The sequence below is a fragment of the Argiope bruennichi genome, chromosome 6 (genome assembly GCF_947563725.1).
Source record: "Argiope bruennichi chromosome 6, qqArgBrue1.1, whole genome shotgun sequence".
NCBI classification, from domain to species: domain Eukaryota; kingdom Metazoa; phylum Arthropoda; class Arachnida; order Araneae; family Araneidae; genus Argiope; species Argiope bruennichi.
In genome coordinates, this window is record NC_079156.1 from 70,455,701 (window position 1) to 70,527,789 (window position 72,089).

Here is a 72,089-nt window from a genome sequence, read left to right on the forward strand (position 1 = left end):
AACGTTAAAATACTTTTAAGTTTATTTTGCAACAATTCATTGAAAGAAATTCATTTTTTTTTCATTGCTGCAGCAAATATTTTACCCTAAAATTTTCCTTTATTGTTGATAACGGTTGTTGATGATGTTATGCCTTGTTTCCCCATTTTAACCCTTTCTAGGGCCGTGGGAAGTATGCTTCCCACCAAATTCATCAATCTTTATAAGGGAATATTTAGGTTAGCAAATGTTCTCACAAATTTTTGAATGAGACAGAAGCTTATATGCTTCAGCTCCTTATCTCACAGAAAATGGCGTACATTTATTTTTACTTAATTATTAATTAACAAAAATAATTAATAAATCAAATTAAATTAATCTAATAAGCTAAATGAATCCCTTTTCTTAAGGCAAACTCAATCCTAAAAGTATTTTAATATACCATGAGCAGAAAAAATTGGCCCTTTAAAGGGCTTTAAGGCATGCTTTTAATACGATTTAGAAATTTTGCAGAACTTACAAATAAAATACAATTTCAAAAGAAATTATAGTTTATTATTCAAATTATACAAATTTTCGATTAAATGGCAGAAAATTAGCGACATTCTTATCCGTTATTTAGCACAATGAATAGAACGTCATAATGCTTTTTAAATAGCACAAGTTTCATATCTATCAAAGTTTGAAATTTAAATATGCTTTTCTGAATTAGCCATTGAAATCAAACCACATAAAATATTTAATTGAAATATTTGTTTATTATGAGCATGATGTTTAGCGAACCAGATAATCACGAATGGTGGTTATTTAAGCAATAAAAGTTATTTTTAAAGAAAGAAAGAAAAAAAAAAAGAACTAAGCTTTTGTAAATCTAAATGCAGAAAACATTTTTTTTTTTTTTTTTTTGGCGAAAAATTTGGGAGGTTAAAGCAAAAATCGAACATGTTGCTGAAAACAATATGTTCAAGAAATCAAATTAATATGAATATCATATGTAAAAATTTTATAAATATTCATTAAAATTAAAATGTATTATGAAAGTGATTGAAATTCTAACGTACGTAGAGTACTTATATCAATGCTTATGCTTTTACAATTTTTGATTTAACCCTTAGCTTAATCTTATCTTTGGCTGAAGAAATATATTCTATGTTTTAACTAATTTATGAAATCAAAATTTCAAGATCTTTCCTTTAATTTTATTTTTCACTGTTTAGATGTAAATGAACTTGATATCAGATCGAGTTGTAATAAATTGGATCAAAATTTGAAACGACTTTTTATTATGGAGTTTTAATAAGAAGTCCAGCTCTTCCATTCCCATGGAAGCAAAAAGAAAAAGCCTACTTTTCTCAATCGATCTAATTTGTGAATGAAAAAAAAAATAATAAATAAAAATTTAACCATAGAATATTCATGTCCAATTACATTATTTTTCATGTTTTCATATAATTTTAAGAAAAATTTAAAAGTTTATAAAGAAATAAAAATAGGATATTTTTTCAAAATCTTAAAAATCAGTATTTTACATGATTCCGAATATAAAAATTGGACAACATTAACAAAAATAACACCGACTTGCAGAAAAATATCCAGTTTTTGAAATTATACATACTTTTAAAAAAAACTTATTTGAAAAAAAAATCTTTAAAAAACATTTTAATTATTTTAAATAATTGTAAAGAAAAAATCGAATTAGAATGCATGTAAATTTTTTTCTATGAATAATTAATCCAAAAAATTAATGTATAAGTCACAGAGGAGCTTATAATAAAAATTTAGATTAATACGATATATAGTTTTCGAGACAAGATTCAATTGTTGTTTTTAAAAATAATGCTAAAAATTTTTTAAAAAATTAAAAAATAAGAAAAAACAGTAAAAAAAGAATTTGAACGAAGTAATTCAAATGAAAAACTTCAAAGGGACAGGCACTGCACTTAGTTAGCTTAAACTATGCCATTTCTTTTGAAATGTTGTTTTTTTTTTTTTTTTTTTTTTTTTGTATCTAAGTGCATCAAAAAATGCTGTGGTTGTATATCTTTTGACATTCTAGTAGAGGAAGTTTCTGTTTGCATTTAATCGGTGTTGTTTTATTTTTTTTTCTCGATAACTCTGGAAGTTTTGGTGGTATCATTAAAATATTCAGAAAAGACGGGACTCTAACATGTATTTATTTTATTTTTTTCGAAAAAATAAAAAAATTTGAAGTTGGAGAGTCCCAAGAATCCTAAAATATTACGATTATGCTTTTTTTTTAAAAAAAAAATCGTTTTCTCTAAGAATACTGCAATTTTAGAAACACAATTGCGACGACAAATTCTGAACAAGAACTAAAAAAAGAACCAGAACTCGTGTGGTTAAAAGATTAATTTAACAGATGATAAGAATTCACATGCAAAAAAAAAATCTATTTTGATCTTGTTTGTGTTATCGCCAGGGAGAATTTCTCACAAATGTTTGTGAGAATTATTTCTAAGACACCAGATGTTCCATATTTCATATCTAGAGATTTTTGGATGCAATAATTTATGAATGGTTAGTATAAAAAGGTGCTGAGGCATGCTAAACATTGTTCAGGTTGAACAGATAAGTAGTACAAAATGAACGCTGCGTTTTTATCATTTTTCTTAGTGTTCTTGGTAAGAAATTTTATTTCATTTTTTTTCCATGAAAATGTATCTGTTTTTATCTAGATAAAATTTTAAAAAAATACTGAATTGATTTTAAATATATTATGTTACCAGAAATATACTAACATAAACAGACAAATATCAAAACAGCTGCCCCTTTCTTTACTTTTCGTATACATAGTATACAGAAAGTATAGCAATCGTCAAAAAATTCGAACTCGAGATTTTTACGAATCTTTACGTTTTCGCCTTCTCTGAGTTCAAAAAACATATTTTTAGTAAATGTCCGCATGAGAAAGGTAACTCAAAAGCACTTTGAGCTAGACGGATGAAATTTGGTATACTTTCTATACATAACATTTGCAGATTTCTGTCAAATTTTGAATAAAATCTATTAAGCGGAAACCTATCTATCTGGCTGTTCGAATCTAAGTTAACTCAATAATTACAAAACGAAGAGAGCTAGATAGATAAAATTTGGTACATATATTTAACATTTATAGCTGTCAAATTTTGAGTCAAATTTTGACTGCCTATCGGTCTGTATTTTGAGAAACATGTAAACGCGATAATTCAGAAAAGCGACGACTTAAATATAATCAAATTTGGTATGGTATTTTGTGACTACAAGTGCAGTTTTGTGTCAAATTTCAATCTATTGAGAAAAACATATCTAAAACACAAATTCGATTTTTGGATGCTGTTAACTCATGCCAGGGATTAATCGCCAAATATGTCTCCAAGTATGACACGATACATTCATTAAAAATGCTAAATTCATACTAAAAGTTAATATTTCGTAACTCTGGCACACCAATAAGGCATTCTCCTGCATAGCAAGTTCATTAAAGAGTATGCGGGAAAGTTTTATAGAGACTACTCCTGCTGGTTTTATTAAAACTTTATTCCTCACAATCTCTCTTTGTCTTCAGAAGCTTTATGCCAGGAAGCACGCTAATTAAAATTACAATGAAATTAAATAATAGGATCTAAAAATAAAAATGCTTCAAACATCATTTAAATTTTGCAAACTAGCCTTAATCATCCAATTTTGATGAATCATTAAATTTAGTTAATTTTTTTCGTAATTTGCAAACATTAATTACTACAAACAATCATGAAATAAATAAGAAAAATGACAGAAAAGAAAGAAAGGAACAGAACACAAAATTGCATTATTTGATTTAAATTTTGATGCACAAAACATCTCAACTAATGAAATCAATGATTTAGGCCTTATATTTAACTGTAAAAAAGTTAATCGTTAATTGTTTACTGTTTGTTAAAAATATGAGTATTAATTTAGTTTATTTGTGAATTTTATCAAGAATGAATTTTATTTAAATAATAATAATTGCATTTAACTTATAATAAAATATATATTTAAGCTACATAAATAGTTAAATAATAAATTACAACAAATGCTTTTACTCTGTAACTTGGTAAAATTTATACTTTATAAAGATAATTTTTTTTTTTAATTTTTAAACTAATATTAGAAGAATAAGAATCTAAATCATTCATTTATATAAAGCATACATTGCATGCCAAATAGGATTCTGAAAAAAATATATATTTATATTGTTTATTATTTCTGAAAAAAAATATATATAGTGTATAATTTAGTTATATTACTTAAATAACATAAATTAATAACTAGAAATTCTAAATTTTTAAAATAAAAATTTCTTTTTCTTTTTAAATTCATACTGAAACTATCAATAGCTTTAGAAGTTATGAAAATCTTCTATATAAATTATGTACACTTAATAAAAATCACATGAAAAATTTGATCATATAATAAAAAAAGTCATTATGCTTAAAGTTATACTGAACAGAACGCCATCTTATAATCCTAATAATCATTCTGGTCACTGAAAGGTTTGATGGGCATGTTACGAGAATTTTATTAAATACTAAAATATTTACAGTAGAAAAAACAAAAATAATTATGTAAAGAATTTACAAACATATAAGAAATGATAATAAAATAAGGAAACAATTTATAAGGATTTTCAACTTTGAAAAATTAAAGAAAAATTATTTGGAATGATATGCAGAAAGATAAAATGTATAAGAAAACACATGAATTCTGTATTCACTTGTTATCATGACATCAGAAAATTTAACATTCATAAGCTATAAAACCACTTATTATTTTTCATAACTTAATTTTACAATGGAATTGTACTTTGATCTGGAAAAAGCACATACGTATCTAATCCTCTAAGTTGTTTGATTGGACATCGAAAGCAGACGATAATGTATGTTTCAGTTTAAGGGAGAAATGAAAGATTCTGCATGTAAATAATAGGTAATTAGGAGAAAAAATTAATTTGGAAAATTAAAGGTATAAAAAGTTTTTTGCAATGAATCGTCTGTCATTATGATAGATTAATTAGGATTGAAGTAAATTTAAAATAAAGTTAAATCTGAAAAAAGAAATTTAATTTTTATTTGATTTGATCGAGGTTTTCGGAATTCCACTGATATATGTGTTCTATAGAATTAAATATCTGTAAAAAAGTTCAGATTTATATTTATATTATTTGTAAGTAAAAAAAAGTAAATAGTATAAATTTAGTAGTATTGTTCTAAATATATTTAGAACAAATGTATTTTTATTGCCAAACGGAAAGTAGCGGTACTGTGAACGTGTTAAAATTAAAGGCTTTTTGTGTGCTTGTTAAATAAAATTTTCTTATGTTAATTTATTTACAGATAGCCCTGTGTGTGAGAGGAGAAGGAGAGGAGACATGTGGCCTGGCTAAAATGAAGTGCAAAGAAAATCAGTATTGCTTCAGGCCTAGTAATCTGAAGCTTGACATTGATATCGGTGTTTGTCTGCATTATTTAAGAAAGGGTAAGTAAATGGCGCTTTCCTGATTGAAGAGTTAATTAAACTGAATGCAAGCTTTTGGTTTAATTTCCAATTTTATAATATGAAAGAGTTTCATATTCTAGAACTTCTTGAGTTTCAAAAGTCATTTTTGGAACTATGCCAAACTGTTCCAGAAAAAGATAGTTAAGAAGACGCAACGAATGAAATTTGGCATGTGATTTTCATTCCAAAAGTAGACATCTATATTCATTTTCGGACGACATCCGTTAATGGGAAGTCTTTCTGTCTATGTCCATATAAATCTGATAATTCAAAACTGTAGCAATCTAGATTGATGAAATTAGACTATGAGTTTATTATGTAGAATTTATTAGATTCGAAATGATAAATACATATTTCGAAATCCGATACACGTATCAGAATTGTCAAATTCAAAATTTGTCAATCTGTTGATTGTCTCATGATTACTGTAATCAAAATAAATGTTTCAAAAATTAGGTAAATTAGATAGAAGAAGTTATAGTAAACTATATTTACATCTAAATTATAGATCTGTGTCTAATTTCAAACCATATATATCAACCGATAGATTATCTGCTGGTTTATCCTGGATTGTTTGAAAATGTGATTCCAATTAATTCTGTTGATAATAAAGATGAATGTGCATGTATTTTCTATCAAATTTGGCACATACTTACCTTGGAGGATGGAAATATGCACTTCGAAACTTTTTAAAATTTTAAATAGAATTTTAATTAATTAAATTTAAGTTGAATTTTGACATTTTATACACGGAAAAAAAATTGTACAAAATGGAATTTTATACCATTTCAAAATTTTAAAGATGCCATATTAATTTAATAATCATACAAATTTTTCTTAAATTTTGGAAGTTTTTAAAGTTTTTTTTTCCTAATTTTTAACAATATATTACATTGTTTCCCTGGAATTCAAATCATTTTCATTGTTTCATCAAGTATTTAACCATATGATTTACTTTCACTTTTGAAAGCTCAAGGAGGAAAATTATGTTTAATATCCACCTAGTTTACAAGATAAATGAAAAAGTGAAGTCAAAATGTTTCAATATTTAGAAGATATATGAAGCAAATATTTGCATTTTTAATAGTGTTATGTCGTCATCGGACTGGTCTTATTTTGAAAGGTCCATATACAATGAACATTATTATGGCGGCGGTAAGCCTAATTCTGGCGGTATGCCAGCAAGTAATAAATTCATCGATAGTGAACAATTCGAGAATAATGGACTTAATCCATCTTGATTATAAAAATAAATTTATTATTATTAACACTCAGAATAAAGGATGAACAATTACAAGGAAAATAAAAGTACGTCTACTCTGTATGAGTAGGACTGGTAAAGTGAAGTAATTTTAACAGGATATAGGAGGCGCCACTATACATTGAAACAGGAAATGGCAGGTGGTACGAACATCCAGGTCCCCGTTGAAATACTAATTTCAACAGATGAAAGAATACAAATTTGAGAACAAAAATACAATAATACATGTTAAATAAAATAAAATATAAGCAAAAAAAATTAACAAGTAAATTCAAATACACTAATATATATGTGATACAAGAATGATAATTAATAATTAGTATATTTTTTTATACAGTAGGTAAAATACAAACATCTTTGATATTTCTTTTAATTATTTTTCTATCAGGAAATTTAATATTCACATCTCTAATTTTATTATTTTTCCCAGGAAAAACGGCTGTAATTCTACTTATGATCCATGAAAGGGATTCATTTTTAACTGAAACAAGAGTGCCTATTTCGAAATTATTTTTGTTAAATTTCCATTTGCTCCTTTCTTGTAAATTATTTAGGTAATCTCTCTTCCACATTTCCCAAATCTGTTGAGATAAACGAGTGACTCTTTGCCATTTTGATAGAATATTCTCCTTAAAATCAATAAATTGAGGTTCTACTGTAGCGGTCTTCTAATTAGAAAGTGGCCAGGAGAAAGAGTCTCAAAATGGTCAAATTCAGAAGAAAGTGGAGTTAGAGGGCGTGAATTTAACACAGCTTCTATTTCAGAAAGGAAGGTGATGAATTCTTCAAGGGTTAAATTTAAATTTCCAGCTACACGTTTTAGTTGGAATTTAAATGATTTCACTTCCGATTCCCACAATCTTGAGAGTAGCAGAGTTTTAGTTGCAGAAGTTTTAAATTCCTTCTTAATGTCATCAGTACAGTTGTGAGAATGTTCAGCATGTACAAGCTTTGAAGGATCGGGGCCGTTCCACCAGAGTTCACCCTTGACCAAGTCTGGGGCATTCAAACTTCTGGAAAGGAGGGCAGTTGGATTATTTTCAGACGATATATGTTGCCACGATAAGTTTTTAGTTAATTCTTGTATTTTTGCCACTCTATTAGCAACAAATGTCTTGAGAAGGTGAGGAGAAGTCCTTATCCAACATAAGGCAATTGGGGATTCAAAATACAAAGTTATTTCCGGAAGATCAGTCTTGAGTGCAGCCACAACTTTGTTTACTAGCTTGGACAGCAGAAGGCAGGCCGAAAGTTCCAACCGGGGAATGGATAGAGTCTTGAGCAGTACTACTCTGAATTTACTACAAAGAAGGTGACAATTTTTGTTACCATTCTTCGCTTGAACAGAAACATATACAACAGCTGCAAATCCCTTTTCCCAGGCATCGGCGAATCCAAGAATTAAAATTCTTACAGGATGGTCTAATACGACAAATCTTGGGATTTTAAGTTTTTCTAAATCCGGTAAGGATTGGACAAATGAAGTCCATTCGTTGGAAACTGCTATAGGTAGTTTCTCATGTCATTCTAATTTAAGTAGCCATAATTTTTGCATGAGGAATTTGGCTTTGCTTATTACAGGTCCTAAAAGACCAAGAGGGTCAAATAGGCGTGCGATCCGAGAGAGGCCATCTCTCTTCGAAAAGATCGAATTAGTAGGAAGAGAAACTTTTAAACAAAACTGAAAGATAACTGATTGAAATTTAAATCAGGACACTCACTGTTTGCTTGTGAGAAAATCTATTTGTGCAAGCTCATTCTTGCACTTTTAAAGAGAAGAATAAGTTCAGTTTAAAAAAGTTCAAGTTCATTGGGACTGGAGCATCCTGTTAAGATATCATCCACGTAAAATCCTGCAGAACAATATTAGATGCAATGGGAAAGTTGTCTTTCTCATCAATTGCAAGTTGCTTTAGAACTCGCATAGGCAGATAACATGCGGGTGTTGTTCCATAAGTGACCGTTTTCAATTTATAAATTTTAACTGGTTCATTTGGACCCTTTTTTTTCAAAGGATTTTCTGATAATGTCTCTGTTCAGGATTTATTTCAACTTGTCTAAACATGTGGCATATGTCACAGCTAAAGAAATAAAGATGTTTACGCGCACGGAGCATTATAGAAAATAAATCCTCCTTTACACAGAACTCCATTAAGAGAGATATTTAGATAAGTTTTTTGTGAGCCATTGAAAACTACATTTAAAGAACGAGCACGATTGCCAGATCTAAGTACAGCGTGGTGCGGAAGAAAGAATCCATCATAAGATTTCATATCACGAAATTTCAAAAATTTTTCCTTATGACATAAAGAAAGATATTCTTCAATAAATTTTGTGTAAAGAACTTGTAATTTTTTAACACAGTCTAGACATCTCCAGAGTTGATCAAGGCGTTCAGACGCGATGGTTCTAGAATCTCCTAAATTTACATTTTTTTCAATATTTTCGTTTAATGGTATAGAAACAGAATATCTACCACAAGGTTTCCTAATGTGTTTTCTTTCAAAATGATCTTCACATTATGAAAGTTCATCTTTAAATTTAGTTTGCATTTCGGAAATATTTTCTATTTCCCCAAAAAAGCGTAGGGTATTATTTAAGTTACTTAAACCCTTTGAAAGGAAACAATGATTAGGATAGCTAGATTTGTCATTATACGATCCTGCGGCAACAAATCCAAATTTAGATTCTACAAATTTGAAGTCAGAGTTAGGCAATTTTATTTGGTTTTGACCAAAAATATCAAAAGAGTTCACTTCCTAACAAGTAAGAAATCTCTGAAGGTTGATTAAAATCTTTATCCGCAAGAATACAACCTGAAGGAATTGCAAGTTCCGAAATATTTATCTTTTTTGAAGAATGCACTTTTATTATATCGGGAGTGAGGAAAATGTCAACAACATTCAAGTGAAATGCATCATCAAAGTTCGAAATAGCTGCCTTTGCAAAATGATTAACTCGTGAAAGAGAATTATTTAGACCTTGTACGGTGAAGTTGGTTTTATTTTATTTAATCCTAACTTATCTGCTGCCTTCAACGTTAAATAATTATTTTCTGAAGCAGAATAAAAAACGCAACGAAGGTTTATTTAAGACCATGAAAAAAATAATAGCATTATTAAACAATCCTTTGCTAATAGAATCACTTTTGGAAACCAAGGTTACTGATGACTCAGATGCTTCGCTCGCTGCAGGATAATTTAGTTTTTGATTAGTAATATTTGTCTTCGCAAGGCAAGATATTATGCATTGCGTTAATATTTTTGTTTTTGCAGTTTATACTGAAAAAAGAACTGGGGCAATTATTAGCTCAATTTATTAGAACAGCGATTACATACATGGTTTAATTTAACAATTTTCTTCCTTTGAGGAATTGATTTTTAAATTTATCATATTTATATAAAGGATGATAAAAATTACATTCATTCATGACGCATTTTTTTATTTTGCTTCTTTTTGGATATAAAAGATTTAACTCTAGCCGAATTATTATTTCCACTGAAAACGGAAGTTATTTTACCTTTTGCTGCGTTATTTCTTGTCGTGAAATCTGATGTAATAACAGATTCTAGCTGCATGCATCTTAATTCCTAAAATGAAACGAGTTTTTCTAAACTAGGACCTTTAGTCGTTATCACACTTAATTGGAATAAGCTTTGAGATTCCTTGTCCATTTTATTATTTAACACATGCAATATTATAGCATCAGATAAAGGATTAGATTCAAATTTTAGATTTTTTAAAGATTGCATATGATTTCTAACAGCATCGATTAATGACCTAATTTGAGTAGGATTTTCGTTATGTAATTTATTAATCGAAGGTATTTCGGATATGTGTATATCAACTAACTCTCGTTTATTTTGATATCTATTTTCTAAGGCATTCAACAGAGAATTAAAAGTATCTTGATCACCTTGAATGAACGCTGCTTTGTTTTTTAAAGAACTTTTCAGCAGATACATATAGAGATGCATAATCCACGATTTTTCGAATAACAAATAATATTGCTATTGTTATTTTTAAATATGCGTTCCAAATATCTGTTATTTCAATCATATTATTAATCAAAAATTATTACTTAATATTAAATATAAAATTTATTAATTGTAATTAATACTTAATTTACTAATTTAAGTAACGTGTGATTGAATTAATTTATCTGTTTCAGCTTACTTCTTAAATTTTATTTTTTTCTCAAAACTATTTATTTAATTTATTTATTAGAGTGAACCATTTTCTGGAAAAGGTGAGTTAAAAATATATGTCATTTCTTTAAAATGTTTAATATAGTCCTATATTCTACTAATAGATGGCGCCAGCAGTAAACAGAATACATGTAATCAAAGTCAATCATGTCACGAACAATTAAAAATGATCTGTATGGAATAGTGCATCATCAAATACGAATATCGGTCACTCCCGTAAAGTGGAGCGGTGACTTCGCACTTTCCAGTGAAGCCTCGCACTTTCCGGTGAAATCACCGCTCCGATAAATTTCAGTGATATGCAATTCAATGATACAATACGATAATTCCAATAACCGGTCCGTTCACTTCTCAATCCAATCACAGATTTCTTTCGAGAGCTTCCATTGGACAGATCGTATCGATTGTTACTTTCCAGTAAAGTCACCGCTCCGGCAAATTTCAGTGATATCGTATCGATTGTTACTTTCTATCGTGATCCAAAACCTGTAATCGAAATATCACCAGTAAGATCGTATCAAGGATTTGAATCACATCCCTCTTTAAAAAGTATTGATCACTTGTATTTGTGACTTTTTGATATTGGTTACGTAATATCCGCTCTTAAAATATTCGTCATCCCTAGTTACATATGAGTTTTTGAGTTTCATCCAATGATGGGTTGTTTCCAATAACATTCATAAACTGAGATTTGAAGAGCTCACATTCTTGAAATTTTCCACTAAATGTAGGCAAAGGTAATATTTGCTTTTGGAATAATGCAAACAGTTCCGTTTTCGTTTTCATATTTGGAAAGAAATACGAGAAGGCTTATCTTCATTTCTTGAGCATCTTCTTCCAATTCAAGAGCAACTTCTAAAGCATCTTTTAAATCAACATCATCAGGAAGAGCACATGATTCACACTTTATTTGATCGAGTCACCGCAGAATATCATTGACTGATGTTAGCTTAGTGATAAGCTATATAGTATCCTTTTCGGAGACATCGGAAGGCTCGAATTCCTTGATGAAAGTTCCAATTTTAATGATTTTAAATGCTCTTCTTTGACTATTTAAAGCCGTGAACGACATTTTATAACGCTATCCCTCTGGCAACGTGAACGGACCAATTTTATCTCATGGTGGCGGTAAGCCTAACTCTGGCGATATGCCAGCAAGTAATAAATTCATCGGTAGTGAACAATTCGAGAATAATGGACTTCATCCATCTTGAATATAAAAATAAATTTATTACTATTAACACTTAGAATAAAGGATCAGCAATTACAAGGAAATTAAAAGTACGTCTACTCTGTATGAGTAGGACTGGTAAAGTGAATCATTTTTTAACAAGATATAGGAGCGACACCATACATTGAAACAGGAAGTAGCAGGTGGTAGGAACAAACATAAGACAGCCGGCGTCCTGACATAGGGGTAGCGCGTCTTCCCCGTGATCTGGGCGTCTCTGTTCGGGCATGGTTGTTCTTCTGTGTTCTGTCTGTGAAGTGTGTGAATGTGCCTCCCTGTAAAACGGGGTTGTGCAAGCGAATGTACGCATGAAGTAGCTAAGTCGTATTCTTGGCCCTAGTTGGCGCTACTGAATAAACAAGAGACGCTCACTCGGCTTAAATCGTTGACAGATAACTAACAATCAGCGGATTTATAAAGTGCCATAAATAACAGCAACAACATAATAAGACAACTAAAATAAAACGATCTGTATATCAAGCAATCGATGGAGCCATGTACATGAAGTTATATTTAAATGACTTATATGAAAACAAATATCAATATTCCCGGTGCACCCACTTGTCTCCTGAGTTGACTATTCTATCACTTTATATGGGAGGTGTTCGTTAAGATAAGTTTGACTGAACTTTTTTCTCACATCACAACGTGAATCATGACACTTACCAAAGTTTCTTATCTGTTACAATTCTACTTTGAAAAAAATATGAAAATTTCAACAAATAAGTTCTAAGCAAGAGCAAGAGAAATAGACCTGATCCTCAGCGTGATGTCACGGTGTCTCCTCGTCATTTGTTATGCGAAATATTGCTCGTTTTTTTAACGTTTTTGTTTGCTCGTTATGCGATGTATTCGTTAAGCGGGCTTCAACTGTATTTAATGAAACATAAAAAACGGTTTGGATTTCTGGGTATCATGCAATCTATTGCTGGAAATGAGGCAAAATAATAATTTTTAAAAATGTCCAAAAACTCAGGAAATTTTTTCACAACTATTAAGTTGATGGTATCATTGAAATGATAATTATATTTCAATTTTAAGATAGTACACAATTCCTTTATATGCAATAATATTTTGGGAGGTTACCGTGGGAAAACGCCGGAATTCAGCAAAATTTTTGATTCATTAAAATTTTAAAAAATCGTTTCGATGAGCTCCGGTGTACATTCTCACTCCCCAAGATATATGCGTGCACAAATTGGTCGGTGATGGTCAAGCAGTCAGATATGTAAAGCGCCAACACACGCACACACACAGATACACACACACAAATCTTTATTATTAGTAAAAATAGAGATACCGATGAATAAAATTCATTTGATCTGGTTTCTAAGTTTGAAATTTTTTTTTACCTCACCTCAATGTTTTAATAGTGACCTGTATTTATTTGTGATCATTATACTTGCTAAATTCGATTAAAATTAAAACAACAGAATAAATTCTTTAGCTTTAAGCTCCTGCTTCATTGCAAAACTCAATATGTAGGATATTTTTTTCTCTAACAACTGGCTGATTTTTTTTCCCATCAGGGTAGTACACGTCGGAAAAAAACCATAACATCATACCTGAAAATACAGTAAAATTTCATTTAACGATCACATCGTAGCATAATTTAGTACCATCCTAAAATTATACTTAAAAAAATTCTTTTCATTGATGTCACATAATAATAGTTGTGAAACATTTTTCTGATTTTTGGCCCTTTTTTAAAAATATTATTTTGCCTAATTTGCAACAATAAATTTCATTGTACTCTGAAATTCAAATTGTTTTCATTGTTTCATCAAATACGGTCAAAGTTCACTAACACGTTCGTAAAGTTCATAACGTTCGCAGAACGAGCGTCTAGGAGGCCACAATGCCCCATGCTATATTGGCGTGGCTTTTATCAATATGTGTTGAGTCCTTACATCTATATGGAAAAGTTTTGACCGGATAGCGTTATAAAATGAGAATGCGAGGAGTTTGAGCAAGTACTTGTGACTCTGGCCAAAGCTATGGAGCTAGAATAACCACATCGATGAAATGTGGAAGAATATAACCACAAAAGAACCATTGAGTTTAGTTCAGTTATATTAACGCACCGTTTTTAAAATAACACTAGGACAATTAAGGGAAGGACCTCCTAATTTAGTTTAGTTTGAAGTCAGTCTTGAGTGCAGCCACAACTTTGTTTACTAGCTTGGACAGCAGGAGGCAGGCTGAAAGTTCCAACAGGGGAATAGATAAAGTCTTGAGCGGTGTTACTATGGATTTACTACAAAGAAAGTAACAGTTTTTATTACCATTCTTTGCGTGAACAAAAACATATACAACAGCTGCAAATCCCTTTTCCGAGGCATCGGCGAATCCAAGAAGTGCAATTCTTACAGGATGCTCTAATAGGACAAATCTTGGGATTGTAAGTTTTTCTAAATCCGGTAAGGATTTGACAAATGAAGTCCATTCGTTGGAAACTGCTATAGGTAATTTCTCACGCCATTCTAATTTAAGTAGCCTTAATTTTTGCAAGAGGAATTTGACTTTACTTATTGCAGGTCCTAAAAGACTAAGAGGGTCAAATAGGCGTGCGATCCGAGAGAGGACATCTATCTTCGAAAAGATCGAATTAGTAGGAAGAGAAACTTTTAAACAAAACTGAAAGATAACTGATTGAAATTTAAATCAGAACTCTCACTGTTTGCTTGTGAGAAAATCTATCTGAAGCAACACTAGGGCTATTTTGGGACGGACCTCGTCATTTTGAACCGCGGTCAGATGACGAGGACAACACCTGAGCTGGCACCCCCCTCTCCACACCACAACAGCGGGAGGACGTTTGGTCAGGACAGATTTAACGTTCAACAGACCCCCTTACACGACGGTTCTTCGGTGGAATCGGGTCTCGAGCCGAGACCTTACCACCAGGCCACTGCGGCCCCTCCTAATTTAGAACCGCTGTCAGATGATGAGGACGGTGCTTAATACTTACCCCTTTTCCATACTTCCACACCACGACGGCGGAAGAACATATGGCCCCAACGGATTTAACGTGCAACCATGACGGTTTTTCGTGGAATCGTATCTTGAACCTGGTACTCTTGGATTTTTAAGACGACACTTTATCACCAGGCCACAGCGGCCTGAAGAAACAGTGAAAGAGATTTCGTGAGGAAAGAAAGAAATAATAGACGCAACACAGCAACAATCTTCCAGTCAGTGAGATGCTGAAAGCATGGAGAATTGTTGAGAAGTTATGCATATTGTTGTTGAGAAGCATCATCCTATAAAGCTGTAGCTACGTGCGCTACAAATTAATTTAACGATAATGCCATACTTCAGTTTCAAAAATTTTGAAATACAGACGAAAATAAATGTCTTCAAGCAATTTCCTTGTAAAAAAAGCATGCAGCATAAAAAATACATTACATTATAAACTTGTTTGAGTATTTAATATTTTTTTTTCAGAATGGAACGCATTGTCTTATTTTACTCGGATTTCTGTGGGAAAAAATTGCTTCTCTTACGAGTAAAATTCGGGAACGGATTATGTTCGTTAAGCAAGGTTCCACTGTCCATTCCTACTGCACATGCCTCCTTTCTCTAAATAAATAAACTGGTCAACTCTCGTATTTGGAATCGGCTCTTTTCCTTCTCTGTTATCATACAGTTATTTTTAACTTTCAGAAGTTTTGATGTTCCTTTTCTTTTCAGTTTTCTTCTGTAAGCATTTGCTTCTGTAAATCTTCACTCTTTTACCATCTTACATAATTTCTAAAAATTCTGCAGAAAAAGTTTAAAAAAAAAATTGTTTATATACTTTTAGAATTTCTTTTCCACGCATAATTTTTGAAACGCTGTTTGAGAATGCAGAGTTCTCGTTTACTCCTGTGCGAGCTCGAATTTTAAAGGGGAGAAAATGCACATTGTTAATGCTGAACTCTACAAAATATATTTAAATGCATGAATTTCGAATTTTAAATGAATATATTTTTGAATTCAAAACGAAATTAATTTTGGGGGTAAGATGCAAATAACATGCTACAAACCTCTGGTTTGTATATATAGTTTAATGGCAAAAGAAGCTTTTGGGGACATTTTGGAGTTTTTATACCCAATGTGCTTTCTATTTTTTCGTTATCCTTGTTTAATAGTAAATCATATTTCTTTGCTCTTCCGGTTTTCATTTTAGAGCTCTTAAATATAACATTGAGCTAGCTCATGGTGGGATTTGATTGAAACCAACGTAAACTTTTGAATTGAAACAGAAACTGGAAATATGTGATTTATGATGGCATTTGCAGAATTAAGAATGTACCAAAATATTTAAGAATAATCCAAAGTTGCGTAGATTATTCTTAAATAGTACCTCATGCCAGTACTTTATCGTTTGCATTCTGGCAAAGGAGTTGGAAAAAAATTCATCCCACAAATGCTCCATCAGATTTAAGCTAGGTGATTATGAAGACGATTGAAAATTTCATGGTCGTTTATACTGCAACAGAAAATCAAAACTCACAAGTATGCGCCAAAAAAACTTTCCCTGTTCGATTTGTAAAAAAATTCAGTTTTCCAGTCTCAGATGAATTTATAAATTTCTTCTATCATGTTCAATAATTTAAACAAATATTTTATGTTTATTAATCGTTTGGATATTTTTCTAACAGTTCTAATCAAAACAATCAAATAGATTTGATTCTTGGCTCAAACGGAAATGAAAACTGGTTTGTGCATTCTTTATTTTTAAATCGTCTGCATTCTTTTTTTATCGCCGTATTCTGTGCTTTGTTAATCTAGCGAACTATAATATTTTTTATGACACATAAATTATTTATTTTAGCTCATTAGATCGATTACTTATGATTTAAATAAGTATTTGAATCTAATTATGTATTGGAATATTGTGCTCTTTTCACAACAAAACTATACATTTAGAAAAAGAATTTTTTTTAAAAAGTTTAATCCCTCTTTTTAACTATATACAGTTTATGATAAATAATTCAAACAGCTGATCTTACAAAAATTTTCTTGACACGGAATTTTTTCAGATCATGATAGGAATTTATGTTATAAATAGTGTGATCTATTTTTCGACAATATTATTATCAGCGTACGGAAAAATTATTGTCCTCTAACGAAGCTGCTCTTCGTTGAAGACTTGATCCAATTTTTTATGAGAAAAGTCAAGCATATTAGTATTTTCTGAATTAATTCGAACCAACATTTACGGTGCGCAAAGTTATGCCATTGTCTACGTCACTGCTTATACCTTATCTTACCTTAATCATATCTTATCTTACTTATCTTTCATACCTCATTACCTCATAAATAATGTTCCACCATTTATTTGAAAATTTGGTTTATAATGATGGATTTTAAATGGATTTAAAGTGCAGACTGATTCAAAAATACGTTAACATTTGAAAATTCAATGATTTATGGAATAATGTTGAAATTATTGCTTGATTAAATTTGACACATGCATGAAATGACAGAAGGTTTTAATAAAACAAAAAAATGCAGAAAATGGCCAATAGATAGCGCTTTATATAATATGAAAACTACAGCAATAATTATCAGAACAATTAATTTTAGTCAAGACAATGTTCTTTATAACAAATCCTCATCATGTCTGCCGTCATTCACCAACAATATCCGTAACCGAGAGATAATGTTGTAAACAGCCCAATAAATCATATCTGTAAGTATGGTGTGAAATTGCCAGATCTTGTCTTTTAGCATTCCTAATGATATCGGAAGTCTGCGGTAGACTTGCGACTTCAAGTAACCCCCAAACAAATAATCACAAGGATTATGGTCTGGGAATTTGCAGAACAAGTATGATAGAAGTGGCGGCTCAGTACGCGATCCTCAACAAACGAGGTACGCAGAGACAGTTCACACGTGTAGCAATATGGGGTACTGCACCATCCCGCATAGAAGTCGTGCCTTCCAGCAGGTGTTTATCAGCCAGGCTAGGGACGATTCGATTCCGTAACATATCAGCATACCTCGCAGAAATCGCTTTCACAGTTTGGAAAAGCAGAATCAGGAAAAAGGGCCCGGTCATGACAGATGTAATAAATCATGCCACACCGTGACTCTCTTTTTATGAAATGGTATTTCTACGACATTTCTAGGAATTTCGATAGTACAAATTCTGCAGTTGTGGGAGTTGAGAGACTCTCGGAGTGCAAAATGTGCTGTGTCTTGTCCACAACACGTTAGACAACCACTTGTCATCTTACCCCATTTTTTGAACTTTGTTTTGGTTTCAATATAACCCCGAAGTCATTTCAAGTATGTGCGTGAATTTTTTTCCTCTCTACTTACATTATTCAGTGAATTATTGAGTTTTCAAATGTTTATGGACTTTTGAATCACCCTGTAAGTATATGTGAAACTTTTAAGATTTTTCTAACATGTTATTTGTTATATTTACGTCATGATTGGATACAATTTAATAAAACTTATTTTTAGGAGCTGTGTGCACTGAAGATCTTCTGTGCAGTCCTGAATTGGAATGTAAAGTAAGTTGTGGCTCTAAATTTTTAATGAGGGAGCGAAAACTAAAATCGAAACTAAATTTACTAAAATCGAAGTACAACGTACAATTCGTGTTGGCCGTACGAAATAAATTAGATAATTAACTGCGTATCTTTTAAAATAATACTGAATATGATACTAATTTACTAAAAACAAGTAAAATATTTGGAGAAAATTTACATTCCAAATAATTTTATTTGTTACCAATCGCTTTAGGGTACCAGTTTTATATGATTAATGGTTGCTAAAAAATTCTATAAAATATTTTGTGTAACTTGGTCTATCTGGTTTCTCCAACATAATATTTTTAAACTTCAAATTTAATAAATATATGATTCATATAAATTTTCCGCCTGTATTATTTGTAAATATAATTATATCAAGGGAAATGAGCAACTTTTTTCTGATTTTGAGGTTAAATCGTAATCATAAATGTAAAAATATTTCAAATATTTTATTAAAAACATGTCTTAAGCTGATTAAAACCCTAATAACAAGGGAAAAATAAGTCGAATCTTCATACCTTGATTCTAAATATTTGAACAAGTTTAATTAAGATAACTTGAGCATTAACAACAAGAAAAACAATGGAAATTCTTTGAAAAATATATTTTTTTCCTCAATTAACCAAAAATATACATCTTTAACCCATTTAAAACATTTATCTGGTTGAAAGTATAAGCCAATCCATAACTATTTAGAAATTACTCCTTAAGTTTAAATAAGAAAAAACTATATGCTGCTATCACATACAAAAAATTCCAGAACTTATTACGAAAGAATACGAGCATATAGAAATTTTTATTCGAGGCTTTCTCCGAAGTAGTTTCCTGTACAAATATTTCTTTTGATATTTTTTAAGCAAATATATAAATGCGAATTCCATGTCTCTCTTTTACAATATTACCCAAACAGTGCTTTTGTCGCTGTTCACCGCACTTCTTCGGAACTTGCGAATCGTTGCTCCATAAATCAATTCTACATTTGAAGAAAAAGGCACATGGTACTAGATTAGGGATAGAAGCTAGCTGCAAAGTTACTGGAATGAGATATTTTATATATAATTTTACTTCATTACAGATTTGTGAAACTGTTGCTTTATCATCATAATGAACTTAGTTTTGGTCCTCTAAAATTTAATTATTTGCATATCAATGAAGAAAACATGCATGTAAAATCTTTTATGACTTTTTTTATTTATGGTGCAAACATTTTAAAGGAAGTATTTTGTTGTTGTTATCTACAATGCCTTTGTGAAAAAAGAAGATATCTTTTTCCAAAGAGGAAACATTTTGAATGTTGTAATTATGAACTAGGCTCTTGATATCGCTTCTGACTACGCAGCTACATGATACTCTTAACAAGAAATGGATCGAATTGTTTAAATTTGAAAAATATTTAAGAAATCTGGAACTTTTTGAGCATATTAGAAAATAGGTTAAAAAAAAAAAAGAAAAAAAAACCGCATACGATTATACTAAACTACAAATGCAAGAGGTTTCATTAGATTCCAACTATATTATGATTAAATTATATGATATAAAGTACCTCCTACGTATGTTATTAATTATATGATTAATATTAATATATTTTAATTATGTTATAGGAAGTGAACTCAATCATAAAATTCAAAACATGCCAAGAGCCCTCTGATCAGACGACAGAAGATGAAATCTCAACTCCAGATACAACAATAATTCCGGATTTTACAGATAATCCACCAGAAGAATCTACATTTAATCCAGAACCTTCAGATGAACCAGAAGAGCCTGAAACTGAAGAATCAGAAGAGCGTTAAACATCATAGAAGATTACGACATTGCTGCTTTCTTTTATATTCTAAGTTGTAACACTGAAAGTAAAGAAAAAAAAATCGTTTTGTTTCCCTTTGAAAAATAAATTATGTTAATATTTTGCAAGTATTAAAACTACAGAAAAATAAAGATGCCTTTTAGGTATATAAGATAGTGCGTTTTATTTTATTGCATTTTAGTAGTTTTTCATGACAAACTAGTTCGGTGGGAGTACTGGTTGTGTTTAAATTAAATTAAATCTTTTATGTATTATTTGAAAGCCCTCTGGGGGGCCTTCATCTGGTATGGTGGTTGGTTCTCGTTATCCCTGTGGGTACACAAAAAAATGGGGATCTGGCTCCTCCCATCGATGACGGGGCGTATTTCCTTAGAGAAGGGTTGTATCGTGGCCGGTGATGGAAAGATGGCTGTCGAGGCGGTCCGTCAATCAGGTTTATCCGTGTGTCAGCGATGTCACTTATGTATTATTTGATGGTGATGATTCTCCCAACAAATGAGGAGTAAATCAAATGAAGTGAAGTCCCTGACATCATAGTGAGAATAAAAATTTAAGTGCCAAGGTAATTTTTTTCTTTTTACTTTCTCGTATACATAGTATAAAGAAAGTATAGAAATCATCAAAAACTTCTAGCTGGTGATTTTGACGCATCTCCACATTTGAGACCGTCCTATGTTCGAAAGACACATATTTGGGAGAGGTTCGTCCGTCTGTCTGTCTATGACAAATATAACTCACAAACGCATTGATCTAAATGGATGAACGTTAGTATACAGCCTTTACGCCATATTTGTAAATTTCTATCACATTTTGAACAAAAACCGGTTAGAAGAGGTCTGTCTGTCCGGTGTTCGAATACAAGATAGCATGATAATTACAAAACAAAGAGAGCTAGATAAATAAAATTGAATACACAAAATTAACATCTACAGTCTAGATACTTATCAAATTTTGTGCCACATCCAACAAGGGATTGACCATCTATTGGTCTGTACTTTTAGAAAAATGTAAACATAATAACTCAAAGCCCCCCCCCAAAGGTTAATATGTCAAATTTGGTATGTGGTTTTGTGATTAAAGTGTAATCTTGTGTCAAATTTTTGTTTCAGTAGGTTAGAAAAAAGTGTCTGAAGTACAAATTTAATTTTGTAATACTATTAATTGCATGCCAGGAATTAATCGCCAAATAACTCGCCAAGGATAGGTTCAGTAAAAATGCTAAATTCACGCAAAAGGTTAATATTTCGTAACTATTGTAAGCCAATGCTATGTAAGGCGTTCACTGGGATAATACATTTATTAGAGTGTATGCGAGAAAGTTTTGGGGAGACCATCCCCGCTGTTTGATTGCACGTGGCTTTTTTGCGTCAATGTACTTTTATTTTTGATTTTTCACCTAAAATTCTCAGTTAATTACCAGAAACCTTTTTTTTAAGTTCTTAACAATGGAGGAAAATCTTGCTATTCAATATTCGATAAAACAGTGAAAATGGACTGAATTTTTACAAAAAAGAAATTTTGTTGTTGAAAATCATGGAAAAAAAATCTCTACAAATAATAAAAATGAATGTGTATGTGTGCTGGCGCTCTACAGCTAGACCATTTGACCTACAAGGATCATACTTGGCACATATATATCTTGAGGAGTAAAAATGTATACCTAGGTGAGAATTTCTTGTAATTTGGATTATAATTTCAATTAGAATAATGCTGAATTTTGATGTTTCTCCGCGACAACTTCGGAAAATATTACAGTACACTCATCAACAAAAATAATAGATCACCTTTGTAACTTTATTATTTATTACTACATCTTCACAACATTGATGTCGATGGATATTACTCAAAAAGACAGATTTAATTAGGTAAAAATTCATTAGCTGAATTAATTGTCAAAGTTAATTATTATCTCGGAATTTTCCCATTACGGAAATACAATTTTTTAAAAATAATTTGATTCCTTTGTATATATAAATATATATATCAAATTTCGTTCCAAAGTTTCACAGTAGCTCTGAAGATATTTCTTAAAACTCTGCCTGATAAGAGCCAACCCATTAAAGATCAACCAATTGTATTTGGACTTTTTAAGGATCAGATCTGGGCTAATCCGCACGCATATATCTCCTGAGAAATTTTTTTTTTTTTGTGTGTGTAAATTATTATCAGTTTATCTTACCTTTTGTGGTCTAAGGTGATTTGATCCCTCGACTCATAAGATGACAGAAAATTGGTGATTTTTCTTTTTTCTTTGTAAATAAACAACAGAAACCTTTTTCTTGTAGTCTAAAGCAAAACTGATCCTTAGAAACCTGAAAAGGTAAGCAGTTGAATATTGATTTATGAATAAAAATATTTTGTCATGCTTAACCTTGGATTACTAAATTTAAATCAGTGTTACTGTATAACTAATCATGCGACTCGCTGACTGCGAACTATAAACAAGTATAATTTATACTTCCTTAATTTTTTTGCAATTAAATTAGCTTAATTTAAGAGAATTACTAAAATATTTCGATTACAAAATAGAACTAATTTTACAAGTCAAGAAGATATTGTAAGTAAGTGTAATAGTAACACCTTAAATTTTCAAAAGTAGATGTGGCCACTAGTCTGTTAGATGATTGTTTAGTTACCTAGGGACAAACGACACCTATAAATTAACACTTTGCACCAAATTAAATATTTAAACCAAATAATATTTATGAAATATTTAACAGACAGTAATATATCTTTAGAACACACTTCGTAAATTTGGTTTACCCAACATTTTATACATATCTTTTAAAACTAACAACACTTCTCAATAAGAATGCCAAATACTTATTTTCGAATATTTCCAAGTCAACAGTTATTCAAAACATATTAATTCGAATTTAATTTGCCAGTGGAGGAAGAATTATAAGAGGAATTTTTTTTAAATATAGCAATATATATTAGTAACCCTAAAATTTAAAATGGATCTTGTATTTTATGCCAAAATATTAAAATGCTATGTAATTAAAACTAACATGTAATCAAACTTAACATGCAATTAAATAACTTTCTATTGTCTAACATAAAATAACCCAAAATTAAAAATTTTTGAAAAATATTTCAATTTTTCAAATGTCAAATATTTAAATCAATAGATTTTCTAAATTTCAAAAATCAGTGTGTGAAATAAAGGGAATAAATGCGCGACACAATTTTAATGGTGCTGGAATAATTTTTTCACTTTATCTCAATAATTTAGAAGCATTTTTTTTTGTGGGGCATATGTCTGTTTTAAAAATATTCCTTACAATTCAAACACAAAAATTTTGAAGAAAAGCACATTTCATTTGCAGAATAACTTTTGCTGGTATTGGAAAGCACACATTTGTTTTGACATCGATTATTTTTAATGAATTATCTGGAGAACAGCAGAAGTGCTATAAGACGTGCTCATAGTAGATTTAATTATACAGATAAGATTTTATCTTAAGATCATAATATCATTGAAAACAGTTTGAAGTTTTATTAAGTTGTAGAAAAATGATCGAAGCACACTGAAAAAGATTGGCAGACGGGGCCAATCAAGAGAGTCGACTTTCCGAGGAGTGTTTTCATCATATAGATGATAAACCTGGTGGTTTTTTATAAAACATGATTTGAAAAAGCAGACATAGATTCTTTAGCGACTTCTATTCTTCATAATTTCTAAGAAATAGTTCAATTTTGATCTTTTATCAGGATTTCTTAGTCTAAACCATGCGAGCGTGGTGTTACGTACCGAATAGGAAGACAGAAAGGATTTTTTTTTTTTTTTTTTGGCGCAAAAGCCATTTTTGGCTATGCTGCGCCAAGCAAATGGTAAGAAGACAGGGCAGACAGTAAAAGCACACATATTAAAATATAAATCGAAAGGTATCCAAAAACAAATGCAGAAAATAAATGTGCAAGTATGTTAATAGTTCTATATGAAACACTAATGCGATAAAAACGCTGTAAAAATCAAGCATTAGCAGAAGTTAAAAAGTACTAGACACAAATATAAAAACCAATAGTTTTTAAAAATTTAAAAATGTTTGGGTGGAATTTCTCTCCCACCAGGTCTTGTAAATTTAATGACGAGGACTTAAAAAAGTGTAGACGGAAGGAGTTAAAAGATGGGCATTCAATTAAAATGTGATTTATTGTAAAATCTACATCACACGTGAGGCACTTTGGCGCCGCCTCGCCAAAAATGAGGTGCCTGTGCGTGTAACGAGTATGTCCTATACGGAGCCGAGTCAATTTGACATCAACCTCAGAAGACAGAAAGGAAGAAAGAAAGTTGAGAAAGTATTCTAAATTTATGTAGTTTCAAAAACGAATTTGTCGACACAGAGTTTTAGTTCCGTGGGTAAAAATAATAGCCCGTGCAAGTCAGGCGTTAAAGTTAACTGAAGCTGGCATTCGGGTGATTAAGAAATTATTTTTAAAGCATAGATTAATTGGAAATTATTACATCCGTATAAATAAAATGCCTCCAAAAAGATTGAAATGTATTCTAATTTTTTAGAATATGAAGGCAAGTAGAATTATAAATTGTAAAAAATTTCCAATAAAGTAGAAATTATTTACTTTAATGAAAGATCCTTTAAATTATATATATTAATGCGAAACCCTAAACAAAAATAAATAATAAGAAGGAATATGGTTACGTTATGTTGATAGATTTACCATCCGTGCCATATTCTAAACACTACTGATCAATTAATATTCTTTATAACTCAAACATCTTACTTTACATGCCATATTTACAACACTAGTGTTCATTGTTGTTTGTTTCATTGTATTTGTAGAATATTAGTGGAGAGTACGATTCTAAACAACAATTTCAATGCAACAAGAACAAGTATAATCTATGCAACTAAATTTACTCTCCATTTTCATATTAAAATTGGTAATGCCTAGCTAAAACCAACAAAGTTTATCTAATACATGTACAATTTCAAAACATTAGGTTTTGTACGGGACATTCATACCACTAAATCTGGTCACTGCGGTGAAAGCAGTAAATTTTCTTGGATTCACCAGACCACAGAAGCATAACATTCAGTTTTAGAGAAACAGAAACCTTAATTTCAGAAGAGGCTCTACAATATATTATACAGTGTTCAAAATATCGAATAACATTTGGTGATACCATAAAACATAGATACTTTGTGTTTATTTGTCTTTTGAGAATATTTTTGTTTGTCTTGTGCTATCTTGCCCAAATAAGGGATAATAAGTTTGATGCCGAAGTATTCAATAGGATTAGATAGTTTGGGTTTTGTGCCTCGATCACTATGATCCGATACAAGCAGAGTTAAGAAATTTTCTATCCTTACGCATTTTTCATTTTAAGTAGAATGAGACATTTTTATAGAAATAGTTTAACATACGTATGCAACAAAGATAAGGATGATACTAAATATACTTTGTATTAATTCTTAACTTCTCTGTAGAAAGAAATGAGCTAATATTACACCACAAAACATAGTAGTGTAAGTACTAAAATTGAAAAGATAAATTATGATGATTTTCTTAAGTTTATGAAATCTTCAATGTCTATTTAAGAATAAGATTTTGATAAAGTTAGTAGAAAGGAAAAATTTGACATTGTTTATGAACCCTCTGTGGGTTACTATTCTTGCTTCCATATTAGTGATAGACAAGACACATGCAAATGTAAATATAAAATGGGACCGAACTAACCGCTGGTGATTAGATATTCTATTGATTTGCATTTCGAAAAGAGGGAATCAATTGTCTCCTAATACTATATCTGTATTTCCAGTATTTAAGCAATGGGGAAAAACAAGTTACCACAGAACATGCACCAATTTAATGGAAACAAAGCTAAAAAATGAGACATTTTGCTTTTGTAATCTATTTATTAGCAATATTGAGGGGGAATTTTACAATATACTTAATTCAGAAAAACATTTTTTTTTTCATTTAAAAATTGCGTTCAATCATTGTGCTGCTTTTTCATCCTGGCATTCTGTACCTACTGCCAGGAATACATCGGAAAAATGTCGCATAGACTGCTCAGACACAGGTTTTACGAAGGTTCTGAAAAATACAATCTTTTCTAAACACAAATAATATTATATTTAAACAAAAAAATATTCTAACCATTTTGATGGGGCTAGAACATACGATAAATATTTAAACACTTAAATACACAAGATGTTTTAAAATTCACGCTAATTATAATATGAAGTTATAAAACACAACTAGATAAAAACAGATCTCCATACAATATATGATTGATAAATAACTTTTCAACTCTTATCTTTTAAGGATTAAATAAAGTCAGAGCACTTAAAATATAAAGTTATTGGTTATGATGAGGCAAAAATTCTCCCACTTTGAATAATCTTTCACTTTTTAATATTAAGAGAATTATAGGAAAATAAAAAAATAATAAATTATAAGAAAATACTGTCTACTATTTTCACTTCCCTGTGTTTGAGGGCTAATTAGAAACTGGACCGAGATTTTGATCTTACCTATAACTTGACGGTTCGAATCGAATATGGATTGCTTCATTTATAGTGTTTGCAAGATCACATAAATCCTAATGATGGAAAGTGTCTTCTACACCTTCGCAAATTATATTTTAAGCATATATTGTGAGTGTATTTGTGATTGTCTAGTTGTATCCTAACACTTAATCTAACTAGCACGAGCTTTAATGTTGTCTGTATATTGTTACAAACCTGTAATGTTGCTTTCCAGCATGGTTATTTCAAACACTGGAAAGACGATCAGCTCTGTTTTGTGCCGCGTCAGTAATCTCAGAGCTTGGCAACAAACTTGGCGACTATTTGGCGACTTTGTGAAAAAAATAGATATTACTGGAAACTTCGAGAATTTTAGCAATCCACCCAATAGGAACAGAGATAGGCCTGATTGGTTCAGAACCTTCTCTGTCTCCCTACCAAGAACCATAAAAGACCGGCACTCTCAAGCTGCAGTCAATCGTAGTCAGTCGGAGATGTGTATCGAGTCGTCGAGACGATAGCGAAGCAACGGCGGAATAGTCCAGTTAAGAACAGCGTTGTGTGCAGCTGAAGCAATTGTTGAACTGAGCTGTGTGCCAAGTCCTGCAGCAACGAGTCGTGTGTGGAGTAGCCAATTGTGTATTTAGTGATTCGGCAGTTGGATACAGCTAAAGCGAGAAGACAGTGGAGAATTGTAGATGTTTGGAGATTCCGTAGAATAAAGCTACGTGAATTCCCTCCTTCTGCTGAATTCTGTCTAGCCACTTTGTGAGCTGTGGTTGTAATTCCTACCGATTACTACTTGTGGACTACTGTTTATAGTAGTGCGCTGCTGTGTTGCCCGTGTTCTTCGCGGCTGTATATATTTGTCATCTCAGTGTACTCGCGTCTTTCGTGTTTAATAAAAGTTATCGTCGTTCGTTATTGAGGCCTTCCGATTTTTTTCACCCATACACCCACTACATGCAAACCCAGTGACTTCACAGAATTACAAGGGAAAGTTCCGTAACAATATTTACTAATGGGCTCATATATTGTAATCGCTTGCAAATTAATAATTCAAAAATTCTTGGATCAATTTAACTTTATCATCAGATTTCTGAAACCAACAGGCTTCTATTTACAAAGCGGATGATAAATATATTTTGATGGAAGTGAAAAATTACTAATGTTATCAGATGATGCAATTTCATTTGTAAAGCCCCATTTGAATACTTATTTAGTTGTCATCAAAGCTCATTAAAATCTCATTATCAAAATTTCCTACATAATAAAATTTAGGTTAATGTTAAATTATCATTAAATTAACTATATAAAAAAGCTGCAGGTTTTTTAAAAAAAATCTACACGATTTTGAAAAAAATCATTATTGAATATATGATAAATTGTAATGAAATATATTATAAACTATAAATTATAATGAAAACTGTATCATAACTTTGGTGCCTTGGTAACCAACCCTAGTTGGAAGTTATCGCAAAAGAAAATTTCTAGTTTGGCGATTGTACCTTATGCTTAATTCTATCTTAAATTCTTTTTGCCTTTTTTTAAAAAGAAGCTATCATAAATTTTGCATTTAAATTTTATGAAATTTGATACGAAATGATTCGATATATTTACTTATTTAATAAATACACAGCGCAATTTTCAATTAAAAAATGATGAAGTACTTACCACAAAGCGACATTGTAGTCCGGGAGCACATCTGCCAAAAGTGCATGAACCACCTAACGAAAGAAAATATACATGTAAAACAATTATAAAATTTTTATGCGTAATATCTGATTCTCCATGTAAATTGCGCACACATTAAACAGACTATTTTTACCTTAGCTTTCAACAATGGAAGAAAAGCGTGCGGTTATATATTTAATGAATCAATAAAAGCTTTTACAGAAAATTTACAGAAACATTTTTGTGAAAATTCTGGAAAAAAATAGAACAGAAATTAAATTGACATATTGAAAAAATAAATATATATATATATATTTTTAAATTCTAGAATGATATAAAAAGGATTTTTCTGCAATAATATATTCAAGAATTATTGCAGATATATGAAAAAAAAGTGAATAATATTTTTATTAATAAAAAATTTAATATGATTTTTTTTTTAAATTGTACTCAAGTGCAAATTCCTATGCTTCAAAGCACATATGCTAAATTTCATATTTCTAGATCAAATGTTTTGGTCTGCAGAACTAAGACTTATAGAATCACAAACCTTTCTTTATTAATAGCAAAAAGAAGAATATTAGTATTATGCAACGCTATTTTTCTTTCATACTCTGATAATTTTTTAAAATCCTTTTTTAAGTTATCATCATAATAAATAGTATGCATAAAAGTGCATTTCATTGTGTTTTCCTTATACATAACGAAAACTCGCATGTAATAAAAGATATATCTAGAAACCCATGTAACATCCTTTTAAAATGTAAGTAATTTAAATATTAAAGCTAATAATATACTAATAATATTTTCTTTCGTCTTAAATTACCATTCCAGTATTCTAAAATTGTTTGCGAATACAACGACTCTATTCTTTATGATTTCATAAAAGAGTGGGGGTAAAACTTTATGAAGTCTGTTTTTTAAAGCGCAATTTATATTACAATTAAAAATATAAAATATTGTGTTGAATTATTCATGTAATTTTGTCTTTAATTATTAATTATATAGTATATTATTCCATGGAATTTACAATTTACCATGGAATAAGGAATTTACCATATTCACTTCTAGTCGGCACCATGGGTGTAGTATCAAAATTCTATTAAACTGATAGATTAAATTCAAAATAAGTTCCAAGAGTATCGGAATAGTATTTTCGGAATAATAAATACACAAACAAAACTGCAGAAACTCTAGGACATCAGGAAGCGAATGAAGGATCAGTTGGAAACTTCCAATTTTAACAAAATGAAACAAGTCAAATTAAAGAAAACGATTAAAACCGAGAATATATTTAAGAAAAGTACTTTTTTTTCTCTTTGGTCTATTAAAGGCGATATTTGAAACCTTCTAAAATTTTTCTAGGAGATAAAAATCCAGAATATCTTTCATAGTCATTTCAGATTTTGAGTTATCATGTTCGATAGTACAACCTTTCTCAACGCTTTTTTACTTACGTACCGACTTATCATTACTTCTTCACATATTCGTACCCTATTATATATTTATATTAACTTCTACATATAAGTACAATAATAAAATTATAATATAAATATATTTTTATCTTTACCAGTTATGCAAAAATGATATTTATAGTTAAATTATATACACTTAAAAGTTTCATGAATTTATGTTATGGGAGTTTTGAGGCAATTTGCAGAACCTAGTAACTTAAAATGTGGATCGAAAAATGACAAATATAGTCTCAAGTTTGAACTTTAATAGTTAAAAAATAAGTAACTGTAGTACGAGAAAGCGCTTCCAACTTTTATTGTGCCTTGAATGTTAGCAGAATAGCTATTGCCTTGTTGAACAGTTCAGAATATTCTACTTTTAAATAAGTTCTGAATGAGATGAAGAATTTTTTTTACATTTTTTTCCCTTTGTGAAAAATCTCTTTTTTAATTCAATCAGCAAGTTTAGAATTCATGAACACAATGATGGTGTCGTGTCCGCGTTACCACGGAGAGAGGGTGCAGTAGCTTCTGAGGGTAAAGACCTCTGAGCACCCGAGGGCAGAAGTCTTCTTTCTTTCCTTTTTTAGATAATTTGTGAATTAAACGAACTAAAAGATATGATTTAATTATTAATGGACAAAATTATTTGTAAAAACCTTTTTAATAATACGAGGGCGATCCACCCTTCCTATGTTTGATGAACCTTAAAAAAGGGCAAGACTGGAGATGATTAAATTACGAAATGAATTTATGACCAAAAAAATATATACAACCATAGTTACTTTTCATCAGTGTGAAATTTTAGGCACTAGTGTGATATCGATTATATCATATTTTCCAAGGAGGAGAACAACGCTGCAAGACTATCGCAAGAGAAAATCTTGTTTAAAGAGTTTATTAAAGTATTCGAAAAGGATGTTGGAATTGGCTAACTAGCATGCCAAAATTGAGACTTTGAAGAATAAATGCTTAAATATACAGACATGATATTCTTTTCTTAAAAGAAGCTAAATAAAACCGGGGCCGCGGTGGCAAGGTCTCAGCTTCGGAGCTTGAGAGTTTCACGTTCGTGACCCGATTCCACAGAATAACCATCGTGTAAGTTGGTGATGATGTCGTGTCCGCGTTGCCACGGAAAGGGGGTGCAGTAGCTTCTGAGGGTAAAGACCCCTGAGCACCCGAGGGCAGAAGTCTGACTTATAGCTCATATGAAGATGAAACTCACACATTTGCTTGCACAACCCCTTTTTGCAGGGAGGCACATCCATGCACCTCACAGGTAGAACACAGACGAAGAACAACCATGCCCGAACCGGGATTCGCACCCGGGACGCGGGGAAGACCTATGCCTGGACGCCGGTCCATGAACACAATGTTTTAATGATAAAAATAGAGGGGAGATTCGAGAAATGCACTTACTAACGCAAAAAGAGATGTATTGATAATTGGTGGAACGAGAAACTTTTCATAATATAATTTAATGGTAATATTTTCGAGAGGACTATACTTCATTATAATTTATAAATATTCAGAATTTACATTTCTAATTGAATTTAAATATTTTAATTTTTCATAATGAAATAGAATTTTGATTGGAAATGCTAGTTGATAGAAGAACTTTTCTCTTTTCCCGTACGTTCTGTCTATATATCAATGTCCACCACTGCATCTTTCATCCGCTTACTCCATGGCGCATAATATACCAAAAGTTGAGAATTACTGCACTAACAGATGAAAAAAAAACCCACACAAACATAATTGTGAGTGTGCTTTTTAAAACTCATACGAGTTTAAGCATCGTCCTTAAATTTGATAACGATTTATTAATTTGTTTTTACGCAAGAAAAGTTAGAAAATTTCCTCAGCTTTTAGGCTGAAACATAAACTGCCATTTTTAAAGCCATAAATAAATAATCCATAGAAGTGATTTTCATTTAATTATAAAGATTAAATTTAATATCATTTATAAGATATTCAAAAAAAAATATTTTTTTAAATGAAAAAGAAAACAAGTTATAATTATTAAAATTATTCTTGCAGGAAATTAATAAGTACATCCAGGAAAAATTATCAGTAATTTTTCTGTTCTAACATTTAGTATCATACATCTAGCTGTACAAGTTGCCAATTTTTTCAAATTATTGGAAATCATGAGACAGTACTACAGTACTGACAAAATACTCATCCTCTGTAATACTCATCCTCTGAAAACAAAATACTCATCCTCTGAAAATTGTAAATATTTATCGGCATTTCCGTACTATAGAAATCGTCGGGATTCAAATGCCAAGCAATTATAAATATATATCACGAAGACGGTAGTGAAATCTCGCAGCAAAATTTGCAATCATATAAAATTTTTAACGATATAATCTTGGCTAAGACCACCAAATAAGCTCAGGGATCGCTATGATAAAGAAATATTTATTTTTCAATATATTCAGTGTATCAAGCTAGTAAAAAAAATTGCACAAAATAAATTCATAAAAACACTAAACCCTTAATACAATTTGAGAACTTACCTCTTCCAATGTAATTTACACACGTGAAAAAGAAGCAGTATTGGTTGTTAGTGCAAGCGTTATGTCCGCATGGTATCTGTGCCTCTACTGCAGCAACCATCTATTACGAGAAATGAAAAGAGAATGTACTTTATTGTGGTTCATGTTAAAATATTGTGATGAATCTGTAATACTGCTTCTCCGCGCAGTTAGTTTTTATGGTAAGAAAAAACATTTTACAGCTGCTGCTGAATGGATATAAAAAAATGTTCCCCAACAATGGCGACAAAAATAAAAGTCCACATAGAAGGTTCCGATATTTTTATTAGAATTCTTAAGTAAAGAATCCTTAAGAGGAAGTAAAGAATCCTTAAGAGGAAGAGAATTGTTCATAGAATATGTAGAATTTTGATCGACTGTATTTCCAACCCTAGAATTTTTTGTAAATTTATAACTCATAGAATTCTGAGAGGGATTTTCTGACACTCCAAAGTTTCATGTGCAATTTTAAAATATTAAAAACGACATTTCAAAATTTTCGACATTTCAACATTTCCCTGCATCATCGACGCTATAATTATTCAAGAAAGCTCTGATATAATATCGCACATATAACGATTGATTTGTATTTCTCAAATTAGGAAATCCGGGGTTTTGGAAAATATTGAATACCGATTCATGTCTATGTCTGTTTCACAAACACATGTAATAAATGTATTGTTTCAAATATCTTGTTGCAAGAGATGGAATCAAGAGTTTTATTACAATTTGCCATAAATGAGGATCACAAACTGGAAGAAGATTATAGGTACTGTCTTCCTTTTGTGCTTTTAACTATTCTTCAAAAATATCTGACACAAACAGACGTCTGCTTTAGAATTTAAATATTCATGGGAATTGAACTGATTGTCAGAGATTTTTCTGTTGAATCTAATTGGAATAGAAAAATGGGCTTATTTCATTCGAAACTGCTCTTGAAAAGCAACTTCATTCATGTGGCAGTTAAGTCAGAACTCCTTCTTACAGACTACATTGAATCTGCAAGATCATCTTCACAAATAGAAGATATAACACTTCCCATTTATATACCCTTTATTATGTGCCTTAACTCTAGGTCTTGGTCAAATTCTTGCCAGACGGAATAACCAATTTCTTGGTTTTTACCAGGAGTTTGAAGATTCTTTCAACTTTTATTGGCCATTGTTTTCTTATGCAAAAAGTTGGATAATTAATGAGAATAACAGCCAATCACAATAATCTCTGTTTATAAGACTTAGTTCTGTGGTAACGAGGTGACTGGATGTAATTAAAAAAAGACGGAATGACTACAACTTATCTAATGGGGACCTTTCTGATGTATCAAGAATGACTGCGTTAATATTAACTGCTGGCGACCAGATCAGATTTCCACAACCATCCCCAACACTTTTGTTTATTGTTAATTGCTTCAATTCGAAGAATCTAATCGATATTTTTACAATATATTTTACAAAAAGTCAATTTTAGGATAAAATTCTTAAAACTTTAATTAGAACGCTTTCAGTTATAGCTCTATATAAATTACATTATTAAAGTACTGTTTAGATGAATTATTAATTCAGTAAAACGTTACTCACCAATACTGCCACCAGGATCACCAAAGCAGAAGAATTCATTGTAGATATCGCAGTAGGAATACTAGTAACATCGAAGACTCGTTTCAGCCTTTTATACAATGTTAAAGAAGGAAGCATATTTCCTTATTCCCCAAAATGCAGCTGTGAAGAAGTTGCTAATTGCTCCTTGTCAAATGAAAGATGGCGATTCCTCTTAATGCATCGAATGAACTAATTGCTTGTCAACATTTAGTATTGAAATATTTTGTGTATCACAATAAAAAAAAGCATTTTCGAGGCTTTATTTAACAAATACGAAATTGACTTTCTTATAAAAAGGCATACTTCCTGTCAATATAACAGCTGTGACTTGAATTCCTTGTAGTTCCTTCAAACACAGATTTTTCTACAGAACTGCAGTTCTTAGTCTTTAAGTGATGCAACCTGTCCTGAAACACGTATACGGAAACAGTAATCTTTGCCTATATACGAATTTCAAATTTTTATTTCATCCTGAAATAAAAGTTTGAAACTGAAGAAACTCTCGTTAGATTTTAATATGCAGTTTCTGGAAATAAATTGTTCATGCATTTTCTATTTTTGCACAATTTTGCAAAGTTGACTTTCGATGTGCCATTTTTCTAGCTGTAAATTTGTTGTTGGTCATTGGTGGCTATGAAACTGATTCTATTAGATATTATATATAAGTACCATAATATATATAGTTGATTACTTTGTTAACTTTTCAATACTGTACATGAGAAGTATAATTATGCAAAGTTGCATAACATGGTGCAGAATTTCCTTAACCAAAAAGAAATAAATAAAAAAGTATAATCTCTTTCAAAATGCAACCATTAAATATTTAGTTAAAATCATAACCATCAACAGTTTTGTTATCTATTTATTGCTGCATTTCGCCTTCTACAGGTAGGTAAAGAAAGATTGAGATTTCAATTACCTCAATCTTTCTGAATGTTTTCTTTGTTTTTTTAATGATATACACTTAAACTTTAGGCAAGCATGTACGTGATATTTTCATTTCACTACCAGACTTCTATGCCAAACAAAAGTTGCCATCACATGGTACGTAAAATTGGCCTGAATTAGGAACAAACACTGAGGCGGATTTTGTAAGAGAAAATTCGGACTCCTATATTTTAACATTGATAACTTTGAAGGAATCACTCGAATGAATCTTATTTCAAGATGAACATTGTCATAACATCACTCGAGTGAATCCCTTTAGTTGAATGTTGCCCTAAACCAAAGACTGAAAAGACGCATGGGAATTTTTCTGTTAAGCAAATAAAATAAAAGAAACTACTTTTTTTTATGTCGCCAACTTTGTAAACGTTAGTTACAACAAATTGTCAATAATTTGTCTCATCTTAAGAGGTACAGCAGACAGAGATCTTAGGATCAAATATATCTAAAGTGTACAAAAATGTATTAGATTCCCTTGTGTGAAATGTCAAAATTATAAACACTTCTTGTAACACAGCTAGGGATTGCAATACCGGTATGCCGGGATACCGAATACCGGTATTTTGAGCCATTTGTACAATTTTGTAATACCGGTATTCACAAGTTTAAATGCCGGTTTTTCGGTATTTACTAGAAAATTTTTAAATTGTCTCCATTATATATCCAGGGATCGCGTACAAAGCAAAATAGTATACATTTTGTTTTTATGTCTCCTTAACGGGCGAAATTAATTAGCTAATTAATGGCTTAATTAATTGCTTAAATCTAAATTAGCGAAACATGGATTATCCCTGAAAGAAAATATTGCATCCATAACGACTGATGGATCAATAGTTATGAAAAAAGTTGTAAAGTTGATTGGTGCAAATCAGCAGTTGTGCTATGCACATGGAATTCAATTAGGAGTAATAGATGTATTATACCAAAAAAATAAAGAACAGAAGAATCCAAATACTGTGGATATAGAAAGTTCGGAGTTCCAACTTTGAAGAGAGTAAGAGTGAGAGTGATATTGACAATGAAGATAATGAACAATGTAATTGTTGAAGAAGATATTGCTCATGAGGATGAAATATTAACCTATCAAGCTTCCTATAATTTAAAAATTTCGAAAAATTGTTAAAATATTTTAACGTGCCCCTATAAAAAAGGATATATTACTAAAATATATACTAACTGAAAATAAAACAGAATATATGTTAAAATTAGATTCTAAAACACGTTGGAACAGTTTACTCCTAATGATGGAACGATTTTTGAAACTGATAAATCCAATCCAAAAAGCAATAATCGACTTAAACCTGTAAATTAACTTTTCAGATAGTGAATTCGACTTAATATCCAGAACTATATCAGTTCTACTTCCAATAAAACTGACTATTGAGGCTTATGTCGGAGATATTCTAATTTATTAACAGCTAATGCAACAATAAATTTCATGTTGCAGCACTGAAAGAACAGCACACATCACTATATGAAGAATTATATATTACATTCAAAAATCGCACAGAAGAAAGGCATACCAAAATAGAAAATGTCTTACGGTATTTACATAATAATAATGACTTTAAAAATTAAAATGAAAAAGAAGAAAAGAAAATAACCAATTCAAATCTGATTAAGTTTAGAGTAAATTTTCTTAAAATTTTTATACCGGCAAACCTATCCACATTCAGAAGAATTCTGTTCATTTATCGAAGATTATGATGTTACTACTGTCGATAGTAAAAAGGAATTGTCTCTTGAACAAAAATTAGAATTAGCGATAAATAAAAAAATTTCAACAAACCAAAATACAATACAGAAATCAGCTATACCCAAAACCATCCGACGAGAAATCGATTTATTTGATGACGAAGGATTTACAGGTAAATACTTGGAAATAGTATATCACGCATTGCCAACAGTACCACCAGCTAGCGTAGATGCCGAAACAGCGTTTTCGATAGCTGGTAATTTTTACACGAAATTACTCTTCAGGATTCATGACAGTACAATTGAAGCATTATGTTTTTTAAGATCATATTTCCTAAATTTGTAATAGTACCACAGACTGAATAGTGATATTTACACTTTTTTTGTGGTTTAAATAAATAAGATGATCATTTACTTTTTTGTGATTATATACTGTTATAATTTATAAATTAGAAATTATTTTTTGTAATATTTACACTCTCTAAAAAAACTGACAAATAAAACAAAGAAACACCTGTGTTTTCTTTCTTTTTCTAAAATTTCTTATACCGGTATTAAAGTATAAAAAATACCGAATACCTTTATTGAAATCTGGTCCGGTATTGCAATCTCTAAACACAGCATGCCAATAACATAGATTTTTTACAAGAGCATGTTTTAACAAACTTGGGCGGTACTTGTTTAACACAATTTTTTCCCCTCACACCATTTTAATTTAGTAACAAAGAGGTGAAAATTAAAAAAAAAAAAAACGCTTATATTTATAGTGTGTCAAGATTTGATAATTATAATTTTATCATTAGTATGGAAGCCAAAATAAAGTTATTAAAAATGTCAAAGTGTGCACTTAAAGTTAATACATTATGTAAATTGGAGTCTTAGTTATATTCATGATAATTTTTAATGATTGGGTATTTTTTTTGTTTTTTATGGTATTCGCTATGGTTTAATTTTCTTATATTCTTTTTCAACTCTTACAAATTTGAAATTTCCAAATTTTCGATGACTTTTTATTATTTTTTAGAAAAGTGAATGTTTTACGAAATTTATTTTATTATCAGCTTACTATTTTTAAAATTATTTCATAATTTATTTTCATAAATAGGATCGAAACTTCTAATCAATTTCCTCTCAGTTTTATTACCAGAAGACACGTTTACTAATATATATAAATGTAGAGTTTTAATTAGTGGTCATTACCATTTCACTGTTATACTGAATGCATCCAATTCAATTTAGTTTTATTGTATTGTAATAGATGGCACCATGGGTTCTACTAATCGAAAGTGCTAGATCACGTGACCATAAATTTTAATAAAGCGAGCTGTTGGCATTAGCTCGAGAGCAGAGCAGAGCAGAGAAGGAGAGGCGTTACATTAGCTTAGCTATGAGCAGACATCTTGTTAGGCTTCGCCCTTGGTGCCATCTAAATATTTTACTTCTAACTTTAATGTAAATAATGTTTCCCGTCCTAATTGTTAATGTCCTTTTAATTTTGTTTACTGTAAATAAACTATTTGTTTTTCTTTAAAAGTTTCTTAATCAGTACCCTAGACACTGATCCAAATGGGATTGAATGGGCATTTTGTCCCACCCAGTCCTACATAAATGTAATAAAAATTATCGATCAACTGAAAACCTAGCTCCGAAAATATTTTTAAAAAAACTGTATTGCTGTCTTCAACATGCGACTACAGAAAATCACAAACATTTAATATATCAAGGAATTTGTGGGAAATTGATTATAAAATTCCATCTTTTTAAACATGAAACAAAACAAGTTAAATTAAAAATGTATAAAATACATTAATTTTGTTTCATCTTTTTAAATCGACAATAATTTTGCGTATCAGTTTGCAGCAATTTGAACTGCAAACTATTATGTTTTGCAAAAATGATAAATTATTTTCTTTTTCTTTACAGATTTAATCCAGTTTAAATTAGCAATTTTATTTTTAAATAAATATTATGTGCATCATCTTATTTTGTTTCTATAGGTCGCTTTTTCAATTTTTTATTGCTTTTTTTCTCCAATTTCGAACCTTGTGCTATTTGCTTTATCTCAAACGGGCTTACACTGTAATTTGTGAGTATAAAAGTACATTTAAACATGCATGCATAATTTTTCAAAAGAAGTTTTATAAAATGGCGTAAATGATGGCAATGACTCACCATAATAAAAAAAAATACTGGAAAGATAAAATAAATATCTAATTTAAAATTGAAATTGAATAGTTAAATCCATATATGTTAATAGTATAATAAGCGAATACTATTTACTTAATACTACTTACTTTATTACTTAAATTGATTATCAAAATAAAAAAAAATTATTACTTAAGGCAAACATAATAATGATACAAAATAAGGTTAAGTATATCAAGTGTGTTTCGCTTTAAAGTATATAGATAAAGTGCCTGACCTCTTTAAAGAAAAAAAAAAGTATTAAATAATTTTTAAATTAAATGTTATTCAATATTTTTATATTTGAATTTTATGGTAAATAATTTAATGTGCTTTGTTCTTCAAATCTTAGTTTTAAAACAGGAAAACCAAATATTATCTCAATTTCATTTTGAATCTTTAGCCAATTCTATAGTTGATATTATGAAGTGAAAGTTATGCTTCATTCATTTTATTACAGGATTCAACTATTCAATGGAGGTTTGATTAACATTAATTAATAATATGTGCATATTTGGGTTGAATATTAATTTATTTTTTGAATATTTCCAATACTGAAGTATCTTTGAAATCATCTATATTTCTTTCTTTCAGATATCAGCAAACTATTTCGTTACTTTTTATTCAATATCCTTGCAATCGTCCTAAATAACTTTGAAAATCCTCAAATATCCAAAAGTTTTTTAATCATATAAACATATGCATATCTCTTGCGAAAATAACAGGAATAAATATTGACATTTAAATCAACATAATTCTTGAGTTTCATATCAACTCAAGGAAATAGTTGGAAGAAAAAGGCGATCATGGCGCCATCTTTTGAAAATTAATATAAAAAATGAGTTTAATTAATGCAAGAAATATTCATAACTTGCCACCTCTTGTGATCGTTTAGTTCATCTGGAATATTAATTAGATTTAATTTCAATTCAATCATGCAGAACTTGGTGTTCATGATGCCGCCAACAAAATAATTTTAAATATCAAAATTGTGATAGACATTAAAATTGTGTTATTTTCTTACTGGAATCCAGTCCCACTTCTATTAACACATGATATTGAATGATATCTTCACTATGTTGTTCGATATCCTAAATTTCTTACAAAATCGTAAAGTTATAATAAAAACACTGTAGAGAATTCAGTGTTAAAAGGGGTAAAACTATTGCCCCCTTAAAAATTCTATGTCTGGGTAATTTAATTCAAATCGCATGTTTGCTTTTTGGTGTAATGTAATTACACTTTCAGATTCCCCATGTAACTTGTTTATCATTAGAAAGATATACATTTTTAATCAGCTGACGGTAAAGGAATAAAATTATGCGATTAAAATATTTGGTGAAATAATGTGAGTGATTTGAATTTTTAGGCAAAAATGAAATCCATTGTTAAAAATTAGGCAGAAAATATTTTTAAATTACGAAAATTCAGAATAAATTGACAACTAAATTAGTATAATGAAAAACAAATTTATTTTATTTTTAAAAGGGATAAACCGATTTCTGATGATAATCTACATTTTTGGTGATAAAATTATGAACTGAATTTCTCTTATCTTGTTTTCATCGTGTTCACTTGCACATGAGCAAACGGAGCTCCCTTATACTATTTCGTAAAAATTTTGATAGAAATATACACACATAGTGTTACTATTTCGTAAAAAATTTGAAATAAATATACACACATAGTAGTACTATTTCGTCAAAAATTTGAAATAAATCTACACACATACTAGTACTATTTCGTCAAAAATTTGAAATAAATCTACACACATGATAGTACTATTTCGTCAAAAATTTGAAATAAATCTACACACATGGTAGTACTATTTCGCCAAAAATTTGAAATAAATATACACACATGGTAGTACTATTTCGTCAAAAATTTGAAATAAATCTACACACATGGTGTTACTATTTCGTCAAAAATTTGAAATAAATCTACACACATGGTGTTACTATTTCGTCAAAAATTTGAAATAAATCTACACACATGGTGTTACTATTTCGTCAAAAATTTGAAATAAATCTACACACATACTAGTACTATTTCGTCAAAAATTTGAAATAAATCTACACACATGATAGTACTATTTCGTCAAAAATTTGAAATAAATCTACACACATGGTAGTACTATTTCGCCAAAAATTTGAAATAAATATACACACATGGTAGTACTATTTCGTCAAAAATTTGAAATAAATCTACACACATGGTGTTACTATTTCGTCAAAAATTTGAAATAAATCTACACACATGATAGTACTATTTCGTCAAAAATTTGAAATAAATCTACACACATGGTGTTACTATTTCGTCAAAAATTTGATAGAAATCTACCCACATGGTGTTACTATTTCGTCAAAAATTTGATAGAAATCTACACACATGGTGTTAAGCCCAAAAACCAAATTTTACTCCTCTCCTTCAATGTGTTTTTGAGTTATCGTGCTCAGAGATAGACAGAGCAACAGACAAAATTTCCAAAATATGTTTTTTGGACTAGAGGGAGAGACTAGAAACCTCGAAGATAATTAAAATTTCAAGGTCGAATTAATAAAAAATAATTTTAATGCCACTTAATTCTAAACAATTAACGAACTTCTAATTCAACCAAAGCACTTTATGAAAATTTTTTAGACGCCCAAGTCTTATTTTTAACCCATATTCCTCTTTCTCAAAAATTAATGCTTATAATTTTCACTATCTCTAGAGAAAATTGGCTAGCTCTTTATACTATAAGTCTTATACAAACTATTAAGAATCTCTGCACTTAAATTATGAAATAGCTGACATTCATTTCTAAATTCTTACTGTCTTTCTTTCGTAAATTTTTATTGTTTTCAATATAACATTTGAAGATTTGAATTTCTCAAGGTATTAAGTCATTGCTTCTTCACTTGGCATCCGTATTCACAATTATTTAATCGGAATCGTATGATTTTGTCTGTGTGATAATCACAGCAAGTATGCAGATCTACTGAATACTAGCAAGTTATATACTTGAATTCAAGGTTCTTAACCTCTGGGCATAACAAGTGAATAGAATAATGGCATGACAATGAGATTATTTAGGAAGTGGTTATGCATGTAAAATTGAATGCCTGGACTCTGGAAAGTCTGAAGCGCCGTGATTCGTCAAAATTTCGAAATTGAATTTTTATAACGATTACAATAATTTCTTATTGGACATTTCATTTACAAGAGTATAAAAAAGAAAAAGAAAAAGGCTTCTAGAAGATAAAATCTGTCAGTAATAAAATAAATTTCATTAGTCTTGGGTTTACCTCTAACATCTTCAACCTCGCTATCACATATGAGGTTGTAAGTATGGATGCAAGGACATAAAAGTGATAACAGCAGAGAAAGATCCTTTTAGTAAAATATATTGTACGGTTTAACTATTATGTTGTTCGACGTTTGAAATGCTGTCATTGTCGTAAAGATATCGTAATAATGTTATTGGACATTTTGTGCTTATAGGGATGGGCCAGTTTGGGGAAGTAAAATTTTGATTGCTTTGTAGTACAGCATCTCTAATGTCTGAAAGAAAAAAGTCATTAAATGACCATTATTTTATTTAATGTATGTTTTAAAAGATGGAATCTTTTAAACTATTATAATAATGTTTAGAATCAAGGGATAATAAATTATGTCATACGATATGCATAATAAAAAAAACTATTTGAAACTCTCTGCAGAATACTATTAAATCTAATGCTTAAAAATTTGATGCATATGGTTTTTTTAGTAGTTGCAATAGCGGAATGAAGTAGTAGGAAGAATTTTCTAATATGTTACAAAATTTTAATTCATAATTAATTAAAATGTAAACATTTTTTAATTAATAACTTCTAAGCATATTTTTGCACGAATACCATTTTCACGTCATTCAAAAAATAAACTTTCCAGCATTTATATAAGTACAATTATTTCTAAAAAATTTTTAAGTGTATTGCATAAAAGTACTTTTCATTGTTTTTGTGTTTACACAGTCGAGTGGTACGAATATATTAAACACATATTTTTTAAGCACTATTAATTATTTCTAAAACTTTTTAAGTGTATTGCATAAAAGTACTTTTCATTGTTTTTGTGTTTACACAGTCGAATGGTACGAATATATTAAACACATATTTTTTAAGCTCTATTAATTATTTCTAAAATTTTTAAGTGTAAGTGTATTGCATAAAAGTACTTTTCATTGTTTTTGTGTTTACACAGTCGAATGGTACGAATATATTAAACACATATTTTTTAAGCACTATTAATTATTTCTAAAACTTTTTAAGTGTATTGCATAAAAGTACTTTTCATTATTTTTGTGTTTACACAGTCGAGGGATACGAATATATTAAACACATATTTTTTAAGCACTATTAATTATTTCTAAAAATTTTTAAGTATATTGCATAAAAGTACTTTTCATTGTTTTTGTGTTTACACAGTCGAATGGTACGAGTATATTAAACACATATTTTTTAAGCACACTCTATAATTAAGAGAAAAATTCAAAAAATAAAATAAAAATCGACGAGTCTAGACTATTTTTATTTTCGTGATAATGCTTTAGTCTGAAGATTTGAATTTACCTTAAAAATTTCTAACAAATATTAATTTTTACAAAAATTTATCTACTATTCATAAAAATTTCTGTTTCCGTGCTATTTGATTTTCTTAATGAAGTACAAATACTATTTACACCAACAATTGAAAATACTAATAGTAATTTATATTTATTGATATACATGGTGGTAATAAACTCATAATTCATACAAAAAATAATTATTGTAAAAGAAATATTGAAAATAAGAATGTAATTTTTTTTTGCAATGGAATAGATGGATTCTTGAATTTTTTGTAATCCAACAGTTAACATAACTGTTGGGGAAATAGTGATTTTATAAAAATGCAGTCAAAGAAAAAGTTCGACGTGTTGTTTGATGATTTGAATTCAAACCGGCCATTTCTGTTCAGTATCAATTTTAGAATTACATGAAAGACAACATTTTTGCAATGCCAGTTGAAGATACTGATATATTCAAATTTAAGATCATGGATAATGTGTTTAATGTGACAGACGAAATGGTATCAAGAAAGAATACATCTTGACATTTTTCGAGTTGCTAAGGGTGCTCAAATCGAAATAGATTAGCGTGATTGGTTTTATTAAAAACTTTTTTAAAGGTTTTTCCAATATATTGAAATAACCATAAGCCAAATTATTTTATTCTTTCACAATAATTTTTGGTAATCAGGTAAAGATTTTGTGGTCATTTACTGGATTTCCAGTAAAAGACATTTGCTAAAATGTCACTTCTTTTAAATAATAACGACTAGTTTCCAGTAATTATAAAAATAAACGAATGACTTGCTTTGAAATTTTGTATATTTAAGATTCTCAATGACAATACACTGTAAAATTTTTGAAAATTATTTAATTATTAATTACAAATTTTGCATTTTATTTTACACACCAGCAGAAATATTATTATGAATATGAGAAAAAAAATGATTTCAAGATTCTATAATAAAGAAAAATAAATTAAAATCTTTAAAGAAACAGAATTTTTTTAAGAATTACTAATAAATGCGTTTATTTAAAATTAGTTTTCATCAATTTTATTCACGTTTAAACTTTTACAATGATAAATTCATTACACAAATATTAAGTCTGTGACAAACATGTTTTGTGACGTCATAACCGTTTCTCCAGAAAGTTTGAATCAACCTTGTATATTAGTCATCTGAAAAGATAATGACATTTCAATGTGATAAGTTCTAGATTGGCATTTTATAAGCAGCAATCTCAGAGTAAGCGTAATATTTTTACTGATAATGGTTGTAGTAAGCAGAATCAGTGAATTCAGTCTGTTTCTTCATTATCTTTTCTCAATCTTCCCACAGATTATTTGTGTGAAATAATAATCACTCCCCAGATGTTTCAGATTTCATTTCTTGAGGTAAAATTCATGTACTGATTATGCTGCCCACTTTTAATGACATGATTTTTATAAATATAAAAAGATTTTGAGATAGACAGCATTTTGCGCATCTCGGGACAAAAAGGCGGTGGAAAATGCCTCCTATAGGTTTATCCCTCTTCGTAGTATTACTGGTAAGCGTTTTTGTTTTCTCTTTTTTTTTACGTGGCAATGTTCATAGATTTTCATACTGTCTATTAAAGGCCTTATATGACTTAAATGATGTAAATAAAAATATCCCAAATGATTTTAAGCGGCAAAACCAGAACATAAACTTTCCAAATTTGATATGTAATTACCTCCTGAGAAATTGCGGCTTATCAAAATTTTTTTACGTGACAATGTTTTTAGATTTTCACACTGTCTATAAAAGGCCTTATATGACTTGAATGATGTAAATAAAAATATCCCAAATGATTTTAAGCGGCAAAATCAGAACATAAACTTTCCAAATTTGATATGTAATTACCTCCTGAGAAATTGCGGCTTATCAAAAACTTTTACGTGACAATGTTTTTAGATTTTCACACTGTCTATAAAAGGCATTATATGACATGAATGATGCAAATAAAAATATGCCAAATGATTTTACGCGGGAAAAGCAGAACATAAAATTTCCAACTTTGGTATGTAATTACCTCCTGAGAAATTGAGGCTTATCAAATTTTTTTTACGTGACAATGTTCTTAGATTTTCACACTGTCTATAAAAGGCATTATACGACATGAATGATGTAAATAAAAATATCCCAAATGATTTTACGCTGCAGACAGCTGAACATAAAATTTCCAAATTTGGCATGTAATTACCTCCTGAGAAATTCAGGCTTATTAAAATTTTTGAAAGCTCCTTTCCTAATGAGTTTTTAATTGAATATTAAACGAAACTTCTGCTTTTTGCTTTGCTAATCTCAGAGCATACAAGAACTAATTTTACACCATTTTGAAATTTCAAAAATAAACCTACGAGGTTAATTATGTTTCCGCATAATATTTTCTCTCATTTTAATAAATGATTAAAAATATTTTCAGATATAATTAAAAATAATTTCCTGCTCCTTTAGTTTTCAAGTTTATACTTAAATTTGTTGCTATGAAATTAAATTCATTGTTTAGGTGCACGTTGCTGCTGTAACACAATTAAGAATATATTTTAAAATGAAGTAAGGATAGATGAATCAAACCAAAAGTCTTATCATGCTTAAATGTTGCAAATAAAATATGCTTCTTTAAACTTATCTATTTATTATCTTTACTAATAATAAAATGAAAGTATGTGTGTGTTGACACTGTACGGACTAGGCCGTTCGGCCTGCAGTTACTATATTTGACACATATATAATCTGGAGGATGGGGGTGTGCATTGCAGGGCGATCTCTTTTGTAATTTCTGAATTGTAAATTTAACTGTAGTTTTAATTAATTAAAGTTAAACTGAATTCTGCCGTTTTACCGTGATAACTTCCGAAAATATTATTACATAAAATTTGAAAATAATTCAAAATTAAAAAAATATATATCTTTTTCATGACCATATCATGTCATTAAAATATTTCCTAAATTTCTACAAATTTTTAAAATATTTTTTGTACTTAATTTCCAACAATAATTTACATTCTTGCCATAAAATTCAAACCGCTTTCATTATTTCATCGAGCGCTTTTCTTCCATTGTTTAAAACTAAACAAAAAGGATTTTCCTTGATATCTGTATGGATTACAAGACCAATGAAAAAGTGAAGCTACAATACCTCTAAAGTTAGTAAATTAATGAATCCGGCAATTACGTTTTTAATATTGCGATGATGTCACAGGTCTGGTCCCTATTTGAAAAGCTCATGTACACAAAGAACATAATATTTATATAAAAAATTAAAATATCGTCTGATGATTTAAAGGAATCATGGATGTGGTTACATTTAAATTAAATAAATTAAAAATCGTTTCTCAAGCGAACCAGTTAGTCATCAAAGACGTCAAGCTTAAAAATAAATTTTAAAAAAGCATTTTTATAAACGCATTTATATTAATGCTTTATACAATAGAATTAATTTTTATTATTTTTAACATTTAATCCTTTAATTCTATGTCCTTCATTATGATCACAAAATATTTTCTTATGTAAACCACCAGATGGCGGCACTGATATTGAATCAAAATTTAAATATCCTAATCGAGAAATTGGCAATTCATTTTGAAAACACTAGATTAATAAAAGAATATTACAGTTGTAAAATCTCACATATAACGTAACTATCTCAATTGAAATTTTTAAAAGAAGTGAACAATTTCTTAAGCAATGGTAGAAACTACCAAAAGGCATTTAAAAATTTCAAAGAAAGCAACGTTCGCAAAATTTCAAATTTATATTTTCAACAGTAAGGCAGCCGTTTTATAACATAAAATATTTCATTCTTTTTCAGGTAGTTGCAGGGGTACATTGTGGAGAAAAATGTGGTTTTCTTCAAAGAGAATGTTGGGAAAATCAATATTGTAAAAAGGTTGGAGATGGACTGGGCATTTGCTTCTTTTATATCGGAAAAGGTAAGAGCATATGATTTTATAAGTTTCATTAAATTAAAATACATCGTAAATTTATGATAAAACAGGTGGTATAAGGCCTCATGTTTAAATTCAATGAAAGTTCCATTGATTCTATTTCTTAGTAGATACAGTTCTTTGAATGCATGAAGACTGTCTATAAACATAACTATATTCTTTATCGTCTAACCTTAACTTAGAACTTTGAATCTCCGATATTTAACATAGATGAATCGCAAACAGACAAATCTTTTGTTTGGTTTATATAGTGTGCATACAGCTTACACATAGTTACAAAATCGTCCGGTGGGTGTCAGGTAAGAGAAATCCAACTCTTTGGATGACAGATAATGCCACTTTATTCCACAATAACGGTATTAAAACACAGCCGAAGAGATCACAAAAAGTACTTGCAACAATTAACAACAGGCTAGCACATCGCAAATAGATAATTAAGAAGTAGTACACTACAAATGAACTTGGCTTAAAATTGGAGAATTCGCTCTGTGACCAAACAGTCCAAAATAAGAGTAGAAGATTTCACTGTTTCGGCTTATGTAGCCACCATGAGGGGCTTCTAATATAGATATCGCCCTAATAACATTGTTACAAAATCGTGCGGTGGGTGTCAAGTAAGAGAAATCCAACTCTTTGGATGACAGATAATACCACTTTATTCCACAATAACGGTATTAAACCACAGTCGAAGAGTTCAAAAAAAGTACTTGCAACAATTAACAACAGGCTAGCCCATCGCAAATAGATAATTAAGAAGTAGTACACTACAAATGAACTTGGCTTAAAATTGGAGAATTCGCTCTGTGACCAAACAGTCCAAAATAAGAGTAGAAGATTTCACTGTTTCGGCTTATGTAGCCACCATGAGGGGCTTCTAATATAGATATCGCCCTAATAACATTGTTACAAAATCGTGCGGTGGGTGTCAAGTAAGAGAAATCCAACTCTTTGGATGACAGATAATACCACTTTATTCCACAATAACGGTATTAAACCACAGTCGAAGAGTTCAAAAAAAGTACTTGCAACAATTAACAACAGGCTAGCCCATCGCAAATAGATAATTAAGAAGTAGTACACTACAAATGAACTTGGCTTAAAATTGGAGAATTTGCTCTGCGACCAAACGGTCCAAAATAAAAGTAGAAGATTTCACTGTTTTGGCTTATACAGCCTCCATGAGCGGTTTCTAATATAGATATCGCCCTAATTTTTGTATTTCTAAAAAATTTTTATGCAAAGTTGCCAAATGGTTTTGAAATTTGTCGTTAAAGGCCGAGGTCATTGACCTGACATATTCAGCATCTGACATATTCAGCATTCTTAGAAATATCTGTAAATTTCCTTTCTTTATTATGAGACTAACAGCGCAGAGAAGCAAAATAATACATTCATAACATATTTCTATTAGATTTCCTATAAAGCCTTTTCAATGGAATCTTCACAATCTCAGTAATTTGTGTGAAAATGTTAATGAAAATTTAAAATGTTGTTTTTATTGTTATAACTTCAGGATAGCTTCGAAATAATTTTCTTTTGTTAGATTAAAAATTATGAAATTATGGGTCTTTTTTTTTTTTTAACATAGCTGCCAAACTGGCTTTACTATCTCTATTTTCAATGAAATATGCATATATCTTTAATATCGACGACAAATGATGTAAAAATTAAGTGTTAAGCTTTTTGCGAAGAGACGAAGCAGTTCATCATGTTATTCGAAATAGATGATAAACCGGTTTAGTGATCGCTCATATCAGATGAATTCGGCTCGCAGCGATCAAAAGACAAAACAGGAAACTCGGTCTTGCAAATAGATTTCAGATATAAATATGCTTATTTTAATATTTATTATAAATAAATTCTGTGTGATAGAAAAGGCCCTAAAAGTTCTAATAATGAAAGCAAGCTTGCCAGAAGTTTAGTTAAGTTTAGCTATATTAACGTCCTGTTTTAAAGCAACACTAGGGCTATTTTGGGACGGACCTCGTAATTTTGAACCATGGTGAGAAAACAAGGACGACACTTGAGCTGGCATCCTCTCTCCTCACCCCATCACACCAGCGAGAGGACGTTTGACCCTGAGGGATTTAATGAGCAACAGAACCTCTTACACGATGGTTCTTCGGTGGGATCGGGTCTCGAACCTGAAACCCTATGGCTCACGAGCCGAGACCTTACCGTGGCCCTGCAAGCTTGCCAGAAATAGCATTTTAATAAAAACGCTTCACAAAACACACTATCACAAGAACAGAAACTAAAGAAAACTGCATAAACACACAAGAAATTCAAAAATAAAAACTAGGACACTGCAGTTAAGTCCTCCCTGTTAGGAACTAAGTAACTTCCCTTCCCCTGCCCAAGCTGTAAGGGAAGACCCTCAGTGGCTTGGCGGATGAGAGTAGATGGCTTGTGTTGAAACACATTGACAAGAAGAAGCATTGGTAAATCAATATAATTGTTGAAATACCAACGAATAAATCTGTTTAATGGCTAAATAGAGATAAATGGATATTTCGGAGATAATGAATGATTGTATATTTTGCAAATTCCTGTTTTTTTTTTTTTTTTTTTTTTTTTTTTTTTTTTCTTAATCACGCACATGCAAGATCACATGGTGCCAATGAGATCATGGAATTCTTAGAATCATCAAAATAATAGTACATAATTGTATTGTGACAGATTGTCATTGGTGTGTTTTTGATCGTAGTGGATCAAAAACACACCAATGGATTTGATCCATGCGTTTTTCAAATTTTCCCCAGTATTTTCATAAAGAACACTTAAGAAATCGATTGAAATTTCTGAATAAAATTGCAACTTACATAATCTATTTCATACTCTTAAACATTATTCTGAAATTAAATTTCAACATGTTATTTTTACCTTTACCAAAAATAAGAGCATGTCTCTCTTGGCGCAATAAGAGCATGTCTCCCCTAGACACATAGTTTGACATCAAGCTTCCAAATTTGGCATAAATATGCTTTAGAGGATGGTAATACATCTCGAAGAATTTTTTCTGAAATTTTAATTTTAATTCATTGATAATTAAGTTAGGTTTCGGAGTTTCCGCGCAATAACTCTAGAAATATTATTGCACAAAAGTGATTTTTACAATATTTTAAAATTCAAGGAAGTGTCTTTTTTAACGGTGCTAATTTATTAAAACAATTTTTTCTGAAGTAATAATTTTTTTGCATTATCTTTAACAATAGTTTCCATTGTTGCAACGAAATTCAAATAGATTTCATTATTTCATCAAATATTTAATCATGTGATTTTCTTTCAATGTTAAATACAAAGGAAGAAACGTGTTCTGTTTATACGTGAAAATTACTTGAAAAATAGTAATTTCAATTACTATTTTTGCGACGGATCAGTATAGTGTGAAGTAAAATTATCGGGACATTTATATTTTTAATGCCATTTTCATTCAATGGGACGTCACAAAATAAGGATGATTCATGTATGCAATATATTCTTCACACATTCATAGAATGCATTTTATACAAGAACAGTTCTACCAAAAATTTGCTTTTAATGTAATGAAAAAATAAATTCTTCACACATTCATAGAATGCATTTTATACAAGAACAGTTCTATCAAAAATTTGCTTTTAATGTAATGAAAAAATAAATTCTTCACACATCATAGAATATTTGTTACAGAAGTACAGGTATTATTCTATTTAAAAAAATATAGCTTTAACGCAATGAAAAACTAAAATTTTCACACATCCATAGAATGCATTTTATGCAAGAATAGGTGGTAATCTATTAAAAAATACAGCTGTAATGTAATGAAAAAATTCTAAAATCTCGCTTAATTTTTAATTTAAAATTGTAATCACAATTTTGGAAAAGTATCCAAGGTTCCATTTTCTAAAGTATGTCTGTGCAAATTTAGGTCAAATGGTCTGTAGAGTGTCAGCTAGAACAAATACTTTTTCCTATATTATTACAGAAACAGAGATTATGGAATATATATTGCCCCGTGAATTCAGTGGAGCCAATGATTTTCCAATTGTTTTTAATATCATCATTGCGTACGAACTAGTTCAGAAAATATAGCACTGTTATATTGAGGATACTCAATATATTATTTTTTTATTTAAAGGTATTTTTAGAAAAGAAAATAACATTACTTCTACAAAGCATTTAGTCAAGAGAGTTAATTTCTCAATTTACAGAATAAATTTGTTTGATAAAATAATTGATTTTTTTTTCCTTGTGAATTTAGGTGGTTTATGCAATGGGGATAGTCTTCGCTGCAGACCTGATCTCGAATGTACAGTAAGTTATGATGCCAATTTTTTTCTTTGCCTCCAGTATCGGGAGAGCTATTAATTATAAAGTAAGACAATAATATTTTTAGATTTAATACTAAGAATCGATATTCGGTTTTCCGCAAAGCATTCCAAAATCGTGCCAATCTTTTCAAAAACGCACAATATAAAAGCCATCTTTGATGGACACGAAAATTGCAACAAAAAGTTTAGGGGTAAAGTATAGTAACAGTTGGTTGCTACATTTGACAAGAAATTGCCCACAGGAAATTCAAACTCCTGAGTGGATATTATTTTATAATCGGACTCATTTGACAGCGTCACTTCAGTCATCATCCCATATACAGTAAATGTAATCGCAAATATTAGTTATTTTTTACATACTAAAGAGTTACATTTGATAATTATCAAAAAAAAAATTACTCTCAGATTTTTTTATCTACATTTTAGACGCCTTCAAGTTCTCATCTTAAACTATCACAAAATTATGATAGGCTGTCTGTGAAAATAATAACTTGAGAATGGAAACAAATCAAAATTCTAAACCAGTATCAGTTTTGGGCGAAATCAATTAAAGGTGAATCTGTCTGACTTTGTACTAGGGAATTCTATGCATTAAAAATGCAGTCACATATTGGATGCAACTTCAGGTATACATCTGAATTGCAAATCTGTACGAAATTTTGTATCAATTGTTTTTTCCTTTGGAGATCTCAGCTGACTTCTTTTTTCAATAAGAACTCGTACAATTTATTGCTTTTTTGGTTTCTATCTGACTTGGAGTAGCTTTCATCCCAGCATTTACCTCAAGTCTGCATTCGCGCTCTTCTGCAGTTTCTCATAAGTCTTCTTTTTAGCATTTTTCGGATTGTTTCTGTTTTGTCCTTCTGTTTCGAATCCTGTTATAGACTTTTTCACAACTGAGGATTTATCAAAAGAAATGCAGTTTTATAAAGGTATGATGCAAAATTTCCTTTTAGGTTGTGTGGAGAAGTTAAGTTTAGTTTAGTTATATTAACGCCCCGTTTAAAGCAACACTAGGGCTATTTTGGGACGGACCTAGTAATTTTGAACCTAGGTCAGATGACGAGGACGACACCTGAGCTGGCACCCCCCTCTCCACACCACGCCACACCAGCGGGAGGACGTTTGGTCATGACGAATTTAACGTGCAACAGACCCCCTTACACAACGGTTCTTCGGTGGAATCGGGTCTCGAACCTGAAACCCTACGGCTCACAAGCCAAGACCTTACCACCAGGCCACCGCGGCCCCGTTGTGTGGAGAAAGAAAGTGGTGACATAAGATCAATAATATAATGATATTAATAATTGATGGGATTAAAATCATGAACTTACAATTTTTTATGGAAGTTGCCAAAAATATTAACGAATAATTCGCAATTATTATTTTATCAATTATTATATTAACGAATAATTCACTAACGACCTCACAGTCAAGGACCGTTAATAACAGGTATATAGAACGACAGGTGGTATGGTACGGTATTGTGAGATTTAATGGCGCAAGAGCCAAAAATTGCCATACTGCGCCAAACAAATGGTATTAATAAATGCCAAGTACAATTCAGTCATACAATTTAAAATTAAATTCTCGTGGTAAAATGAAAGACATCTAGTAATGAATATTAGTAGTGGTTTTAAAGTTGCAACTCGCATCCCAGAAAGTAAATTTTTCCAAATATGTTAAAAGATTAAAATACCAATGAAATTCGAAAAGTGCAACACTCATAACATTAAAACAAGTACAATAAATTACAAAACCAAGTGAAAAGAAAAAAAATCATTGTAATCTTTTGATCCGATGTTTCTTCAAGTATTTGTTATGAATGGGGGTACTTAAAGATTCACAATGGAAATTTTTAAGATCAACCCATTGAACTTGACAGTCTTGGGGACTTTGTTTAAACACAGTTTTATCAACTGTGGTGGAAACGATAGAAGATTCTGGAGCAGGTGGAGTTTCATCAATTGTTTCATGAGGGTTATATTCAATTGCATTATCTGATTCTATATCACTATCGGTGTTACGATTGGACATATTTGTGATCATGGTTTTATTATCTTTAGGCTTGGAGTTTTTCTTGTATTTTTTCCTGTTAATAACGGCTTTGAAACTAGCTACGTTTTGTGAAGTGGCAGCAACTTTACACTGTGGGATATCTTGAGAAGTGTCTTCCATAGGAATACTGGGTGAAAAGTCTTTTATAAATGATTCAGATTTGGGACAAATTTCAGAGGGTGCATAAGATGGTTGAAACGGATTATTACCAACATGCATGATTATAGGCATTATCTGAGTGCCTCTTGTTTCCAGTGTTTTCTTGGCAGCATTAGAATAGCTGGATCCATCAACTGGTCTACGAGCTTTCACCATTCGCTTTGCTTCCGGATATGAAATGCCTTTCTTCACCTTTTCAGCAATCACTTCTTTTTCCAATATCCACGATGGACAGGAGCGAGAAAAGGACGTGTGAGAACCTTTGCAATTGAAGCATTTTTACGGTGCGGTACAGTCAGAGTTTTCATGGCATGTTTCTGCACAGCGGGCGCAAGTTAGAGATCCGCGGCAAGAAGCTTTGGAGTGACCAAAACGGTGGCATTTGAAACATCGCAAGGGATTGGGGATATAAGGCCGGACTGCCAATTTCATGTAACCAGCTTTAATGTATTCAGGTATTTTAGACGAATGAAATGTTAGTATCAAATGCTTGGTTTCAAGGAGTTGTCCATCTTTTCGTATTGTTATACGACGGACATGAGTAATCCCTTGACTTTCCAAATCCTTAGTTATTTGAGCAACTGGAGTATGAAAAAGTTCTCCGCAAGATATTACTCCTTTGGAAAAGTTTAAGGTCGAATGTGCACTGACGGTCACTGGAAAGGATGCAATGTTTGTCATTTTCATAATCTGGTGAGCTTGTTTTTGAGAGAGAACCTCAATGAGCAAATTCCCCGAACGTAATTTCCGAACAGTTGATACTTTTCCAAGATGTGCCGATATACTTTTTTCAACTAAAAAAGGTGAAACGGAATGAAACGTATCGTTGGTAGAAGATACTCTTTTTATCGAAATGTTTTGAACATAAATCGTTTTGCATTTGATGCCCACTGAAGGGAGCTTTGTTTTTTTTACCCATGCACAAAAGGTCATGAGATTCGGGTCCCGACGGCACCGCCCACCACCGAGCCCTACAAGGGATGGCAGTTACCGGCTCTGAGCACCCCAGCCTCGGCACTTACCAAGATGCTAGTGAAGACCTATACGCTCAGAGCCACCTCCAGGAACGTTGACCACCCTTAACGCCAAGCCCCAGAGAATGGCTCTTTCGCTTGATCCCTAGCAAACTAACCAAATTGTTAGGTTACCAGCCGAATTGATGCACTGGGGACCACAGTGCACCACCCGTCTAATGGGTTGCCACGCACGGCCAACACGTGGGGTTTTGGCTGTCCATGAAAAGCAAGAAGCAAACAGAGCGGCGACAGCTTCTCATGGAGAGCTCCCTCACTTGCCGTCGAGGGATGGAAGGACCAAGTAAAAAGCAGAAGGCTTAGAGGAGTGCGAACAGAAAGGGAGTAAAGATTCCTGGGAACCTCGGGATTGGGACACCCGTACTCAGCTATAGTAGGTGAGTACGGGTGAGTAACGACAGAAGATCAGGATTAATATGCAAATTTTACGAACGCTGTAATATTCCTCACCTAATAATATCCATGTCCTTTATATCCACTTGAACTTTCTCATAAAATAAAAACCATGTTAATATCTGACTTAAGTCTCGGCATACTATCTAGCATAAATGGGTATAATTTTGTCACAAAAAGTACAATTTAATCTGTTTTGTTATTTTTACTTTTGTTGAAATTTTCAGTTACTGAAGTCGTGCATTATTTAACAAGATGTTGCTGGCATTAAAATATTAATCATATTGCATTAATATAATATCTGATATTTTTTTTATTTATGAAATAAACAGCGATTGTAAATATTAGTGTACATAAATATATATTTGGATTATCAAAATAAATTTTTTATGAATTATGTTTAACATTTTATTTCATGTTTAACATTTTCAATTTTTTTACAGGAGAGAAATTCTCTCATCAAAATGAAAACATGCCAAGAACGGTCTTCTGATCATCTAAGTTCAACAACACCTAGTCCATATTCTTCAGACAGATCTTGGTGGCAGTCTACACCTAGACCATATTCTTCAGACAGACCTTGGTGGCAGTCTACACCTAGACCATATTCTTCAGACAGACCTTGGTGGCAGTCTACACCTAGACCATATTCTTCAGACAGACCGTGGTGGCAGTCTACATATAGACCATATTCTTCAGACAGACCGTGGTGGCAGTCTACATATAGACCATATTCTTCAGACAGACCTTGGTGGCAATCTTCACCCAATCCATACTCTTCGGACAGACCATGGTGGTATTCTACAACAAGGCCTTGGTGGCAATAAATGCCAATGTTAGATCTTTTCTTAATTCTTATTCTTAGAAGATATATTTACAGAGCTGACCTTCCTTCGTAATTTACTTATTAAAATTTCCTTGATAATCTGTACCTTATTGTAATAATTTTTTTTGAAATCGCACGAATTCGCCATATTTAGAATGAAAATCTGTATTGTATCTGCACTGAAAAATATGTTTAAGGCAATAAAAAAGAATATATTTTGAAAATGATTACTTTTGTCGCATTTCGCATTAAAAATATATGTTTTAACATGCACTATAAATTAATTTTGTCTTTTGTTTCTCAAAATATGCACTTCCATCTTTTAAACGAAGGTAAATAAAAAAAACAATACCTTGATGATAGTATCTTGGTTTTAGAATAATGATATCTTGACTTAAAAATTGCAAAATTTTTTTCATTCAAATACATAAGGCCTGTTATTCCTGTTTATTACATGGAAGGAGCATGAGACTTTTAATGGACATGAAAATAGTTTACAACAAAGACATAAATCATTATTTATTGACTAATAAATAATTCATAAAAGTCTTGATGAAAAATCTTTAAGCGAAATATTTTATTCATTGTAATTTTCGGGGCTTCGAAATTATAATGCTCCGCTTATATGATGGCAGAATTACTTCATAATTTTTCTTAACTAAAATATATATATATGTCACATATTTTTGAAACAGAGTTGTGGTCGAAGAGAGAGAAAAAACACTTTTAATTTTTAAACTTCGCTTTTATTTCATCCCTGGAGGCATAATTTTGTACAAGAAGCGACGACGTTTTGAACAAAATTATGCAAGCGATATAAGAGCAGAAGACCGAAAAGAGACTAATATTTTTCACCACTGATTATATATTGTGAGATTCTGATAAGGATTTCTTTATACGTGTCGATTTAGGTAAGGAGAAAATATATATCATTTGAAAAATTTGTTTAGGTTGACAGATTTTTAACCCTTTACTCGGAGTGTGGGAATTGCCAATTTCAGCAGTTTTACAGAGCTCGTGTTGAATTAATTAAATAAAAAAAGATGGAATTGGATCAGTAAATAATAGAACATTTTAGAATGAATTTAATATGGGCTAAATTAAGATAAAACTTTAAAAATCCACCAGGATTTAAATTAGATTTGAAAACATCATTACATACATATTATATATTTTTTATATATTATATATTTGCCATTAGTGCTTATGTTATGTTAGGCTTATAATGTATGATTATATAAACAGAACCCTAAAAAAAGAATTTAGTTGAGAATGTATGGAACAATTCGAAGAGTCCATATTTGTCAAAATTCTAACGAATAATCAATGTTCATCTAGTGGAATAGAAAGGCTGTGTACTAATACAGATTAAATTTAACATTGACAACGATATGTGTTTTACTTGATATAGTGTATGAAATTTATATAAAGAAAATATCTCGTAAGTAAAAATTTCGATCATGAAATTTTTCAAGCAAATCCTCTGCTTAGAGCTACAGAGTTTTTGAAATAAATTATGCGTGTATTTGAGAACGATGATACAAAACCGCAAAGAGCTAGATACATTGGTTGCATTCTGTCTATGTTTTTTCTTCCAAAATGTTAAATAAGTTGCAAAATGTGATCAATTTCGTAAAACAAAGTAGATAAATAAGTAACACTTTAATGACCACACTCAAACGTCGCCAAGAGCCGGCAATATTTTTAGGAGAATTAATTTTAAAAAACGGTATATAAATTCACGAAATAATTCAATATGTCGGTCATACTAATGAAAACAACGGTTCACACATGTTATGAACGAAAATCAACAGTTGCGTTTGCTACCACACACGTTATGTGAGTGACAATTAAAGTGTTAAGAGTAGCTTTTCTTGGATATAAACATATATGATAAAGATTTATACTTTAAGAACGATCCCTTTTTTGACTCTCGTTTGTGACTGGCTATACATATTGTTACGAATCTGTAATGCTGCTTCCCAGCATAGTTGGTTCCACCATCGGAAAGAATGTTTTACAGTCATCTATACCGGACGTCCAGTGTCGCGTCGGAGGTTCCAGAGCTTGGCGACAAACTTGGCGACCATTTGACGACTTTGGCGCCAAAATAGATTATACCCGAAACATCGAGAATTTTCCCGATCCGTCCAGTAGGAACGGAGATACGCCTCGAACGTTCCTGAGGCTTCTAGCCCTGCCTCCTAAGACCTATAAAGGAGCTGCAGCTGCCGGGGAGGACGATGAATTGAGTTGCGAAACAGTGGAGTCGAAGAGTAGTCTGAACCGACGATAAAGAACTGGCCTTCCAGAGATAAGCGGAGCAGCAACGGAGTGAAGTTAGTGCTGAACTAAGCTGTGTGCTACTGTCTGTAGTAGAGTTTTGTATGCTGCTGTATGCTGCACGTCTCGGCTGAAGATAATCGTCTTCTGTGCTATATATAGTTGTCGTCTTTGTGCTGTCCTGTGTGTCTTAGAGTAAATAAACGTCGTTGTTTTATTTTCTACTGCCGCCTGCTGATTGAGCGTTCTTCACAGCATATCACTCCTACTATCCAAACGAACCCCAGAAAATTTCGTAACAATATAGAATTAGGGAGTTGGTTGTAGCGAAATATCCGTTCGACGGATGTATGACATTAAGTCCAAAAAATCGCTAACGGATAGGACGGATATTCCCAAAGAAATACAAAACGCAGATAGTAGAACACAAGCAATATATTCACTAAAACAGCAATTTCTGACATCAGCAACATACACTCAAACAGCAAATCGCTAACTGAACAACATCATAGCTCAATAACACCTATAAAACTCGCCTCGTTATCAATATTCCAAAAAAACATTTCCCTCGACAGGCCTCATCTCGTTTAGTCACTCACTTACATAGAAATTGTCGACAGGATATTGAAAAATCTAGAAGAACTAAAAAGTCTCATCAAGTTAACTCAGAGTTATTGCTAAATTTCTTGAACCTTCTGGATCCTTCATTTTTGTTATTAAAGTTTCGAAATTCGTTGTTAAATCTTCAAACGGTCACCAAATTTTGCCTCTAAGAGCAGCTGCCATTAATATATGCTAAACTCTCTTTCTTAGTAAACTGAACCTCTCTACCTTAGAACAAACGTTATTTTTACTGCAGCTATAAGCAAGAGGGCATTGCTGAAAGACAAATTTGAAGGAAAAAATTACTTTGTGGCTATTGTCGAAAAACCTTAAATACTAGAGCTCTCAAGCAAAATGATGCTTGGTTTTGGTTTATCGGAAAATGCCTTCAGGCATACAAATTGAAATAAAATGTTAATTTCTGACTTAATTTATGCAACTTAATTCGAAGATCAATAAGTATAATACTGTCTGAAACCAAAGAACACGTTTAGAATTAGTTTTCTTTTCGCTCTGCGAATTTGGGCAGAAAAAAAATGTACTTCCTGGTATTTCCGATTGATACTGGTTTTTTTTCTGAGTTAAATCTTACGAAAAATTAATACAAATATTGATCTGAAACTTTTTCCAGATCATTTTCTTCTATATAATACGTGATTCAGCAAAATGTGGTAAACTTCATAAAAACCACACACACACACACACACACACACACACACACACACACACACACACACACACACACACACACACACACAATCTAAATTTTTGCTTTAAAAAAAATTAATTTCAGAAAATGTTAAATTATATTGGTGCTTGAACTCTTCATTTTACAGATCATTTTAATACTTGTTGCTACTCAATATATTCTTTAATCCCAGATTCTGCAGATTCTTCCTCTTCCTTCTTATCAAGGCAGAAATCCAGGAAAAAAATAAAACCCTATTAAAGATGATAATCCCAATATTTTAAAGAAAGAAAATTGCTGTCACATATTTTTACGAATCTTCAGTGTTGCTTTTCAGCACAGTTCCATCAAAGGAAAGACAATTTTACGGACAGCTCTATTGGATGTTGAACGGATAACGAATCAATGTCCTCCAGTCTTGACGAAGGATTTGGCGACAAAATAGATGATACTGGAATCTTTAGGAACTTTGGCGATAAGAACAATAAGAGGGGAATTATGTTGACTGTTTGAAAACATTCTTTGCCTTGCTACTGAAGCTATAGAAAGCCGGCTGTCCAAGCCAAGTCAATCGTATAATTAGTCAGACGAATTAGTTGGATCATTCCAGCGAACCGCTAGCGTTGAGTGGAACTGAAGCGATTAGTTAATTGAGCCGTGCGCCGAATTTTGGAGACAAGCATTGAAGCAGCGTGGAGTCGTGTGTTGGTTAGCCAGTCATATAATAGTGAGGCGGCAACTGGGTACAACAAAAGCGATGAAACAGTACAGAAATGCAAGTATTTGGAGCGAACTTAGTAAAGAGCCCCGTGGATTCTCTCTTACTGTTGAGTTTTGTCTGACCGTTTTGTGTGCTGTTTATACTACCGATTACTACTTGTGGGCTGCTGTTTCCTGTAAGTGCTGCTATGCATTGCTTGTATGCATTTCAGTTGTGTTTTGTCGTCTGTGTATTCACGTCTTAGTGCTAATAAACGTCTTATTTGTTACTGAGGTCTGCTGACTGTGTCAGCATACACCCACTACTACGAACCTGAGGAATGCATTGATTTCGTGGAGGAAGCTTAGTAACAATATTTTTACTTTTTTATATACGAAGTACAAGAAGAGAAAGTACTATAATCGTTGAAAATTTGAGCTCAAGATTTTGAACACTATCTAATCGTCAGACCTCTAAGAATCCGATTTTTGTTGTTTCTTTCTTTGTCTGGGAACAGAATAAGTGAAAAACGCTTTGAAATAGGCGGACGAGATTTAATATATAGACTTTACACCAAGTTTATATATTTTAATTAGTTTTGAAGGAAATCTTTCAGGAGGAAGTCGAATTGTTCGGGCGTTCTGTTCTATTAAAAGTAAATTCGACAGCTACAAGATATAAAGAGTTAAATAAATAGTTGCCATGCAGGTTAAGCATCTAAAATGTAGATGTTTAACCTGAATTTAATTTCAAACGAAAATAATCATAGGTTGGTAGGTTGGATTTAACGTGTCCCAGACTCGCTTAGGCGACGGTCCTTCAGTAAAATCGAGTCTCGAACCTGAAATCCCAGGCCTCCAAAAACGAGACTTTACCAGCAGGCCACTGCTGCCTTAACTAGATGGGAAAAATTCTGTACTCAGAATTAATATATAATATGTAGATATCAAATTTTGAACCAAATTTGTCAATGGATTGCTTATCTAGTCCCTTGTATATAAACGCAAAAAAAATTAATTAAATTTATTACGCAATCATGTTATAAATACTTATGAATTCTGGGTTGAATTTTGGTTTCAACTGAAAGGAAAACAAATATTCCAAATGCTACTAGGATTTCTTCATTATACAGCAATATATAAAACGCCCGTGACTGAAAATAAAAATTTGAGCACTCGTGATGTTAACGGTCTTGCTACTATCAAAATTACATGGAAGAATAAGAAATAGATTTATATAAAATTCTGATCCGAATGTATCAAAGTTTTGATAGCTTATCGGTCTGTATTATTATTAGTATGTAAACGCAATGTCACAAAAACATAACAGTATTAAGAAATTTTTTTTCAGTAACTTTGTTACTAAAATTATAGCCTTTTGTCGAATTTTAGTTGCATTATGTCTATAAAAGGTAATTCAAAATGCATATTAGTTTCATCAAAGCTTTGATTGCCTACCTGTCTATATTTTTGCATGCATATAAATGGATTTCTCAAATCCAGAACAGTATAAAGAAATTATTTTTTCTGTGATTTTATTATTAAAATTATAGCCCTGTGTCAAATTTTGGCTGCTCTTTGTCTATAAAAGATAATTCAAAATACATATTAGTCATAGCTACGAAGCACAAAACGCTTATGTTTGGTTCTCTAAAAATTAAAAAAGTTCGTGTCTTTACAGTCTTGCCCACAATTTGATAAACAGAGAAGGAGAGATAATCTTTTAATCATAGATTATATTTCATATAATTTAGATTAATATAATCATATATTTCATTTCATTTTCCATATAATCATAGATTATATGAAAATGATTACATTTTTCATATAATCTATGATTATATGAAAAAATTTTGATGAAATCATTCTTGCTAGTTTTGAAGTGGCAATAATTGGTCCATAAAATAAAAGATATTGGAAAGGCTCATTGTGAATTTGAAGTATCTTTTGAAAGAACATGGAAAAAATAGGCTTAATCACTTGGCCTATAATTAGTTAAATTTCAAATAAACCATTCTACTATCTTACCAACCATAGAGAACTAAAGATACATGTCAATAACTACTTTTGACGAATTTTCATTCTCTTTAATCTCGTAACAGTTGCAAATCCCAGAACTGGAAAGTAAAAGTGATCTAATAACAGATTTCTAGAGTAAGAGTTTATGCCTGACAGCTAATATACTCTCACGATCACAAACAAATCCTTCAGGGCCAATGTCTTCCCGCTGGCGTGGTACGGAAATTTGGAGAGGGGGCGGCAGCTCAGGTGTCATCTCCGTCATCTGACCATGATTCAAAATTGTAAGGTCTGTTCCAAAATAACCCTAATGTTGCTTTAAACCGGGACATTAATATAACTAAACCACACCAAACCATAATCAATAACTTAATTAAGATAAATACCATTTGCTTGGGTTTTGCTGATAGATTCTATGAAAACTCTATGGACTATTAAAACTCAAATAATTTTTTTAACCCTTTGACTGCGAAATTTTTAAAAATCACTATTTAGACGCGATATTTGCAAATATTTCAAATATTTTTCAAACAAAGCGAACCGATACTATATTGTTACACGATGATAATATGATATAATAAAAATCTGTAATAGTAAAAATAAACACACGAAACTGCGAAAAACACGCCGATTGCCATCCCGTGGAAATCGCGGGATAAGCAGATGGGGGGGGGGTTAAGAACTTATTAAATCAAAGAATAGGGTAGCCAAATATTTTAATATGGTCTAAAGACACCATATGTCGTTTTTTAGTGGACATGAGGTAAGGCCATTTATTTGGATTAGCTTTGAATCTCTTATCAGTAAACCAGAGCTCTAAATGAAATGCATAATCTCACATAAGTATAAATTTTGTGGCATTACATTTAAGTAATGAGCTACATTTTACATTATTATATTGAAGGATTTCGTAAAAATGTCGTTGATATTGTTTGAAAAAATTTTACTACACACTCCCATTCAATAATTTTTGATTACACACTATCAATTATACTTCAATGTGGATTTTTGCAGGGCTGCGATGGCCTGGTGGTAAGGTGGCCAAGTGTGGTGGCCTAGTGGAACCGGAGGGTTTCAGGTTCGAGTTCCGATGTCATCGAAGAATCGTCATATAAGCGGGTCTGTTGCATGGTAAACCCGTCTGGGCCAAACGTCTTCCCGCCGGCTTGATGTGGAAGTTTAGAGAAAGGGTGCCAGCTCAGGTGTCTTCTTGTCATCTGACCAAGGTTCAAACTTACGAGGTCCATTTCAAAATAGTTCTAGTAATGCTTTAAAAATGGGACGTTAATGTAACTAAACTAAACTAAACGTGGATTTTTATATGAACAGTTAGTTATTTAAGGGGTTTCCCGATGTTTTTGCTGGTTGAGATTTAAATTTATGTATTCTAAAATGCCGTTTTAAAAATATTACATGCACATATCAAATCAGAGGCACATTAAAATTGTTTTTTCAATTCAAAGTCTACTTTTAAATGAATACAATTAGTGAAAATCGAGAAATTTAGTGAAGTCAGTTAACACATTGCGTACGGCGTTCCACGCACTCCCAGGGGTCGAATATTTTTGAACGCTCTAGAAGCATCCTTGGCAAGCAATAGGATGCATATATGCAAATTTTTAATTTGCGTTTGGTATTATATTTATATAAACTATTCTTAAATATTACTATATATTTTATACACGTACTTATTATATAAGATTTTTTACAATTTAACTATTATTTATTTCACAGACTTGACTAATGCTTTAGAGTGTGATATTTGGTAAAACATATTCCCTTGTACAATGGTGTTCGACAGTATCTTGTTTTAAGACATTAAGGACTGCTCACGAATTTTCTCGTTTTTTCGCGTCCCATCTGTTACGAACCGCTCACGAGTTTTCTCGTGTTTTGCGTCCCATATGTTATTGCTTAATAAATAACAAGGTTATGATGATTTTAGAACGTACAAGTTTGCCTAAAAACGTGCTGTCCCAGGCGTATGTCTTACAGATTTCTTTGCGGTCGTTAAAAATATTTACTTCTGGTTGGTTATGCATAGATTTATTCCGAAAAAGCATGAAAACTAGATATATCATGACCAGACCACAATGTTCTGTCTGCTAGAAACGAGATATTTCGTGACCCGTACACATTATGCTTAGAACCACTTTCAATAATCTTTCCGGTAATTAGCTAAGGTTTTCTTTTTAAGAGAATTGTTTCCTTTGTATTTCAAGGAAAAAAGAATTCTAATTAACTCTTTTATGCATCCCGACAACAAAAACCAAATTAAGAATTAAAGTTGTCCTTTTAAATTATGTTAATATAACAAATTTGGATAACAGCCGTCTTATAATATAATAAACTTATGATTTAGAATTGCAAAAATTTCTAAAGAAGCAATTTGTAAGAAAAGTTTGATCACATATGTGCACATACACACAGCTGCATAAAGCTTTCGTTTTGTAACAGATGTGCAGTTTCAGTCACTCTCGTAGTGCATATGTTAAAAATTGCAGTATATAAAGATTATGCAAGATCTGGAAATTCACAGAGCCAGTTCTGAAAGAAGTTTACAGAAAAAATGAATCCCACAATTTTGTTGCTTTTCCTTTCTGCGCTGGTAAGTATTGCTTAATTTTTTTAAACACAGGCATTTTTACTACGTCATATATTATATACGTAATGATATCTCTAAATTTAAATTAAATCCTAATTAATTTCCAAAATTTTTACCTTAATTTAGCCCATATGAACTTCATTCTAAAATGTTCTTTTGTTTCCTGATCCAATTCCTCCTTTTTTGTTTAATTAATGCTACAAAAGCTCTGTAAAAATGCTTCAATCGGCGGTTCCCAAGCTCCGAATGAAGGGATAAAAAATTGTTAAGCTAAGCGAATTCTTTTTAAAAGATACCTAGATTTCCCTCCCTTAAAGTGACGCGTGTATAGAAATCCCTATCAGAATGTCATTGGGTATAAATATTACGGGCTTTTGCTCTTGTATCGCTCGTGAATAGACGCCAGTTTTGTTCTGCCTTCTTGTGCACAAATTATGCCTCCCGGAATGGAATAAAAGTGAAGTTTATAAATTTTAAAGTGTCTTCTTTCTCAGCCATGGAACTTCTTTAAAAAAAATACGTTTTACGTTATATATATATAGTTTCTCTCAAAATTGAAGAAGCATCTCCCTCTTTCCTTTCATTAAAGATTTTAAAAATTTGCAATAAATTCACTCTTCAGCTTAAGACTTAAAAGAATAATAAAAAAATAAATGATTAGTAATAAAAATAATAGCTTAAGAACAGAAAGTATAATAAACAAATTTACAAATAAGACAAAGGATTTATAATAGTTTTATTAAAACAAACGTTTCGCCGAAGTTACAATTTTTTTATCTCAAAATTTAGTATACACTTTTTCTACCTTGTTAACAAAATAAAAATATGTATTTCTATTTTTTTCTCTATTTTAATACTCTCAAAACAGAAAAATGCGTAGCTTTGAATTAGCAAAGACTTACATTAATTGAGGGTTTATTTTAACCTGTTCTTCGTGTTGAAAAGCTTTAAAAAAATCCTTTTTTCTCCTAATGTTGTGCCCTGAAAAAATTTTACCAATTCAAACCACAAATTTTCATTAAGATTGAGCTATTTATTAGGTTGTTTGGAAAATAATTTCGTTTTTTTTTCATAACAGAGGACTTAATTGTGCTTTTCACAGCCAACTTCACATTTGTTGTTGTTGCTGCTTTTGGCCTTTGTCATAGACAAGTGCCAAGTAGTGGTAGCCAGCAAGTAGATTCTAAGCCGAGTTTTAGTGTCACTTGCTTCAGTAGCGCCATCTAGGGCCAATAATACGTCTCACGGGGTGAATTTCATTCACTCATCCACAGATCGCAATTTAGACCTGAATCAGAGAACGATCACCTCTGATCCAGTACCCCCAGTGTTATAGTCTCGACTTGGAGGACTTTGAGGCTATGACAGATTTATACATGCACCACCCACCATATACATGGAGCGTCTTCCGCCGGCAAGGTTCGAACTCACAACCCAAGGGCTGCTAATCCAACGCCCTACCAACCAGCTATAGCGGCCAACTTCACATTTAGGCTGCATAAGTATTGCATATTTTGACAGCTGATATAGCAAAACTTGCTTGTGAAAAAAGTTCGATTGATTCTACGAAGTTTTTGGTTGGTGGCTTTTTAAATATGGAAAGTAAAAATCAACAGTTTCGATATATTTTAATTTTTGATTATCGATAAGGAAAAAATGCTGTTCAAGTAAGAAAGAAATTATCCGATGTGTGTGAAGAATTATTAATCATTAGGTTTATTAATCATTATGAATTAGGATCAGAATCATTATGAATTAGGTTCATTAATAATTAGGAATTAGGCTTATTAATCATTGGGAATTAGGCTCATTAATCATTGGGAATTAGGCTTATGAATTATTATGAATGAGGCTTATGAATAATTATGAATGAGGCTTATGAATAATTATGAATGAGGCTTATGAATAATTAGGAATTAGGCTTCAACCATATATAACTTCGACAGTAGTCTAATAGTCACAAATATTATTCAAAGGAAAGAAAAAAAATTATGGAAGTTCAAAAATGTTTGCCAATCAAAATACCCTTTTAAAAGCTGTTAGATTTTTTTATTAGCAATATAATGTTGAAAATCAATCTGAAATAGTAAACTTTACAAGCGGAATTCAACGATGATCTGCAATTTAATAAATTCTATTTCTTTCAGGTGGTAGCGTACGTGGAATGTCAGCAAACTGAAGGAGAAGAATGTCCTGGAATTTTTAGAAGACGATGCAGGACAAATGAGTACTGCCTTAGATCTGAGTTACCTTTCATGAGTAGATGCGTTGCCTACAGAGGAAGAGGTAAGAAAAGTTTTCTGCACGATTTATCCAATCACAGATTTGTTATTTCTTCAACTTTGGGCTGAGAACAGAAATTATAGAATATAGTAGTGAAATGGGCGATTGTAGATATTTGTTCGAGTTGGAAGAAAAGAGAATTGATCCATCCTTAAAAACATTTCCATTTACTCGAATTATGTTATTTATCAGTAAATTTCCTCTATGATACAAGGCGTTCAAGACGAATATTACCTACAATATTTTTAACTACAGCACTAAATACAAAACATTGAAAATTTCATAGCGAAAGTTAGAAGTACATTCTTAATTTTTCTTTTTTTTTTTAGTGTGGAAGTATATCTTAATATTAAGATTTTTCGAATATCATCTCAAAAATTCATCTCAAATTTAATCAGAAGAATGGATTAAGTAAAAATAGTTTTTTAAAGAAACGCTTATGTTTTTTTAAAAAAAACTCAATAATATCCTACATTTTAATCTTTAATCCATTACTAATTATTATAAATAATTCGGTATTTTGAAGGAAAAAAAATCTAGTTTAAATTTTCTACTAGGTTGTACTACAATATGGAATCTAAATCTAATTAATCTAAACAATTAATTGTTCATTAACTGTTAAAAATATTAAAATATTGCATTTTCGTCGAAAACACGCTTGTGCCCAAATTGAAAAATATATCGCAAAATTCGATCTTTACAAACATAAAAAAAGTACTTTAATTGAGTCATTACAATCCCACACATTTCTAGTTGTTTCATACTTTAAATGAAACGATTCAATAATTCCAAATTATTTAAAAAAAATTTCAAAAACAACTTGATGGATTATACAACTGGCAATAATGTATAGGGTAGTACAGGAGGAGGTGACGTTGATGTACAAACAAAAGTTTCTGTATAGTAATACTTAAAATAATTACTGAAAACTACGCCCATTTCACCTAAAAAAATTTCTCTCGGTAAGCTGGAAGACAAAGATTCCTTTACATCCTAGTTAATATTTGTTAATATAAATTGTAAAGCTAAAATCCAAAAATCCAATCCAGCTAAAATCCAAACAAAATTACTCTACTTATGCTGTTCACAAGATAACATGGGTAAAGCGTTATATGCACATATAAACTTTTGAAGGAAGGTTGGTTTTGGGTTCTAGGGATAAGGATCGGTGAAGAACTGAAGAAATTTTCTCGAAGTCTTGTCATGAGAATCAATACAATGGGTATTTTTTCTATAGGAATCTACTTGAAACATGCAATCTCGAAGAATTTTCGAGTGAGGTGTTCCCTAACAGAATTTATCAAAAACTGTATGTCAAACATTCATCGGTTCGAAACTTGTGGTATTGCTGGTAGAAGTAGTTTTGCATAACTATTGCAAGAACTTCAGAAAAGAAAGTGGTAATCGAAGCTGTAAATTAACAATTTAAATTTCATTTGCCAAGAAATTTTACAAACACGCACCCTCGACGGGTATTCGGATGAAATAGAATCAAAGGAATTAGCGTAAAACGTGTACCAAACACTCTATTGATACTTTGAAATTTGTATTACTGTTAAGGGGCGCAATTTGAGTAATTATTTTCAGCATAGCTGTATAGAAACTATTGTAAATAACGCTGTTTGACAAAATTTTGGTTTCTTTTTATGCCTGTTGCTCATTTTAATACCTCAACGCATCATTTTCGCACAATAATTCCTGTTCTCGCATACTTTTCAATTAAAGTCTTATTGCCTCCCCCCACACAATAAGAGGCCGCGGTGGCCTGGTGGTAAGGTCTCGGTTTGTGAGCCGTAGGGTTTCAAGTTCGAGACCCGATTCCACCGAAGAACCGTCGTGTAAGGGGGTCTGTTGCACGTTAAATCCGTCATGCCAAACGTCCTCCCGCTGGTGTGGTGTGGCGTGGAGAGGAGGGTGCCAGCTCAGGTGTCGTCCTCGTCATCTGACCGCGGTTCAGAATTACGAGGTCCGTCCCAAAATAGCCCTAGTGTTGCTTTACAACGGGAAGTTAAGATAACTAAACTACCCCCCCCCCAATAAAATTGTAGGCCTTTAGATAAAGCCACCAATCTCACACATGGCATTAGCGAGCAATAGTTATGAAACTTAGATCTTGGATGTGAATCTAGCAATCTATCGAGCAAATATGAATTTTGGATGTTCTCTTTGCCGACCGAATAAAACCAATATGGAACTACAGTTGTAATCGTAAGATAATATACCCAATTTTATTAATTTAAGTCATTCCGTTTATGAATTATTGCATTTATATTGCGAAATATACAGACCGACAGACGGTCAACTTTTAGACACATTTGGTTAAAAATTTGACAAGCATCTATAATTTAGATGATAAATTTTTGAACTAAATTTTAGCTATCTAACTCTTTGCACTTTGGAGTAATCTTGCAATCCAACAGCCAGATAGACTCTATAGAAATCCACAAATTTGATAGTAAATCCATAAAGGAAATTTCATCCAACTAGAAAAAAGTATTTTAGTGTCATCGAGTTCCCATGAGAGAGACAATGTCAGAAATATGTTTTTCGAACTGAGGGATTTCTGAAACTTGGTGAATCCTCAAAACCTCAAGTTTGAACTTTTCGACGATTACAAATTTCTCTTTATTTCGTATACGATAAATAAAAAATATTTTAGAAAGCTGGACCATATTTTAGAGTTTGTCCTATGAATTTATAATTATTCTACTCAAAGTTATGATTATATATGTAACTATATTTCAGCAGTTGCGCGGTTGAATAGAAGAAACTTTTGAAGGTTTTAACTTTGATTTATTCCACCCCGGGAGGCATCATTTTTGTACAAGATTAAATGGTAAGAAATGCGGCAGTCTACATCGCGACACAACAGCAGCAGAAGAAAAAATCCCTTCACTGCTTTTACAATAAGATTTTGATAAGGATTTCTTTGACACGTGTCGATTTAGGCAAGGGAATTTTTTGGTATCTCTAAAACAATGTGATAAGCATCAGGTATTATTATCATTTTTGCTCAGAGCGCGAGAACCTGCTGAATTTACTGTTTTCTAGAGCGCATGTTAAAAGTTACTAAAAAATGGAAGTGAGTCAAGAACATTTTAGAATGAAATTAATATGGATCAAATTAATATAAAAATTAGAAAATGAATTAAGACTTAAATTAGATTAAGAGACATCATTACATATATATAACATGTAATATAATTATTATGTTATATATTAATTTGAACAATTTGTTTCAGGAATGCCTTGTGATAGAATAAATCGTTGCAAACCAGGATTAGAATGCACAGTAAGTTCATATCTGTTTCTTAAATTTTGATGTGTTGATTTACTGTAAAAATTATTCAGTGAAAATATTGTATCGAATTTTTGCCCATTAATATAAGGAAATATAACTGGAATAATTTTTTAGCTAAGTATAAATATTCAGCTTGGTATATATAATTTCCTCACTTCACCAATCAAAATATACTTGAAAAGTGTAGTCGGATATTTTCCAAAAATGTCTTTTTCAAGCTCATGGGGGTCTAAAATGTAGAAATTCATCAAAATCCCGAATCCAGTGGAATTCGATAAATCGAATTTATTGACAATCATAATACTTTATCTATACTACGTATAAGAGAAATTAAAAAACAAACACATAAGTTAAATGTTTATCACCATTTGTCGCTTTACTTATTTAATTAAAAGAACAATTCACATGAAATTATCCAAAATCGATTTAAACTGGAGCTAAAGCCAACAGTATTCCCTTGCAGAACAAGCTAGTAAAGTAAGAAGTCTATCAAACAATAAAAGTGCTAATATTTCAGTGAACTTGGATGAAATAGGATAAGTTACATAATTAAAATTAGAACAAAGAACAGAAAAGAAAATAATGAAATTAAAAATATAATTATACCTTTGAGTTTTTGCTGTTCTTGAACTAATCAGAAATGATATGACTGCACAGCAAATTCCATTTTTTATAAAGAATTTGAAATAGTTAATTCGAAAATAAGGCATTAAATATCAGTTAAAAAATTCAGTTTTTAGTATTCCAAACTATCCTTAAATTTGCGTAGTTGAAAGTTGAAACAACTTTATAAGCTCTTTAGCGAACTTAATTTAATGCACTGAATAATCTTGGAAACTGCAGCAATCGAATCTTTTGTGATATTATATCGAAATGTATATTTATATATTTTATTCCCAAAAGCATCACTGCCTCCATAAAATATGCGACTACGTTCGAAATGAAATTTTTTTTTTAAAAAACGTTTGAAAATATTTATATCTTTGAATATTTCCATAAGAAAGATTAAAAAATCATTTATAATAACCAAAATATACCAGTTAAATCGCAATTTTTTTCAATGGAAAATAGGGCTTTGTTTTGGCTAAAAAAGAAGTATAAAGCAAAAGTCTTCTAATCTAGATTTTCAGCAAATGATTTGCTTAATATTGAGCAGATAGCT

The 72,089-nt window shown here is 31.1% G+C and overlaps 3 protein-coding genes and 1 long non-coding RNA gene across 4 annotated transcripts in view; 3 read left to right on the forward strand and 1 right to left on the reverse strand.

Annotated features, from left to right (window-relative positions):
- Positions 1–2,504: 2,504 nt before the first annotated feature.
- Positions 2,505–20,684, forward strand: LOC129972531 (uncharacterized). The gene is made up of 4 exons (XM_056086695.1): positions 2,505–2,621; positions 5,334–5,475; positions 18,656–18,705; positions 20,328–20,684. The coding sequence occupies exons 1-4, from the start codon at positions 2,583–2,585 to the stop codon at positions 20,517–20,519; spliced, it is 423 nt and encodes a 140-aa protein (XP_055942670.1). The 5' UTR covers positions 2,505–2,582; the 3' UTR covers positions 20,520–20,684.
- A 5,723-nt stretch (positions 20,685–26,407) lies between these two features.
- Positions 26,408–34,334, reverse strand: LOC129973020 (uncharacterized). Its single transcript, XR_008784929.1, has 4 exons — positions 34,282–34,334; positions 32,687–32,786; positions 28,708–28,760; positions 26,408–26,599 (listed from the first exon to the last, which is right to left on the reverse strand). It is a non-coding gene; the product is annotated as an uncharacterized LOC129973020 (long non-coding RNA).
- Positions 34,335–45,086: 10,752 nt separating this feature from the next.
- LOC129973094 (uncharacterized) lies at positions 45,087–56,673 on the forward strand. Its single transcript, XM_056087477.1, has 4 exons — positions 45,087–45,244; positions 47,531–47,651; positions 51,907–51,959; positions 56,064–56,673. Exons 1-4 carry the CDS (start codon positions 45,206–45,208, stop codon positions 56,445–56,447), a joined length of 597 nt encoding a protein of 198 aa, XP_055943452.1. The 5' UTR covers positions 45,087–45,205; the 3' UTR covers positions 56,448–56,673.
- Positions 56,674–65,263: 8,590 nt separating this feature from the next.
- Positions 65,264–72,089, forward strand: part of LOC129972883 (uncharacterized) — a 7,704-nt gene continuing 878 nt past the window's right edge. The window contains exons 1-3 of the mRNA XM_056087189.1: positions 65,264–65,346; positions 67,491–67,629; positions 70,869–70,918. Coding sequence (XP_055943164.1) covers positions 65,308–65,346; positions 67,491–67,629; positions 70,869–70,918 — 228 coding nt within the window. The 5' untranslated portion in view covers positions 65,264–65,307. The remainder of the gene's footprint in view (positions 65,347–67,490; positions 67,630–70,868; positions 70,919–72,089) is intronic.

Excerpts from the sequence above, each read along its gene's own strand:
- LOC129972531 (XM_056086695.1), top strand. The coding sequence starts at position 2,583 with ATGAACGCTGCGTTTTTATCATTTTTCTTAGTGTTCTTG. Across the intron at positions 2,622-5,333 it reads CATTTTTCTTAGTGTTCTTG|ATAGCCCTGTGTGTGAGAGG; the intron begins GTAAGAAATTTT and ends ATTTATTTACAG. Across the intron at positions 18,706-20,327 it reads GTCCTGAATTGGAATGTAAA|GAAGTGAACTCAATCATAAA; the intron begins GTAAGTTGTGGC and ends ATTATGTTATAG.
- LOC129973094 (XM_056087477.1), top strand. The coding sequence starts at position 45,206 with ATGCCTCCTATAGGTTTATCCCTCTTCGTAGTATTACTG. Across the intron at positions 47,652-51,906 it reads CTTCTTTTATATCGGAAAAG|GTGGTTTATGCAATGGGGAT; the intron begins GTAAGAGCATAT and ends TTGTGAATTTAG. Across the intron at positions 51,960-56,063 it reads GACCTGATCTCGAATGTACA|GAGAGAAATTCTCTCATCAA; the intron begins GTAAGTTATGAT and ends ATTTTTTTACAG.